The 72,089-nt window shown below is 41.3% G+C and overlaps 1 protein-coding gene across 2 annotated transcripts; it reads right to left on the reverse strand.

Annotated features, from left to right (window-relative positions):
* Window positions 1–1,202: 1,202 nt before the first annotated feature.
* Window positions 1,203–27,112, reverse strand: tspan1 (tetraspanin 1). 2 transcript variants are annotated; one of them, XM_033622542.2, is made up of 8 exons: window positions 26,681–27,110; window positions 26,276–26,338; window positions 18,466–18,672; window positions 16,654–16,728; window positions 5,876–5,974; window positions 3,506–3,649; window positions 1,754–1,837; window positions 1,203–1,562 (listed from the first exon to the last, which is right to left on the reverse strand). In XM_033622542.2, exons 2-8 carry the CDS (start codon window positions 26,330–26,332, stop codon window positions 1,503–1,505), a joined length of 726 nt encoding a protein of 241 aa, XP_033478433.1. In that variant the 5' UTR covers window positions 26,333–26,338; window positions 26,681–27,110; the 3' UTR covers window positions 1,203–1,502. The 2 variants fall into 2 exon arrangements, with proteins under 2 accessions (XP_033478433.1, XP_033478434.1); XM_033622543.2 differs by lacking the exon at window positions 16,654–16,728 and having other exon boundaries at window positions 26,681–27,112.
* Between the last annotated feature and the right edge of the window lie 44,977 nt (window positions 27,113–72,089).

A 72,089-nucleotide genomic window follows, 5' to 3' on the forward strand; every position in this document is an offset into this window, starting at 1 on the left:
TATAATCAAGTCTTTAATTGGTCAATATTTACTCAGCCTTGTGTCACAATGCATGTAATTTTCAAGGGCAGTTGATGGAACATGAATGAGTAGCATGCAGGTCAAAAGATGAACTGAGCTTTCTGCTTCCTTTCACATGTATGGCTTGTGATTTAGAGGAAACAGGATTTCAATACATGTTTTTCAGTAAAGAAGAGCAATAAAGTTATCTTAGTGTTGAAAACAAAGAGAAATTGTAGTCTTTGGAAATCTCAGTCTTCAAACAATTATGGGCCACTGGGCCCAGAAGACATTTTGGTCTTTACCATGGTCATTTTTCATCTCTTTGTGGTCATTTTGCATCTCTGATATCGCTTGGTACTGCTTTGTGGTCATTTTGTGTTTTGTGTCTCTTTGACATCTCTAATGTCACTTGGCAAAGCTTTGATGTCGTTTTGCGATGCTATGTGGTCCTTTGACATTGCTTTGTGGGTTCTTTGTGACTATTTATTATTGTTTTAGATCTCTTTGATGTCATTTGGCTTTGCTTTGTGGTCCTTTTACATTTCTTTGTAATTGTTTTGCGTCTCTTTGATATCACTTGGCATGGCTTTGTGGTCATTTTGTGGTTGTTTTATGATTGCTTTTTGTCTCTTAGTTGTGGTTTTGCATCTCTAATGTCACCTGGCATCACTTGTGGTTGCTTTGCATCTGTTTGTAATCCTTTTGCATCTCTTTGATATCAGTTGGCATGGCTTTGTGGGCGTTTTGCGTCACTTTGTGGTTGTTTTGGTCTTTGTGATTATTTAGGTCTTTGTAATCGTTTTGCATGTCTTTGATGTTGCTTGGCATCATTTTGTGGTAATTTTGTGTTACTTTGTGGTCAATTGGGTCTTTGTGGTATTTTTGTGTTTCTTTTTGGTGGCTTTGTGCTTAATCAGCAAGTCTCTTACTGTGTCTCTCTGCTGTTTAGTGCCAGGCAGATAGTGTACATTGGGTTTATTATCACAGCTTGTTAGATGAAAACAAACCCTGAGACTGTACCAGAGAGGACCAAAACTAGCAGCTAAAAGCAGCTAAAAAGCTCAAGCTGAATTTTCTGGAGGTTCAGAACTACCAGCAACATCTTTGACAGTAATTTGATCCATTGTGGCACCTTACTGTTGATGAAAAGGTTGAATAGTCTAAGGATCAATGAAAGAAATGCACAAGGAACAATCAGATAAATGCAGTGAGCAGTAAGTCAATGCTATTTCATATATTTTATTGGCAAATGTGAAATATTTACACTCTGTATGTGCGTGTGCTTAGAAATCTTTTCTCTTTATATAAAATACAATTGCTGGATTCATTTCACCATAAACATGACTTAATAGTAAAGCTAGACATCTTTCTGAAAAATAGGGAACCAGAAGAAAAAGAAATATCCTAAGAGACAGATTGTTAAATAATGCAGATTAAAAAACAAGCCCATATGTGATCTGTCTGTTTCATTCCCATCATTTTTTTCTCCTCAAGGTGTCTCAGCTGATTCTGTTGTCCAGGTGGCAGTACAAGTACATGGACACTATCATGGCAGCAATCTGAGGAAAGACCATAATACAAATGTTAATCTGTTTTTGCCTTATATTCACTAAAACCAGACTGACTGTTTGGTTAGTCTAGTCGCTATTCAGTCAGTCAGTTTGCCAATAGAAATGAAAAAAAAAAGACTAGAAAGCTAATTTGAACAAATTTTGGAAAATCTTGCCTTTCCCATTTTATGTCATTTTACCTCTAAGACTCCTATTCCTGCTGCGATGCCTCCCACGATGTTGGCGTGCTCTTTGAGGGTCTCCAGGATATTTTTAAAACAGCCCTAAAGGGGAAAATAATCATCAATGCTTGACAAATCGACATGAGGCACAAAAAAACCCCAAAAGGAACTAATGGCCAATAAAAAAAAAGACATTCACTATATTTCAATGTAATACACGTTCTCTGTGTAAGGAAATTAGGGCTTGATGCATCTTATGTACAGTAAGTAGCTAATATAGCTAACTATGTATTGAGTACTTTTTGGATTAATCAGTCGGCCAAATAAAATCTGTTAAAAAAACTAAAAAACAATGAAAAATCACCAATGAGTAGGCTCAAAATCACATCAGTGTCACTGAATTTTTAGTTCATCTGATGAACAGTCTGAAACCTAACTGGTATTTCTTAGCCACACTAGCTACGGGTTAAAATTATAGCAATTGGTTGGTCAGTCAACCAACACTGCCAGAATGACCAGACTGAAATATTTCAGCAACTGCTGGATGAATTGCCAAGAAATCAGACATTTACACCCACTTCAAGCTGTGATTGGCCAGCTGTGGGGGCATGATAGAGCAATGCTGTCTCCTAGAAGTTGTGTTTATATGTTACTAAACTGCTTTCTCAATCACGTTGTTGTGGCAACATGATCACTGCCCGGATTGTGCTGTTTCGTTCAGGTAACGAAACACTATTCATGGACCACGTAGGCTTTGGAACAAGGTGGCTTTGGAAGATGGCAGACCTACAAATTGCAAAGCGCTGACACCAGAACTTTGGGTTTGCACCTTGACATCTTAGGTTTAGGCAACAAAAACACTTTATCTAAGGTAAAGATTGTGATTTTGGTGGATTAAAAAGGTAATGAAAATATAATGCTGCCACTTTTGTCAGACTTGCCAGATACATTAATTAGCAATATTTCCTCATTATGTTAATAGAGAACATAATCTGTTGGCATTATGTTTCCTTCAAAATGTATTGTGTAGGCCTATGTACTTTCTAGGAGACAGGGCTGGATAGAGGTGCATGGGTTTGAACTCTGTAGCTCTCTTTCTTCATTTTTGACATAACTATTTGTCACTTTTCCATCGTACAAAACAAGTGCAACATTGTGAATGTCTTCCAGGAGAGACTGTGTAAAAATGTGAGCTGTTGTCCTCGTATGTCAAAGATAACGTCCCCTTCCATTTTTTTGGCATGGTCAGAAAAACAACCTTGTTTTGATAAATGTAGAGAGCGTTTATATACCTGCTTAACATCAGCATGTTAGCATCGCCATTCTGAGCATGTTAGCATGCTAAAATTAGCCTTTAGCTCAAAGCACTGCTGAGCCGAAGCACGGTTTCTCGGAGCGTCTCTCATGACTGTAAACTCTTTGTGTTGGTCCTGAATAAATGACTTAAAACAAGAGTAGCACTTCTGACATTTACATTCAATTACCAGTTTATTAGGTACACCTGGGTAAAACATGACGCAGTCTATTACAACAGCCCTGCGGTAAATCCCACATTTACAATGCTCAGTTTCTGTTGAAACTGTTTAGAGGGATGTTGATTCAACTTAATGGTCATTTTGAAGGCCTTGATTTGTGATGATCTTGGATTGTATTCCATTAAGAGATGTGTGTATCCTACTCACCCCATGGTACACTATAAAGGCTTTCCTCCTCTGCCTATACTTTGTATGTATGTTTATTATATTAAATTAGTGGTGTTTTCCTTCTCACCGGCACAGTGCTGCGTTCGGCCTCGTCCGGGCTGCAGGGGGCACTGTAGTTCCAGCAGCAGGTGGGCGGCAGGCTGCCTCCGTTCTCCTGTACAAACTTAGAGTCCACAAAGTCTGTGTAGTTGGTGAAACCGCAGCACTTCAGCTGTAAGAGGAAGAAAAACCCAGCAGAACACTTGAGGAGAGTGTTTTGTGAATAAAGATATAGTTTTCTACCCGTAAGCAATATCCATCTACACTGTGCGAGCTGGTGAATAAATGTTTTTCACTCAATTTGTAGTAGGAGCTTTGCTGCTGTGTAGGTTCAGGTTGTCAGTTCAGCTCTGTATTATTGTGCGTTTACATTCAGAACAGATGAGTATTTTTCTTTTTTTTTACTGTGTTGCATTTACAGAAAGTTTTCAACCATTGAAAACTGTTAACAGTGAAGTCTGTCAGTTATCTCAAGTTTCATTGACATTGTTTCATCTACAAATGTCAAGTTAAGAGGCTTTAAATTCCACAAACTAAATTCTATTCATCTAAAATCAGAAAAGTTTCATTTTCTGATGAAAATGATGTTTTGGTTTCACAAAACATCTTTTAACTCGATACAAGCAGGAAAATATGTTTTATATTTTATTTTATTTTTTTATGTCAAGGTCTACACTGCTCTGCTGTGTCCTGCATTGAGCTGAACTAATAAAACAGCAAGAACCACCTGTGGCTAAAGGCACTCTCAAAGCTAACATTTCTGAATTGAAATTAAATAAAAGCAAACAATATCTGTCTGCTTTTGTTAATTTTACCTCAGCTCAACTGCACACAGTAGCCTTAGTCAAGGTAACTGAGGGAGTAAGTGGACAAATAGACAGCATTTATATAACGCTTTTCTAGTCTTAGCAACTCAAGGTGTTTTACAGCACATTCACACACGCATTCATAGCCGAGGCTACCCTACAAGGTGCCACTAACTCATCAGATAAACACTCACTCACACATTGGTGGCACAGCCATCAGGAGCATTTGGGTTCAGTATCTTGCTTAAGGACACTTCGACAATTGAACCACTGTACCTACTGAGCCACTGCTGCCCAAACTGTAAAATGAGAGATATATCAGCACACATACTAAAATATAATGGTGGACTAGCAACTGGGACACCACAGTATGGCCCCACACCTTCAGGGCCCCAAATTCCCGGGTTCACTCTGTGTTTAGTCTGTGTTTATTTATTTATTTATTCTATTGATTGCAACTCACTTTCTGAGTATATGCACTATAATATCCTCTGTGTTAGGAATTAACTGTAATTTTTAATTATCATTTTTAGTTGCTACTCTTACTTTTTAAAGCATGTACATTAGCAGGAGTTTTCATTGGCGAAAATGTTATGTGATTTCCTGTTAGTACAAAATAATGAAATACTTCCTGCGCACTAGGGCTGTCAAAAGCACCATGAAATTGAGTACGAATATTTTCGAATTAATTTAGTAGAGTTCGAATAATATTCAAATTTATTAATATTATTATTATTATTATTATTATTTTCAAAAAAACCCACAAAAAATAAGATGCTTATTGCTGATGCAATATGAACGTGACACTCGGATGAAAACACCTGTTCTGACCTCACTGAAGTGCCAGGTATGACCAACTTCTGCCTCGCTATCTGAGAAATGTTTGGATGCTTCAGTGCGTAGTTCTCCACCACAAGAGTGGATCCTGGTCGGCTCGTAGTGGTGTCTCATTCTGGTAACGTTTCATCTCTTCTTCAAAAAGGGTAGGCAGGGAGGCAGCAGGTGCAACACTCTCTCTGTATCTCTCCCCGAACAGGTCACACATCGCGGACAGCGCACTGGGTGGTGTTGGCGCAGCGGGCTCCTCCATCGGCGCCTCTCCCTCCATTGCTGTGTCCCTCTCTGGCCCGGCTTGTGCGCGAGCCATCTCCGCCCGAACGGGATTCGCAGTGATATACAACATTATTAATAGTATTAATTAATTATTAATGATATTTGAATTATCAAATTTAGGTTCGAATTTATAAAAAATATATATATTCGAATATATTTCGAACTTCGAATTTTATTGACAGCCCTACTGCGCACAACACTTGCAACATAACATGCCAGTAAATAAACTTTAACATAAATAAAGTCAAGCAAGTTGATTTTCATGGGGAGAAAATGTAAACAATGTCTTAAACAAGGTGGGAAAATTCATTTAAAACCTCATCACGTGATTTGGAAAACAATCATCAGGTATATTGAACATTCATATGCATCTGCAGATTGTAGTTTAGAGCTAAGACCTGCAAAACCAGTACATTCCTTTAAATTCTGAACATGAACATGTTGAAAAGAACTGGTGCAGGATGTCAAAGATACTCTACCTCTGTCATGGTGGTGTTCCAGATCTTAGTGACCACAGGATCACTGCCGTAATCTTTCTGTAAAGCAGGGGTCGCCCACGCTCTGAGGATCCCCTCAGCCTGAGGAAAACACACATACACAGAAATGTGAGGACTCTCACTGACAGCCTCTAAGCTTAACTTAAGCCCTACCCTGGCTTTGGTCCCAAACCAAGTCTCCATCCCCTTAAACACATTTAAAACAATAAGAACAGGGTAAAATGTCCTCACTTTCCAAAAATATCCTCCCTAAAAAGACGTCAACAAGACTAAGAAGATGATAGTGGACTTTGTGGAGAATCAGAGAAGGGGGCTATGCCCCCCCCCCCTCCTTAATATCAACAGGTATCTTTTTTTGTCATTTTCCCAAGAAAAAGTAGATACTATCCACAGAGACCTGGCCTCTACTCAACCTCCATCCCTTACCCTGTCTACCTCTGTCTCAGTTCTCCCAAATCTCCCCAACAGACTTACCTGTTCTCATGGCAGGAATGAAAGCTGCCACTTGCACCCTGGACCCTATCCCATCCCAGGCCTGCCTTGATGCTTTATCACCACTCATCACCACAATAATGAACTCCTCCCTAACTACTGGCTCCATCCCACTCTCCCTCAAACGTGCTGCTGTCACCCCCATCTGTCACCCCTGGACTCGATCCTGACATCCCAAACAACTACAGACCCATCTCTAACCTCCCCTTTCTATCAAAACTACTGGATCGTGCTGTTGCTTCACAACTCAAAGCCCACCTCTCTGTCAGTAACCTCTATGACCCACCATAGCACTGAATCTGCCCTCCTCAAAGTCACAAACAACCTTCTCCTCTTCTCTGATGCCGGCCACCTCAATATACTCATTCTACTCGACCTGAGTGCAGCATTCGACACCATCAACCACTCCATCCTTGTCTCCTGCCTTGAAACTGCTTGCAGCATCACCAGCACTGCTCTCTCCTGGCTCAAATCCTAACTCTCCGACAGATATCAGTTCATCAACATCAACAACTGCCATTCCCCCACTGCTCCCCTCTGCCAAGGTGTTCCCTGAAGGTTTGGTTCTCGCCCCCCTCCTCTTCATCCTGTACATTCTCCCCCTTGGTCAAATAATCCGTCATCATGGACTTCAGTTCCACTGCTTTGCCAACGATATTCAGCTCCACATCTCCACCAAAGCCATCACTCCTGCCACTCACTCTACCCTCACGAACTGCATCACTGAAATAAAATCCTGGCTGCAAACCAATTTTCTCAAACTTAACTGTGACAAGTCAGAAGTCATCATCATTGGTCCCAAATCTCTCATCAAATCCACCCATAACTTCTCCCTCTCCATCAGTGGCTCCACTGTGCTCACCTCCCCCCATGTCCATAACCTTGGTGTCATCTTCGATCAAACCCTCTCCTTTGACCAGCACATCAAACACGTCACAAAAACAGCCTTCTTCCACCTCAGGAGCATCTCCTGCCTCGGCAGAGGCTGTTTCAGACACTTGAGGAAATTGCAAGATATCCCCTCAAATACTGAGAATTTTCTACCCCTGCACCAACGAATGTATCCTGACCGGGAACATCACCGTCTGGTACAGAAATGACACCCAACAGGTGCACAAGGCTCTGCAAAGGGTGGCTCATTCATTTGAACACACTATGGAGAGGATCTTTATGCTAGGTACTGCAAGAATAAGGCCAGGAGAATCATTAAAGATCCCAGCCACCTGGATAACTGCCTTTTTGCCCTGTTGAGGTCAGGAGGAAGGTACCAGGGACACTAGAGAGGCTGAGAGGCTCCGGGAGGGCTTCTACCCTCCACAGTGATCCTAAATGAAAACCCTGCCTAAGACCACCCAGTCATACAAACATAATCATTATTAGTCCATTTTAATGCACATTTAAGGAACTGGTGGGATTACACTTCACTAGAGTTGTATCTTATGATTTCATGGGACAAATAAATTGATTGATATGATTGACATAGAACAAAAATGTTGCAACTTTCTAAAATATTATCACATTTTAAAAAATGTCCCATCACACCCAATGGACAAAACAGAAAATGTCTAAATCTTTCCCCGATGTTGGTCTCATTGCAACTTATCTCCCACTACTCCTGCCCATATGTTCTGGTCCTGTGCTAAGCTTCATGAATTTTGGTCTCTATCTTCACAACAGTCTCAGAATGCCTGAACAAAACTAGTGACATGTGACCTGTAATGGCTATCTTTGGTGTCTGTCGAGACCCCCACGTACTATGTGAGACTGAAGCTGACTGCAGTACTTTTGCCTGCCAGACACCTAATTTTACTTAAATGCTGAATGGATCAAAGGTGTACTGTACTTTATAAAGTTAGAGAAAATAAACTACTCATTGAGGTGCTCCACAAAGACTTTTTTATTAAGTAGGTATGGAATCCCTTCCTCAGTCATATTAAAGAGAAAATCCAACCCGGCTACAAAAAGGAAAAAGTCTGAATCAACCATAGTTTCTTAGCACAGCTTTCTCCACCCTGCAAATTTTCTTTTATAATTTTTGTATATGTGATAGCCTGCTAACTGAATATATATCACACCGTATCATATCACTTGTCAAAAATCCCAATAAACAAATTGAAAAAAAAGTCCTCACTTCTGTCTTGACAATTTCTCACTTTTCAAAAAAAAGCACACTCTCCAAAATGTCTTCCCTTTTTGAAAAGTCCCATTCTTACAAAATCCTTCCTCATTTTCCAGCATATCCTCTCTTTATAAAATATCTAAAAATGTCCTATTTGCTAAATTTGAAAATTTCTCTCCCTTTCTGAAATGTGATCAAAAATGTCCCTATTTTCCTAAAATGTCTACATTTTCATAAAATGTGCTCATTTTCCAAAAGATGTCATCACTGTTAAAATTGTCCAAATTTCCCAACATATATAAAATGCCACTACTATCAAATAAGTCCAAAATTACCAGAAGTGTTGTCAATATCAGAAATATCCTATTTTTTCCCCAAAATGTCCTCCCTTTCCAAAATACTAAGCCTAGCTCCATCAAGGGTAAATACATTGCACTTTTCAAAAATACACTTTTCTACAGCCCCCAGCACGTCACGCTGTCTCTTTCAGGATCCAGCATGTAGATGAGAGGCCTATACATGCAAACGAGCTCCTGTAAATGGATATAAAAGCACATCACTGCACTGCAGAGCTTTTACTGTCAAAGTCTGACAGTGTCACACATGTACACACTTAAGTATACACACACCACACTATGGAAGCCCCTGAAAATAAAATACTGCAGCTGATTTCACGGGCAGGAAAGGTAATTCTCTGGGAGTCACCTATTCATCAGAAATTAAATAAATCTTCTCTCACACAAAGCACTTGGGAAATAAACAGCCCCGGCCCGGCACCTGGAAAAAATGAAAATAAATCAAAAACTGACCGAGCCATTATTCTCCATTCTTCTTTTCCTTTTTATGTGGCATTTACATATATATTGATGCTCCTGATGGCTTCGGTCAGGACACATTTTGTCTGCTATTTGTGTTTATCCAAAGTGCAGAAAAGGCAGGTTATGTTTTAGGTGAGGAGAGTCTAGGAGAGTCTTTTGTTGTGAAAGAACTCCTTCACAAACACACAGGTTAGCTTTCTTTCACGCCTCGCCCCCTCCTCCTCCTCCTCCTCTCCCTGCTCTCTTCCTCTGTTTTTTTTCATTTTGATTAATAATCCCGTCGCGTACAGTCACACAAAGACCCACTGATGAGGAAGGAGAGTGTGTGCTTTACTGTATGTGCATGCGGCCACGTGCAACCTTGTGTCTATCAGGTTTATGTGTCTGAAAGTGCATTTTTTTCCCTCTGTGTGTGTGTGTATGTGTGTGTGTGTGCGTGTGTGCAGCGAAGGGGGCAGGCGTACGAGATGCCCGAGGGGATGTTGGGATACATGCCACAATTAAAAGTGCCCCCCAAGAAGCTGTGAGAGCGGCTGAGATCAGAGAGGGTTATTACCAGCCGGCTAATTCATCACTGTCACTCTGCCCCGTGCCTCACCACATCCCGTTAAACACACACGCTCGCATGCTTACACACTGATATGGGCCCCTACACACACACACACACACACGGTGGACAGGCAGGACAAAGCCTGTAGCAACACACAGCACAGCGAGGCGGGAGGCGATAACACATTTATCAATACAGTAGAGTGAACACCTTCTACACGCACATGATAAAAATCTTCAGCTTCATGTGTTATTGATCTCGCGTTGCTTTACAGTGTGTTGCTGCTTCTGAAATAATTGTCAATATCTTTTACTGCATTGACTCACCAGCTGCTAATTGGTTATTGTTCTTAAGTGGAAAAGCAATAAATGAAAACCTTATTACATTCAGCTGAGCCTTGCTTTGTTATGAGGAAAGGCAATGCTTGGTGGCATCGGCCATAAGGTGCTGCTTATGATATTCGTATGCAGTTTGAAAAAGAGTGAAAACATCAGGAAAAAATGCAATATATGGTGACATGGGATACACCTTGACACCAGTTTCTGGTTCATCTGCTGTCAACAAAGCCCTGGTTTGTGCCCCTCATTTCTTTTATCATTGCAGTGTAGTCACACACAGCTATATGTACGTTCTATCTTAAGTTAGGGTCCAAATACCACATTAAACAATTTGTCAAAACTAGTTGGAGTGTAAAGCTGTGTTGACTTTTGAGTGCACCATGGAGACGTATGGTTCATTTTGGTGTGAAGTATTCTGCTCAATATGAAAGATTTTTGACCTGTTTTCCAAGTTGCAACTTATCCAAACAAAGACAGTAGCTGACTTGTTACACACAAGAAAAATGCAACGCGATTTCAAAGAAATACATGAAATCATCACAACCTCTTAACACTGCATTACATGGTTGTGGCACATAATGTGTTAAATTAGCTTTAGGCACCAAAAGTACTCTCTTAGGTTTAGAAAAAGACTGTGGTTTGTTATGTACGTGACATAAGCACATCTTAAAGTGACATAAGTATGTCACTTATGTCACAACAGGATCAGGATGTAACTACTAAAGATGTAGGCACATAAAGTTAATAGAAGTCAACAATGACTTTTAGTTTCACACGGGACATGAACAGTGGTCTCCTGGGTGAAAGCCCAGTGTTTGTTTGGCACAACCATAACCCTGACCACTTTCTCTCACTCTTATCTATGGGGTCATAACATTAACCACTGCCCATTGCGTGACATTATCGAAACAGGGAATTCATGTGTCCACCAAGCCAGAGGACTTACTGACTTACCACTGGCATTGTTTCGGTAGTGCCAGCACATAACCTCATCACATTTCTTGCCACTGCCATGCAGCCATGCAGCGTTAAGAATTCATGCTCATTTTTCACATTTCTGTGAGAGCAGGTTGGAAAAATGTAATATCAAATACTCACAATGCTAAGAGATGCTAAAATGCTTTGTCGAGCTCCAGAGTTGGTGGGTGACCCCTTTCACACACACAGTCATTTTTTCCATTGTTGTTATAAAGGTAGTGACTGGTGCAGCTTTAAAATTAGCAGTAAATGGAGTTCATCATCTTCCATCACTAACTCGGGCTAATCTTTCCTCTTACTGATGAGATTTTAAAGCAAACAGCAATCAGTATTGGATTACGTTTTGAGAGAACATTCCTTCACTGTATATGGAAGTCAGCATGATTCATTAAATGCCACCTCACATCTATTTCATTCATCCAGTGTGAAGTCCATATCGGCCCCTGTAATAAATCTTCACCCTGGTCACTTCCGAATCACTTGGTGGAGAAAGAACAACCATGACCACTGACGGCCTCTCATAATGCCTGCTGGAATTGCTTATTAAATCTCAGTTATTCCGACCACCTGAAGGTTATTGGCTCTTTGGTTAGATGAGCTGCGGGGGCCTGGTGGCCGAAAGGCAGATTTATGCTGCAGATAAGTAGGACAGAATAGATCAACGTTTTATTTATCTTCTCCTTTCATTGTCTATGCCTCTGTCTTTCATTGACACAGGCGGCTATATATATGCATATTAGATGTATATTGCCCATATTCATTATTCTGATGCTATTGTGTTTACTGTGTCTTATCAAAAGCAGGAGATGGACAGCTGCTCTCACACACACTCATATCCGTGATGGAACTGACGATGTCCTTTGTGTTTGTAATGAACAGATGATGCTAAAGCTAACAAACAGCGCGTTAAATTGACTCTGGACCATATCTGTGATCTCCTTAAGGAAGACAAATCTATGAGTTACGTCTTGCATTTCAGTGAGCTTTAGACAATAGCGCATCCCTTTCTCCCTTTCTCTCTTTCTCTCTGCACCGGCACGCTGGCTGGCTGTTGCCACCAGATGCCGTTTACATTGCTCACCTCAGGTTAGCTCAGTTTTTGTAAATGACAGGCGAGAGATGGGGCAGGTTTATTTCAACAAAACCGCCTCAGGAGCAGCAGCAGAAGCAGCAGCAGCGCTCCCTGTTCAGCCTCCAAGAACACATACACACACAGAAAAACACACACTCACTTAGCTTCTTTGTGTGAGAGCAGGCACAGTCAAGGTTCGACAGGACCAGAATACATTGGATGACGGAGAGAGGGACCGTAAACATTAAACAAAGAGAGCGAGAGGAAGTTAAAGGCCAACCTGTTCACCGCAAAAAATCACCCACTTATCATTTTTGTCTATAGTTGATTCCTAAAAAAACATACTATCTTAAAACCTGCCACTGCAGTGAAAATATGTCTTATCTTATCTCCAACAGAACATTTTCCTAAGAAAGCCATTTCTGTATCTAGAAACAGTTCCTAGAGAGATCTGGCTGAATGTATTGATGCTCCTAAAAAAGCTTTACAACATTCTGATTTTATGTCTTCATCAGGTCTGTGATCAAGAAAGTCTGTATCAGTCGCTAAAATGCTATATGATATAATTTAGCTAATATAATAAACACATTAATAATCTTGGAAAAAATATGTAAAGTATCAACATAAGAAAAGAGTGATAATATACAACTTTTATTTATCCTGAATAGTGTTGTCAAAAAAAATGATTCATTGATTCATATTAATTCAGAATATTTAAAATTGTTTCAAAACTAATTTTCTGCAGTATCAATACACCAGTACTGGCTGTGCTTCGTTGCTCTCTCCAATTGTTAATGTTTACTGCAGTCATTCTGATGTTCCCTGCTACTAACCAAGAAAACAAAAGTTGTTATTCTCATATTATAGCCTTGTTGTATTTTTCTCATAATAAAAAAAACAAATGGCTTCAATGTAAATGCTTCCCTGTAGTACTGAAATGGTATCAAATATCAATATTTTTCAAGGTTATCAAAGTTAGAAATTCCAGTATCGTGACAACACAGTACAAAGTCAGGAATAAAAAAAAGGAAAAAAGTTGCAGATTCAGCCACTAAATTTGTTACAAAATGCTCTTTGAGTCTCTGTAGTGATCAGACAAATGTTTTTACTATTCATTTTGTAGTATGTAACAAATGTTTTTTGCCAAGTCATTTGTCCTTTGATAAGAACAGATCATGACAGTCATACAACTTTCTAACAGCTACAGACACGTTTTTGCAAATTGTTATTTGCCACTAAGTTTGCTTCCACAGACCCACCTCCACTGCCTCCAAGAATCCTGCACTGAGCAAAACAACATCCGCTGCACAAGAGCGGGATTAAAAGCGAGATCATATTAATTAAAAAACTGATGATAAGCTCCTTTGCTCGTTTATAAGGTCCAGTGTGTAGACTTTAGGGGCGTCTGTCGGCAGAAATGGTATATAATATTCATAACTATGTTTTCATTAGTTAATAATCATCTGAAAATAAGAGTCATTGCATTTTCATTACCTTAGAATACCTCATTTATGGCTGTCCACCCTCTGGACTTGGGGACTGAGCCATATTGGACTTAAGTTGTATGTAGTGTGATGTATTTACCGCCATCCCATAATGTCTGAGACTGCAAGCAGCTGATAGACAGCCCTCAAGAGTTTTTAACTCATTGCAGTGGAAATGTTCAATTATCGCTGCTGTCATATTTATATATGTGTCATTTAAGTTGATGAACAGTGCCTACTCATCTGTTCCTGCAGATAACAAGGTATGATTTCCATGTATAGCCTTTTTTGTGACTTAACAAAAATGTAGGCCATTATTACATGTCTAAATGATTACACGCTACAAGCTTTCAAAAACAAAAATGTTTGCAAATAAGGACAGGACTATAAGTCAGTAAATTGGGATTACTGACATTAGAAGACCTTCTTTTGCTGTTTTTCATCCAATGTTTTTAGCCCATTACACTGTGCAGCCTGAAATGCTTCTTCTTTCCCTATACAGCCTGTACTTATACCTATTCCTATATCATGATGTGGCTGAATGTTATTTTTGACCTGCACAATCCAAATAGTATTTTAAAAGGCCTTACTATCAAAACGTGCTTCACACATTCAAACGTTTTTTGTTTTTCTTTCGGCAATTGGAAAAAACGACGTAATGTCCGTATTGCAATGAATTGTGGGTTGTGAAGTCTGCGAAAGTCTGCAGCCCAAGCAGATTCGCTGGAAGTCTGCAGAAAGTCCACCTGAGGCCCCTTGTGGACTGGTTGAATTGTGGATTTCGACAGCACTCAGCACGCCCAGACTTCGCGGGAACATGCCTACAAAGTCTGCGAGTGCGGTGAAGTCCAGACATTTGGATCCTCTCCCATGGAGTCCGCCATGTTGTTGTTACAGTAGTCCAGAACAGACAAACTAACCACCACTCTCATTTTTGTGTTTTTGCATTGGTCCCCGGAGTTCTCCTACATGCTTTGCACACGGCAGAAGTTTCAGTTCTGAAAACTCACCACTAGATGCCACTAAATACACACACCACCCACTAGATAAAACTATACATGACCACATTTCCCCCATTTTAGCCTCACTCCACTGGCTGCCCATACACTTTAGGATTCATTTTAAAATTCTTTTATTTGCTTTTAAATCCCTAAATGGTCTTGCCCCGCCCTACCTCTCTGAGCTGCTGCATACGTATTCACCTACCCGCTCTCTCAGGTCAGCTGATCAGCTGCTCCTGAGTGTGCTAAAAACTAAGCGCAAGCTCAGAGGGGACCGTGCTTTCGCTCTGGCAGCTCCTAAAATGTGGAACGATCTGCCTCTGCACATTAGACAGGCATCTTCTCTGTCTATTTTTAAATCTCTTCTTAAAACCCATCTCTTCTCCCTGACCTTTGACACCCTGTAAGACATTGATTTTATTTTGTGTTATTGTTTGTTTTATTTTATTTTATTGTTTGTTTTTATTGTATAGCTGTTATTTTTTACAAATGTTTTATGTCTCTTAATTTATTTTACTTGTATTTTATGCCTTGTGCGAGCTGTTTTGTCTTTTACTTATTGTCTTTTATTTATTCTTCTGTACAGCACTTTCGTACTCTGTGGTTGTTTTAAAGTGCTTTACAAATAAAGTTGGATTAGATTGGATAGATCTCTACGAAAAAGAGAATTCTTGCAAATGAAACAACAACATTTCTATTTGTAGTTGCCTTTCAAAACAACTTACATGTGCATTTACTCATATTGTTTCACTGTGCACCGGATATAATCAATCCTCCAGCAACAGCACCGGGCTTCAAAGCCAGTTTGACATATTGGCCATAACATCATACATGAGGCCATCAAGCCCCAAAGGAGTTTTCCCTGTAGACCTACACTGTGAAAGAGACACAACTTGTAAAATTCTCTACTAGCTGAATCCAGAGTTATTTCCCCATTGCCACTCCTGTGAGCAAGTCTGAGATCAAGCAGTTGGAAGGGGTTGTAAAAGAATCATTAGTGCATTGCTCTGTGGGTCCATAGATGTGGAAGATCCAGGTCATTTTTTATCTGGAAATTGAACTTTTTTTTTTTTTTGGCTTCATGTGCCACTGAGCAACTTTCATGGGAATAAACACCCCCCCCTCCCATTGAAAGCTGGATCCAGTTCTCTTTATACATCCATGGACATGACCCTAAGCCATTCAAAATGCATGAAACTAAGATTCCTTTCAGCTGCTGCTCCACCTGGTTTAGCAACAATACCAACACAAACAAGTGAAATTTCCAGGCAGTGCAGAGTCCACTGTCCTCTGCTCATCAGCTCCTCCCTGCAGATGGATGTTTGTTAGATTACCTCTTTTGCTCCTGGGGACTCGGATACATCCTCTGATTGGATAAAAAAAACTCCACTCTCTATTTTCTTTAATAGGATCCCAATCTTCACTAACCTCCTTTTACATAGCTCATTTGAAACCCTTGTAATTATTATACGTGGCACTAAATGTAAATGGAGCACGTGTGTGTGCATGTGTGTGTGTGAGAGAGAGGGACACATATGTAAATAGGCTGTTTTGCATATAAAATGCTTTAGCTTCAATATTCCGGAGTAATAAATTGCTCAAAGTTAGAGACGGCGCACACGGCCCGGGGCTATCCCGGAGTCATTAAGTAGCCGAATGTAGTGAGGCGGACATAAAGCCAGTAATTCAATGATGGCTGCGGCTATGATGGAGAATTTACATGGAGATAAAATCCAGAGTGGGACGAGGAGGTGAGAGGGTGAAAGAGAAAGACTGAGAGGGACGAGACGAATTAAGAGACAAAGGAAGGGGAGTGGAGAGGAGGGGAAAGAGGGGTGGGAGCAGGGAGGGGATGTGATGAGGCAGTGAATGAGAAGAAAGAGGAAGAGGTGAAGAGGGGGGACTTACAAATGAAGAGTAGGCCAGAGCCACGACTCCAGCTGCCACTTCAGCAATGAATATGATGAGGATGATGGAGAAGAACTGCAGATAGGGAAGAAGAGAAGACAACAAGAAAGTTTTGGGGTATTTCATTATGTAAAAATATTTCTTCTGTCAAGCAGTTTTCCAAAACCAAGTCTTAGGCTGCAATGATGTTTGTTTATATTTGCATGAAAATGTCATTATTAGCTGTGAGATTCCCTTTTGTTTACACTTTCTCTGATGACGATTGGTGTTTTCAATGAATACTGCAGTGGTATTGAGCCTTTCTCAAATCCCGAAATTTCGTTAAAAAAACAGAATACATAAATAAATAACAATAAACATCAAACTGAATATCCAGGGTCCTGTTAAACAGCTATTGTTGTATGTAACAATCACAGACTGTCAATAAAGCTTGGCTGATTACACAGAGGGACAATAAGGAGCGACAGAGTCTGAATGATTCGTCCTATCAGCTCATCCATTGTTTTCATTCAGACCATTACAGCTGTTTCTCACACCAGCCAGATATGCGCTGCGTCCTGCGCTGTCAGTCGCAGAATCTGCTGCACCGTCATCATTCAACTCAATGGGAGATGTAGACATGATGGGGGCTCTCCAGGGGAACGTGTGCTGCCTGTGCTCCTCATTAGACTCACTGCAGTGGACTAAGAGGTAGTTAGCCGCGTCGGTAATGAGCATAATGTACGCTGTTCGGGGGTTGGTGTTGTTGTGGGTATGAATGAGACAGGAGGGGCGGATGTGGATATTATGTGAACTGTTGGTAAGCCAGGTTTAAACGCAAGGATGGGTTACATACAAAATGTGGAGCAAGTTACCCCACAAGTGGATGACTGAGGGAGGGGCCTATGAGGACTTCCCAGGAGTTGTGGAGTTGATTTTCTCGTGAAGTATGAAATGTTCTGGCAGAAGGAACTTTGTTCTTGTTCTTGCCACCTCAAGAAAAATAACAAATTTCTCTGTTCTTGCGGAGTATGTACAGGGCATAACCCCGACAGAATATGTGTGTGGGTGATAATCCTCAGTGGATTTGTCACTGTGAGCAACCTGCCTCACATTGCAGATGTTAATTCTGACAGTCATATACACATATGCTTCCGATCAGTTGGGGGAAAAAGGGTGTGAAACATCAGGATGCAGGGCCAACTGATTACAGGCCACGAATCTAACTGTTTAGAGAGTGTGTATGTTCAGAGCAGTGGGCCTTCAGAGCAATGGGTTTTTGTTTTTGGGATAACAGGCTGTCAGACATATGGGCTTTGGGTCCAATTTGACATTATTTGGGCTATGAATTTTGGAATCATGGGCTGTAGGAACAACGGCATGGCACAGCACTCAAAGTTCAGTTGGTTTAAACAATATTTGTTGTGACCTTTGTTGAACCAATGAGACGACAGTTGTGACATTATCTGAAAGCGATTGGAGGAAAAGATAATTGCCTTTGTTTCAGAGTTTTCAGAACTATACAACCTGCTCTAACAATCTTTCCAAGACTAGCAGGAAGACCTAAGTATGACAAAATGTTAGCATCCAGGTGTCAGCTTTTTTGACTAGGCAGGAATTAAATTATAGTGCTTTCCTTGTACATTGGGCACATTGGTGAAGTAAAGTTAAGTTTCTTAAGTTTTTAAATTTTGAAATCTTGGAATCACTGGAATTTCTCAGTTGTGGGATCAATAAAGGTGTATCTTATCTTATCTCTTAAACTTCCACTATGCCTTCAGCTTGCCTGTGCACTAGTGCTGACACTTTCTAAACCAGGTCTTTTACACCTACCGTGAGCAGCAGACACTTGCTCTCCTTGTGGGCTCCACAGCAGCCCAGGAGCCCCAGCAGCACCAGCACGGCCCCGATTGCAATGCAGAAAAATCCCACGTTGACAAACTGCATGCCTTGACCGGAGAATGGCCCCAGCAGCTGGAGGAAGGAGCCCCCATCTACACTCACCCAGATCCCCATGGCCAGCAGGGTCAGCCCACCCAGCTGCAGGGAGAATCCAGGAAACATCATCAGCATACATTCATGCAAAGAACTATGTAAGTGCATGTACACAAATCCCTGTCCTTTATGAAAGTGGGACACTAAGCAGTTAGCTCTCCAGAGGATGTAATCCACACTTAACACAAGCAAGTAAAATGTCAATCATTTGTTTGCCTGGCAGTTATTCAGGTGGGTTCAACAGCTCTTCAGTGTGTAATAGGTTTTTGGAAATGAGAGCATATCTTACATCACTAAACCTAATCTCTTACTATTACATCTTAGTGACACTATGACACCTTAATATCATTGACTCCATTCAGAGAGGTGGATTCCCTTTGTGAGTCAGAGAGGTGCTGCCTCAGGCCTCCCATTATGTTTCAAGGCCTGAGAGCTAACTTGGCCTCATTTTACCTTTCTGAATAAAATGACTGCCCTTTTCCATGACTGCCTTTATCTCCCCACTCATGTCACACAGACATAATGGAAATCCATTTAGTGATCGTTTTGTGCTGCTGGACAATGCCAGCCTTGGTGTGGACAGAAGTAGGTTATGGGATTATAGCATGGACAGTCAAGGGGGAAGATGTTGACTGTCCTCTAAGGACACAGGAATGTTTCCTTTTTCAGCTCTGCAACTGAATTTGGCTAGTCAGGAAGGTAATGAGTCTAGACTCCCCATTTGTAACCAGTATTTCTACTAGTAAAGAGTACCCTGGAAATGAGTCCTAAAACCTGGAAATGACTTCGCATTTTTGCACTCCTGGTTCCCCACTCCTGGGGTCCAAAGATTTCTTGAATGGGTTTTTGGTTAAATGCCTGAATTAAAGTCTGTGGTTAACACAAGTTTGATAGACTTTTAAATTTTGTTCAAAGACACAGAATATGTCTGTTAATACCCTGCTTGTGAATTTTGAAGCTTTTATGTGTCTATGTGTCAAAAAGTGGTTACTACAGAACATCATCACACCTAACACGGCTTTACAACCCTACTGTGGGGATGACGTTAAGTCATGCAACTGTAGTGTAGTTCTTTTATAGCCTAATGTTAGTGTTTTACCTCTGAAGATTGCATATGGGCTTCAAAAATCAAAAAAAGTCGTGTTCATTTGTGGAGATCATCTTACTAATCAAAATATATAAGTCTCCTAAACATTTGTTTGCTACAGAGGGCTTTTTGATGAGGGAACCTGGACACGTTAACTTCTGCGTCAGCCCACAGAAAAACGTCATCCCTAGAGCGTTCTTTCCACTGAATGTTTTGGTCTTGTCAGTTAGAAATACAGAGAACAACACACCTGACAACAAGTAGACTATGATTAGAGCCACATCCCAGAGAATCCTGATACACATAAATTCTTGAAACCAAAAAGAAGTTGTTAAAATTGAATGAGATGCATAAAAAATACCAATTTGCATTATATTTAATGCACACTATATTCCTGCAGGGCCAAAATAAATAATGTCTATGCTTACCTTGTACAGCTTAATCCAGTAGTCACAACATGGTGCAGATTTAAAAAAAAAAAAAAATAATAATAATAAAAAAAAAAAATACAGGACCCTTGATCGATTGATATTTCCAATAAAGTTTAACCACCAATCAACTCCATGGGCCATAACTTACAGCAGGGTCAAAGTGCACACAGCACAGCCCAACCGTCATTGCTAGTTTCAGACTGATGCAGTTGTCATTTTCATGGCCAGCCCTCACATTGTCTGAGAAGCAAATGTACTTGTGCCCATCTGTGCACCCATTGGTGTGTAGGTCAGGTGCACTGTTGGCAATTTTGAGGCAAAGCGACTGCACCATTGACCAACAAAAACCTGGTCTAAAGTCAGATTGGTGCAGTATCCCTGCTATTTAAAGTGGGCATTATTCAGATAGTGGGAAACGCCTACATTGGTGGGTTCACACCCTGCATACACAGACGTGCGGCTAGGCTGTGTGTGGGTTGACGAAAGACATTATCAGTGATAGGGATGCACAATAATATCGGCACGTCATTGGTAACGGCCAGAGTTCATTGAGGAGACAATCACAAGTTTAAAGCCTTCCAGGAAAGGACAGCCTTTTGAACCACTGGATAGCTTTTAATGGGAAATATTTGTGCAGAAAATATTGGGTTTCATTCACAGTATTGGTTGAATTAGTGCTGTGAAAATGCACTGTAGATTATCTGAATATTATCAAGAACACAGATAAAGGTGGGCGACACTTTAAGTTTGCATGAAAAGAAAATCAAAATGGGATCAGATTTTTTTTTTTAAAGGGAATCTTCTTTGAATATGATCAAATATAAAAATAGGAATTATGTTAATTTAAACCATATGAATAAAGGTATGTCTCTAATATAACCTGCAGTTAAGATTTATAAAGGCAGCAATCTGAGAATTTACAGTAATTAAACTTGCTTTGTAATCTCTGACCATGAACATTAAAAAGGTACAGATATTTCATTAGGAGATCCTGAAATGCATTCATAGAAATCTATTGACTCAAAACCTGTATAACCTGCTCATAACAAACAAAATCAGAACTATGTCCCATGTTTCACATTACAGTCTGGAAATCACCTGATCCCACTGTCATTATCTCTGTCTCCCTCCTCATCTCTCCACCTCTGACCTTCTCTTCCTTTTCTCTTCCGCCCTTTTATCCTCCTCCATCTCCTCGGTGTATTTCACCCTGCACTCCTCGTACTGAGTGATTTCTCCTTCTTTCCTCGTCCTCTGGAGAAACCATGTTTGAAACCTGATCTAGTCTGTCAGGCTCCATCAGGCTCGTTGCAATCAGGGGGCCCGCTCTGCTCCCCTTCAGGCCCCGACACTCCACATCTCCTGTCAGACACTGACGTCTCCCACGTGGGGATCATCTCCCCCTTTTTTTCTTTGTCTCCCTACCTTGGCCTTGCTCTTCCTATCTATTTTTTACTCTCCTTCAGTCTCTCTGCCTCTCCCCACCTTTCACTCCGGGGTTTCTTTTCTCATCTCTTGAACCTGTTCAGTGCCATCATTGCACTGTTGGTTAAATGTGAAACGACAAGCATATTCCCCCTCTAACTCCATGTGTGCCACCATCATCCCTCACCAGGTATAATTATAGCTGGCACGATGTCTTTCTTTTTTAAGACGGCTAATCCCTTTGATAGTGTGCCATATGCAGGTGGATGCCCTGTCAGTTGAACACCCACATGGCAAAAGGACCAGAAAGAAATCAGGTTTTTTAAAGAGCAGGTTTGGGGGGGGGGGAGCAGCATCATGTCTATGGAGATAGGAAATATAACCTATTAGGGTTAGAAGAGAGGGAATGAATAACAGGCTGCAGAATAGGAGGCCACGGCCTCCAGAGAGGGGGAGGTGAATGGAGAAAAGAGATAGAAGGATACAGAGGGAGCAGAAAAGAGAACGGGCCCGTCCCACCCCAATTGAAACGGAATTGGTTCTCTTTGAAAGGGCTGAAATGAGAAAGACGTCAGTTGAGTTTAAAACCCATTTTCATGGGTCATATTATCGGGAGGAGACAATCTGAGAGTTCCGACGCTCGGCCGAGGAAATGCATACACAGAGCACACACAGAGACACATCTAATTTCCAATTCATTTAGATCGGTTCCAAGGCAACGAGAGAGGAGAGACTAAAATCACTGGGTATCTTTTGGCAAACTTGTATATTATTATTGCTGTCTAGTCTCTGATAGGTTTGTTTAGTTTTATATTCACATATTTATAAAAAATAAGAAATTTAGAATCAGGGTACTGAAATTTGATTCTTGGTAACAGTGCCAGTGCATGTTTTAAATGACTACAGCTTCCTTAACTTCTGCAGATAAAACCTGGGAAAATCAGGACCCTCTTTGGCTGTATTTTCCAGTATTTCACTCAGACAATGACAAAGACATCGTCTGTGCAATAACAATCTTACAAGTTCACTTAGAAGCACATCGCTCTACTTTGTTTCATTTCATGTGGTAGTCTAAATGGTGGGTTTGTGGACAAAGGTTGTGGTGCAGAAATTTTTCAAAGGGGCGGCTAGATGGAAAATCTTGGGCTGACACACCAAATCCAAAAACAATAACTGAATTTCAGGAAGTCTATTCTGCTGTTAAAGTATGCTAATTGAAAACGATTTCAGTATGAAGAGTTAAGGAAACACATACTGATATACTTTGGTTTCTTATTTAACAATTATTGTTACTAATTATCAGATGTGCGTAGGCCAGTACTGATAGTTAACATTTTGAGCTCCACAACAATCTGTTTTTATTGTGTAATGTATCTGTATATTAATTGATTCATTGTTCTTCCAATATTGCCCTTTTCTTTAAAAAGACAAATATACAGCTTTAATTTTCCTTACACAATGGTTTGTATGATATCTAACAAACTAGCACCCCTTGAATCAGGTTGCGTACCTATCATAAAGTTATGTAGTTTAGGTGTAGAAAAAGAAACATAGATGGGCGTCTTTAGGTTTAGGCAAGTAAAGTTACATAGGTTAGGTTCAGGAAAAGAAACATGGAATGACTCAAAGTTCACTTTGCTTCACACGATTCCAAACACCTGTGTCCTGAGGGAAAGTCCTGTATTTGTTTGACCCATCCATCACCCCAATCCCCCTCCTTACTTTCGCTCTTTATACTACTTCCTTCTTTCTTTGTTTTACTCAGTATATAAACGTATGTATGTATGTATAAACAGACAAACAGACAAACAAACAACAAATCAGCAATACTGATGCCCAGTCTCTTTCAAAAATCTCCAGAGCACATGTGATAATCTCTCCAATGACAAGATGGACATAAGTTTTACATACCACATTGTAATGTCAGGGGGCTCTTCATCCAACCATTTTTTATGAAACTATAATGGCTGCAGCAAACAAAGCTATTCTACAAATGTATCTGTACCTACGTTCATAGCTGGAATCTAACCCTAGTACTAACTGAAATGGATTTAGAGGTATATCAATCCCAAATATTTTCTTAATCTCTTTTTGGATTTACAGCCAGAAATTGACAGTTTTAGGGCATGACCACATGAGATGCTACAGCTATTTTTACATTTTTGACATGGTGATGAACACAAAGGATCATATTTACATTGGACAGCTGGGGTTCCAAGCAAACTGTGAATGATCTTATACTGGGTCTCATAGGATTTTTTAGAACATGTAATTTTCTTTGCATTTTACAACATTTTTTCTCCATTTTTCATCATCCACATTGGACCCAAAATCTTCACTCCAACATATTTTACTGTTGATAGTAGGGATTTTAACCAAACATTTGATCATAAATATAACTAAGAATTTTCTTCTTTAAAGAAGAAGGTTTCAGTAGGATGCTTTCAGACTGATTAATGTTCAAACCACTTTTATATATTGGTATGGATTGGATATAACTCCTAAACTGTAAATAGCAGAAAAAAAACTGTGTTTGAGGGAGACTGAATTCAACTCTAAGTTGTGAAAAAGATTTAAGAGTCCCATCTGAAAAGAGATCTTGTATTTTAGAAATATCAGCATCTTGCCATGCTTTAAAACCCACATCTGAACAACTACTTCCTTCTTTTCTCCTGTCAGCAGATTGGCCATGTGATTGCAGTCTTGTATCAGGCTGGCCGAGGCCCCCTTGGCCACCTCTTGGCAGCGCCACTGTGTAGCAGCATTCAGATTCTTAGAATTTGGTCCTAATTTTTGGAATCTTAATGCAGCTGCATGGTCAAGCACTTTTTGGTCGACTGTCAGTGGATGTGGCTCATTGTTAGATCTCAGACTACCACTTCTGATTTAAAAGTAAAGATTTCAACTCTGGCGGCACGGTGGTGTGGTGGTTAGCACTGTCGCCTCACAGTAAGAGGGTTCCAGGTTTGATCCCAGGTGTGGGACCCCCTCTGTGTGGAGTTTGCATGTTCTCAGCGTGGGCTCTCTCCGGGCACTCCGGCTTCCTCCCACAGTCCAAAGACATGCAGATTGGGGACTAGGTTAATTGATAACTCTAAATTGTCCATAGGTGTGAATGTGAGTGTGAATGGTTGTCTGTCTCTATGTGTCAGCCCTGCGATAGTCTGGCGACCTGTCCAGGGTGTACCCTGCCTCTTGCCCGATGTCAGCTGGGATAGGCTCCAGCCCCCCCGCTGCCCTCAAGAGGATGAAGCGGATGGAAGATGGATGGATGGATTTCAACTTGTTTTTTTTTCCCACAAGAGACAGCCCAAAATCACACAGCGTAAAGTGGTTTCCAGCACTGCAGCAGCCTGTAGCTGTAGTCAAAGGTCTGACTGCATTGCTACACAAACATGTCTCCTTCCCCTGGCTTCCACCTGTTAAGTTAGTTCTACCTTAGTTGGCATACTCTTTTAGTTTCAGGCGCAACTTGCGTGTGGTATCCTCTCTTTCCATTCTTGAAATGGGCTGTGACAGTGAACTCTTGACATAAGTAAACTCTCTGCTCTTGTGGTAAATTCTCTTTCACTTTCAAATATTTTTTGCCATCGGGATGCCAACTGTGGTTGGAGGTTTGGTGTTAATTCCTGCAAATGTGACTGGTTGGAGGGTAAATGATTGGTTTTGGACAAAAAGGTAAATTTGACACACCAGGAAAGTGTTCCAACCTAAAATACCTTTTGAAGACTGCTCTGTTTGAATATATCCTCCCTCCAAGCATCACAGCTAGAAACTACACTTCACTGCACAAGTGACTTTTTTTCTGATGTGTGGGCACAGCATGTTCAGCTATTGGGAAGCTGTAACATTATTATTGTTAAAGTGCCAAGTTTTAGAATTTATGAACTGATTCAGATTCACAGAAGAATATTGATTCTTATGTAAATCCTGCCCCTCATCTCCTCGAAAGATAAATTCTCTGACTGCGGATCTCAACTGGAGAGGACTCCTCAGCTGAGGACACAATAATGTTTCAGTGTCGAACTTGAAATGCAGCTGAAGTGTTTGAGCAGTCCTGTTAAAGCCTCATCTTTATGAGCAGAAGAGAATCATTTTATCACTCTGCTCTGATGGCTAACATTTCAAAGAGACATCATAATCAGGGTGCTGCTGTGACTTTAAGAGCTGCCGCACCAGATTCATCAAGCAGCGTAACTCAGGCAGAAATGAGAAATGTGAGGAAAATGATGATTTGCACAGGGAGCTTCATCTGTGACAGTGGGAGCCCAGGTGGTCCCGACTCGGCAGGCAAATTCGGCTTACCCTTGCCAAAGTTTCTCTCCATTTCACAAACCACATTAGTTATCAACATTAAGCCGAAGATGTAGGTAGCAACATTAGAGCCTGTGAAGTTAATGAGATGAAAATTGCTACGGTGGAGAGAAAGTGGAGGAGAAAGAAGCATCATTTAGGCCTCCTGGCTCAGTGATCTGAAATGTTTATGTAATGTCTGTTTGCATTGAAGGACGGCATGTAATGATTTTCTGCGCATCATGTTGAAAGCTATTGTTTGTTTTCTTTACTTTACACATGACTTTTCATGTTAAGCTTTAACACAATCAATGAACAGACCCCCCCCCCCCACACACACACACACACACACACACACACCACATCCCCAGCCTCCTCCTCGTATATGCAATCAAAGCAGAAACATACTCACAAAGATAAGCAAGTTGAACAAGACCATCATCAATTTGACGAATGTGAAGCAGCCCATTTTAATCTGTAATAAAAGGAGAAGATAAATTATTGCATTTCTTCTTTCATCAGCCCACACCTTCTATCTCTCATCCACACACACACACACACACATACACACAGTCTACATGGCCAATCTTCACATGCATGCCGCGTTATTACATCCAGTCCACATCCCAGTGAAATTACTGTGAAAATTACATCACTGACAATGACTCTTAATGATAACACACACAGCTGTGAAGAACGGTAAAGATATCTGTTAATGGCAGATCTATGGGCGAAGGAAAGCCATATTAAAGGAAAGGAAAATGTGATGTGTTTACATTAGGTTGAGACATTAAGGCACCAAAAATACAAATCTTACCCTTTCGTGTGCTAATATTATTTATATCCAGAGAGGAGCAGGTTTAAACCTGTTTAACAGTCCCAGGTTTCGGAAGGTAAAACTGACCTAAAAAAAAAAAGAGGCCACAAAGCACTTTAAAACAAATTAAAAATAAAAAGGTACAGGAGTTTTCTGTTCCTCTGGCTCAGGTGTTTCCAGGGGAGCCGACGTGAGTGCAAAGAGGACTGTAATTATATCAGTACAGTGAGTATATCCACGCAGCAGAAAGAATCTGATCTCAGAAATCTGATGAGCGTCTCTCCTCAGGCTTGCTGGTGGAGTGAGCGTAGGACTGGGTGTGGTCCCGGACGACACAGGTGACAGCAGGGGGATGTTGTTCAGGTACGGGCTCAAGTGGCAGCTCTGACCCCTGCAGGTACACAATGACACAGATTCACAGCACAGGATCCCCTTCTCAGGGATTTGATGTGTGAAAAGATGGACGTGTAGAGTTTCTCTGCTGTAGACCTGTCAGACTCTGAAAAGATCCAAACATATAATTATCGATAATTATCCAAACATGAGACCGTAGAGTCATAACGTATTATGTTGCACAATATTGGTAAAGACGTGGTCATAACTTCTTTGGCTGAGTCTGTTGTGTTTGTTTGTCATTCACTACAATAGTGTTATATTGTATGAAACAAGTGTAGCTGTTCAAGTTGTTCTCTCACAAACCATCTCACATTTAGTCTCTCTGACTCCCATAGAAAATCACTGGAAAAAGAATCATTGTTTTGAACCCTCAATGTTCCATTAAATGTGTCTTGAATTTAAACCTGTCTCCTGAGCAGGAGTTATCTTAGCAACCATAAATACAAGAGGCACAGCACGATTGTTCACAACTAGCACGTCCACTGTGTCGTATTTCTCCACTGTATGGGTGGATATACAAGCTATACGAGTTTCATATAAAGTCAGCAGCTCTGTCGTGCTCTGTATTAGATTTGGGGAATTTTACACTGCAACAACCCCAGCCAACATTTCCCACAGCCCAGTCACCAGAACAAAATGTTGGCATTGTATGTCTCTGCAAACAACAAATTTGTTACATTTGTACCTTTCATACTTATTATATCAACATTTCTTAAGGGACATAGTTCTGATTACAGGTATATGAGCTGAGTTTCTCATCAGGAGGAAGAGGGGTTGGTGGATCGTGTGACACATAGGCAGGACGGCAGCCAAGCAGCAGACTGCTGTTCAAAACCAGTGACAGTGACTGTGTCTGAGGCATAGACTGTAAAATTAATGGATATAGCCACAGTGACATCACCCCGTTCGGCATTTTGGCCATCGCCATCTTGATTTTTTGGAGCCAGATGTGGCCATATTTGGACGAGAGGCTGGAACTGTGGAAGAGCGAGGGACTGATCTGACTCATAGACTGTAGTGACGCCTTGCAGACAGCCTGTCACTCAAGCGGCCCCGCCCTTAATTATTTGAAACTTTAAATCTTAATTAAATGTAAACGGATTCGTTATTTTAAATAATTACCATACATTTGTCCAAAGGGGGGGATTTAGCTACAGAGACCAAAACCTTTTTTGTACCAGGCTGTAAACATGTTTATTTCTGCTCTAAAGTTTGCCATTTTAGAATGGGTATGGGATTGATTCAGTCTTGGAGCCAGCCTCAAGTTGCCGTCCAAGGAACTGCAGTTTTCTGCATTTCCACTTTGGCGTCATTTTTTCAGCCCCCAGAGCTTGCCATGTGGTTTGTGGTGACACAACCATGAATTTTTTGCCAAAACATGATGTTTTCCTAACCCTAACCAAGTGTTTTTTGTGCTTACACCTAACCACACTTAAACCACAGCACTGTCACAACATAAAATTGACAGTTGAAAGAAACATAAAATTTCAACATATATGCTACATATGAAATGTACAAATTTAACATATGAAACATACAAATGCAACATATCTGTAGTTCGCAGAAACATACAATGCCAACATTTATTCGCTCGGGTTGCATGTGTGCTAGATATATCAGTCTGCATCCTGACAGTTTTTTGTCTCGCTAATTGTTTTGCCTAGGCATCTAGTGGTGAGGACTGCAGATTGCAGCTAGTCGAAACTTCTTGTGGTTAGAATTCCTTCGGTGTTTATTGTTAAGGAGGGAACTAAATTATCTGCAGACATCTCTTCCTTTCCAAAACAAACACATCAGGTGATTTAAACCAGAAAAAAAAATGAATAAAGCAGTGTCACATTAAAAATCAGCGTTTCTCTGATGCTCTTGCCACAGCAGGGCTGCTAACTAGGTTGGCCGACATGAAACACGAATGTCCCTATCTGGAGTCAGTGTTTGCTTTGTCCGTTCTGGGTTACTGTGGAAACATGGGCGTGGAACATGGCAATCTCAGTAGATGATCTGCTCCCTATATATTAACGGCTCATTCTCCCTATATATTAACGGCTCATTCTGAGGTAACAGAAATAGGATTCTTATTTTCTAGTGATTATACACTAAAGTAAACATACTTATTATTCCAAATTCCATTCCTGACAATATATCCCCCTAAATCCTACACACTTTAAGACCTCTTTACAGGATTCTCATTTAAAACAATTTGGCCGTGAAAAAGTAATTTGTGGAGAGCCTCTTCAACCAACTCATGAGGATATGTTGTGCTGGATCAGCCAGCTTGAATGTGTGAGCTTGGAGTTTGATCACAATCATCGTACCACCTGAGTGTCTATTGTTTTACAGAGTTAAAGGAATAAGAAATGTAGACTGAAGTGTTGAAGGATAAAACAGAACATTCAAACTATATTTCTATAGATATAAAGTATGTTTATAAAAAGGAAAAGAAATAAAGCACTGCAACAGCACCCACTTTGGCTCTGTTGCTGCTTTCTGCTGTTGACTCTATTGTTCATCTCTCCATCCTTTGTTCCTCTGGCCCCTGAACACTGCAGTGGCCCCTGCTGACCACCAGAGGGGAGTAGTGAACTGCAGAGGTGGCTGCCAGAGGCCCCTCTTCATTGTTGTCCTGGACCTTCAACTATTGAGGAGCTTCTGCCAGTGGAGGAATGTGCTCTTCTTTGTCCAGGAGGAAGGGAAAGAAAAGGAGTAAAAACTCTAATAAAGTGTTGCATTGTTCTTTTTGTTTATTTGTCAACACCACCTTCAGATAGTGTCAGTACAGTGATAAATTTTGGTAACATTTCAAAGCCAATCAGCAGTTAATTTTCTAAATAACAGCAATACCAATCTGTAACTAAATATTTGATAATAGATGTTGCATGCATTGAAAGTTTATCTGAATCCTTACACCAGTGTTTTATGAGTGAAAACAGCAGCAGGAGATTACAGTGTCTTCCTTTGTCTCATCACTTGTGTCTTGCTAAGATTCTTCTTGAGTTGAATCCCATTTATACTGAGCTGCAGGCGAGAGAAGAAAAAAAAACTCTTTGAAAAATGGTAAAGCCCTCCGCCCAATGCCACCTTGTTGGAGAGTTGAGCCCATATCAGCTTAAGTCTTTCTCAGTAATATCACTTTAATGGCCTTATTGTGAGTTATGACAATCTCACCCGCACCGTCATTAACCCACCGGTCCTTAATCTCAGCGAGAGGACCACCTGTCAGGATTTGTTATCCATTAAACTGTTAATAATCTCTGCCTGCATCCATGTGCGCGCACACTCTATGGCCGTGGCGTGTGGAAAAAGAAATGATTAGACTTGTGCTTTTTCATCACCTCTGATGAAAGCAGTGACGGGCTGCAGAGATCTTGGCTGAGATGGAGAAGGTAAAAAAACAAGGGTCCCTTAATGAGGTCAGTTAGATTGAGTATTATCAGTTGCCCCCCAGGGCAGCTGCCACAGTTATGCATCTACTGCTGCTGGGCTGCTGCCATTACATGTATACCTTGTAGATCCCACGTGAGCACTGATTCATCCGTTAACTTGATTTTAAGGTTGATATAATATCATCCAGTGTGTGCTCACCAGATTTAATGCCCCTCCTGCTCATTAAAGGCTCTTGATAGAGGTTCTGTGACTCATGGTAATCAGCCTGGAAATGAGGAATCACTTTAGTTCATCACACAACAGCTATAAAATGAGAATCTCTTGTAACTTCATGTTGTTCACTTTTTTGGAAACCTTCCCTGATGCTGGTGTTGTAGTAAAAGGGAAACATTTAGATGAAACAATTATTTCAATAGCCTAAAAGTACAAATGATTCCCTCAAATTACTAAACTGAGAAATCTATATACTCATCAATTTAGTGCTTTTCAATGTATTTAAGTGCATTTTCTTGTAAATTAAGAACATAGCTACCGTGACATCACCCGTTGGCTTGCTTGTACATTGAGGTTGGAATTTCCGAGTTCCCAGTCAAAAATTCCAACTGGAACACTCCCTGACAACACATTCGCACTCCAATCTCGTCACTGGAATTTCTCAATTGTGGGATCAATAAAGGTGTATCTTATCTTATATCAACGTTTAGTCATGGACTCCAAGTCCAAGGGTGACATGCAAGGTACCCTGGGTGCATTGGTTGTTGTTCTGCCTGTTACATGCATTGTCTTCTTTGCAAATACACTCCTGTTTTCTCAGGAAATTTACCCTTTACATACATTTCAAAATAAATGCACTATGTTAGTACATCACCGCAAATAGACTTTTTTTTTTTCTTCAGCAACTAACACACATGGTTGGGTTTAGGAAGAAAGGAAAAGGGCTTAGCTTTACAATCTTGCAAGAGGCAAACACCGGCCTCCTGGGCTAAAGTCAGTAGTTGTTGGACCCATACACCACCCCTACCACCCACCCCACTCGGGCTTTCACCACCTTAACATTGGTCCTTGTCCCGCCACATTTCCCCCAGTGCTGCCACACCCTATTATACTATGATGGCAGCAGGCCAGATTTCGACAACTTCAAAAAGGTGAGACTGGATTGCCTCTGAAGTTGGATTTCCAACTAGGAAAGTTGGAGGAACCTCACCAACTCCAAAAAATCCAATATGGCTGCTCTGTGCATCAACAGTAGTAAAAGCAGCACTAATATACTGTTTATCAGCACTTTTGTCATATTTTTATCTCATTAAGTATGACTGTGTGTCCAGGACAGGACTGTGTGTCCAACTTCTACTGCTGGGCATGTTGCTACAGTGTTTGTAGGCCTATGTGTAAAACAAAGTGTAATGCGTCGTCATTAACTGGTTTTGTCAACAATGGTTAACTTGACTAGAACTGGTATTGCCAATAACATCTTGGTTTTCTGACATGTTGTACTGGAATGCAATTAACAATTAACTTATGTGTAACTTTCAGCCTTAATAAAATGTAAACAGTTGAATTAAAAAAAAATCCACCCATACAGTCATGAAAGGGGGAAACTAGCTATAGAGGCCAAAACTTTTGTTGTTGTTGTTGTTGTTGTTGTTTTTTGTACCAGGCTGTAAACATGTTTATTTCTGCTGCAAAGGTGGGCATTTTAACATGGGTGTCTATGGAGACTAACTGGCTTCTAAAGCCAGCCTCAAGCAGCCGTTCAAGGAACTACAGTTTATAGCACTTCCGTGTTGGCTTCATTTGTCAGCCCTGGAGGTTGCTGCTTGAGACTGGCAGTAGAGAGAGGACAGAAAATGGGGGGACGAGAGGTGAGGAAAGACATGCAACACAGGTCCCCAGATAAGCTTTAGCTGGGGACATTAAGGTTTGCACATTACATCCCCAAGCTAACAGGGTGCCATGTGTCTGTAAACTTTTAAAGGCCATCACACACTCCAACCTGTTTTAATATGTGTTAGCCCACACATATGCTTGATGTGTCATCTCATCAGAATACACCACTGTCCTATTCCCCAGCGCTGACACTTCATCTCTCCAGTAAAACAGCATTTTTATCACATTTGCTCCATCCTGACTACTTTAACCCAACTACCACTTCTCTGCAAGACACTACGTCACTTGGATGGACAATGTGTGTACCCATAAATCATGTTCTTTCATTGTGTAATCCCTGTCTCTGTAAATCATGTTTATATTCTACTGTATGGTTTCGATTAATATGGTTTAGATGAAACAGAATTGCTGTGTAGACTATGCTCACCATTTTCCAGTCCACAAAATGCCTTGAAGTTGAGTCACACAGATGTAGGAGTTGTGTAGGGTGGATGGTGGGGACACAAAGTGCAGGACTCTAGGTTTTAGCAAGTGTTTTCCAACCTTGGGGTCACCAGATAATTACCCTGGTAGGAAATGACAAAAAAAATCTGATACACAAAATTATGTTCAGCTGTCTGACATTTGTGCTGTGAGAAGACAATCACTCTTTGATTGATCTCCTGACATCACAGACATGCAACCTATCAAGAGGGGTAGTAATGGGTCATATTAAGGGGTCACAGGAAAAAGAAGCTTGGGAAGCACTGGGATTAAGCTATAAAAACACTTATGGTTTAGAACTGTGGTTTAGTTAGACACTTAGAGCTGACTCATTTTGCACCTGTAACTGACAAAACTGTCCAAGAGATCATCACCAGTCTGAGTTCATCTACATGCTGCCTCAATGTGTTACCCACTAGATTTCTAAAGTCTGTGCTGAGCAGTTTGTTACCACCACTCGCTCACATAGTTAACATGTCACTACAATCTGGAACATTCCCAAAGGCCTTGAAAACTGCGGTCATAAAGCCTCTCCTAAAGAAGAGCAGTCTTGATGCCACAGTACTGAACAACTACCGGCCCATTTCAAATCTGCCGTTTTTAGGCAAAGTCCTTGAGAAAGTTGTTTACCAACAGCTTACTGACTTTCTCCTAATGAACAACTCCTTTGATGTTTTCCAGTCAGGTTTTAGACCCCATCACAGCACTGAGACCGCTCTTATTAAGGTGACCAATGACATCCGCCTGAACACTGACGCAGGCAAAGTATCAGTTTTAGTCCTGCTAGATCTGAGTGCTGCTTTTGACACTGTCGATCATGAGATCTTTTCACAGAGACTAGAGGACTGGGTGGGCATCTCTGGCACTGCCCTAAATTGGTTGAAGTCCTATCTAGAAGACAGGAAGTACTTTGTTGAAATTGGTAACTGTGTCTCAGACCACATGGCCTTGACCTGTGGGGTGCCCCAAGGGTCAATCCTGGGACCCCTTCTGTTCAATCTCTACATGCTGCCTTTAGGCCAGTTAATACAAAGTCCTACCACAATTATGCAGACGACACTCAGATCTATGTCTCACTGACAGCAGGTGAATATGGACCAGTGGATTCACTCTGTCACTGCATCCAACAGGTCAGTGTGTGGATGCAAAACAACTTTCTCCAGCTAAATTCAGACAAGACTGAAGTCATCGTATTTGGTCCACAGAAACAAAGAGAAAGTGTCAGCAGTCACCTCCAGTCTCTCCCTCTAAAACCTACAAATCAGGTTAGAAATCTCGGGGTAATAATGGACTCAGACTTGAACTTTAACAGCCACATCAAATCAATAACATCAGCAGCTTTTTACCATCTAAAAAACATTGCCAAAATCAAAGGTATAGTGTCTAAACCTGACTTGGAGAGACTTATCCATGCATTTGTCTCTAGTAGGTTAGACTACTGTAACGGCCTGCTCACTGGCCTCTCCAAACGGGCCGTAAGACAGCTGCAGTACATCCAGAATGCTGCTGCTCGGGTCCTGACCAGAACCAGGAAGTACGAGCACATTAGTCCTGTGCTCAGGTCTCTACACTGGCTTCCTGTGGCTCAGAGAATAGACTTTAAAGCAGCTCTGCTTGTGTACAAGTCTCTCCACGGCCTAGCACCAAAGTACATCTCTGACATGTTAGTGCCATATGAACCATCTCGGACTCTGAGGACCTCAGGGACTGGCCTCCTGCTGGTGCCCAGAGTCAGGACTAAACATGGGGAATCAGGATTCCAGTTTTATGCAGCTAAAATCTGGAACAGTATTTCTGAAGATGTGAGACAGGCCTCTACTCTGACAATGTTCAAATCTAGGCTCAAAATAGCTCTATTTCACTGTGCATATGACTGAAAGGATCTTATCTGCACTCTTCTCTTTTAAAGTTCATTTTATAATGATCATTTATGTTTTTATTTTGTATTGTGATTTTAATGCATTTTCTTGTTCTGTAAAGCATTTTGAATTACTTTGTGTAAGAATTGTGCTCTACAAATAAACTTGCCTTGCCTATTCTTTTTAGAACCACCATGATGATTTTTAACCTTAACAATGATCTTTAAATTTAATAACCACAAAATATAAATCATGCTTAGTTGCTGCATTACATGGACACTACAATGCATCTAAATGAAACTTGTTCATGAACATTTTACAACACTGCAAATACAAACGTTTCCTTATCATGTTTAACTAGAATTACTGCCTCAGGGTTGTATACTTTTGCAAACCAGCCAAGTTGCAGTTACATTTGACATTCATGTCTGTCCAGACTCATATGTAGCCATGACAGCAGACAATGCTTCAAATGTTGCTGCAAAGGAGCAACATATTCTTAAACATAGATGCTTCATACACATCTTCAACCTGGCAGCACAAATGATCTATACAATCAACATAGTTTCAAGATGGACACCCAACATTAGCATCACCAATTCAGTATCTGACCAAATGTCTCCACCTCTGTTCCTGAGTAATGGTGTTGATTAACAGCCAGCCTGTTTTTCTTATGATGTCAATGTAAAGTTGACCTTTGACCTTTTGGATATAAAATTTCATCACATTATCATTTTATTCTATTAGACATTTGTCTGAAATTTGTCATAAGTATTGTATTAATTATTGAGTTATGGCCAAAACAGGTTTTATGAGGTCACTTGAACTTGATCTTTGACCACCAAATTCTAATCAATGAATTCTTCAGTCTAAGGGAACATTTGTGCCAAATTTGCAGAAATTCCCCCAAGTCCTTCTTGAGATATCGCATACATGAAAATTGGATGAATGCAAGGTCACAGTGACCTTGACCTTTGATCTTTGACCACCAAAATCTAATCAGTTCATCACTGTGTCCAAGTGGATCTTTGTGCCAACTTTTTTGCCAGGAAGAAATTACAAAACTAGGGGAAAGAATAAATGTTTTGACAGCTGAAATTCACATTTTAGGGAGTGATTTGTGCTTTAAGAGTAGAGAGTACGAATTTGATGGCTTGATTCATCTGAGTTGTGTAGAAACCCTCTCATATCCCTGTTATGTGCTTTATGCTGAAAGTAAAAAACATGGCTGTTTTTCTTGGTTAGTTCCTGAAATACTGACATTGTGGAGATGAAAGGTTTTCACCTGACCGTGATGATACACTCCTGGTGAGTGTGTGTGTGTGTGTGTGTGTGTGTGTGCACAGCAGGGCGCTGACAGGCCCTCTGTCAGGTGTTTTCTGATATAGACCGCAGAGTTCATGACCCCTTGAACTATAAACCACCAGTACGAGGCCTCTTGACTTTGGATTGGCGTAAATAGCCTCTGGTCATAGAGCGTGTGTGTTACAAAAGTCAGATGATGATGATGATGATGATGATGATGAGGGTGATATATACTTGCACCTATCATGACCTCGCCTCTCTGCACCCCCCTGAGGCAGGATGAGTCTCTAATCTCCGTGTTGTTGTCCTCAGTCAACAAAGGGGGAAAAATTGTGAGCTGATGAATTTCCTCCGAGCGTGTCGCTCTGACATCTAATCATGGCTTTTGTCCAGACAATAACAATCACTGGTCCCAGTCTTTATGAACTGCCTAATTATTTCCACATGGCAAATGATATTGAGAACCTTCATCTAAACGAGCACAGCAGTCACTTTATTATTGTTCTTCATCCATTATGTCGACATTACAAATTGATAATATCTCTCAAGTGAGGGATGAAAATTGGGGGCCGGAGTGGCGACGATTCAAGCACTGTCAGAGTGGTACCTCTGTGACCTCTATTGTGTCTCTTGCTCTTAATTTATCACACACACACACACACACACACACACACACGCACACATATAAGCATTGCATATTAATTCATAGCAATCCATTAGGCCATAGGAGGTCCATGGTCTATAAATCAAAACTAAAGGGCTAGCTAATTGACTCACACACAAAGGAACAGGATTGCTATGAAGAAGATGGGAAGAGATAGAGGGGGTGAGATGAGGAAAAGGGGATGAGGAGGAAGGGGTTAATGGAAAATTAAGTGAAGGACAGGAAAGAGGAGGAAGAGAAGAAGAGCAGCAGAAGCAGTGTGCAGCGGTGTATCGCTGCCTTTGACCTGTGTGCCTCCTTTGTTCTATGACTGATGGCATTCTGCGATGACACACATTGCTTATGAGCCCCCGTGGCCATGGGCTCGATCTCACCACCTATAGGGCCACTGTGCAGCGGCAGCATATAGGAGCCAATTCTCATAGGGCTCTTAGCAGCGCTGCTAATTAGCTAAAAGGGGTCATTTGTATGCAGCCTCTCTGTCTCTTTATCTCCTGCTCTTTCTCTGTCTCTCTCTTGGTCTCTGTCTCCTTTTCTCTCTCTGTTATCAATCCATTTCCCCCTCGTCCTTATCTCAATTTGTCTCTGCGACTGTAATTGTATCTGGTCTAATAATTAGCGCAGCTCAAGTCTAATAAGTTGGCTGTTAGCACTAACAGATGAGAGTTCAGAAACTTTCATTTCCTCCTCCTCGATGATTCTAATGTACTTACAGAAGTACAGTAGCACCTACTAATCTGTTAAATGTCTTTGTATGGGTATAGGAAAAGTTAGTAAAATGTGGTTTTGACTTTTATTCAAATAAAGTGTGCACAGAGATACAGGTCTTACATGTCCTTTCAGCTCCTAGTAACCAAAACCAGACCTGGGACCAGAGTCAGGCCAGATTAAAATAATATTCAGTCTAATCAGGTCCCAGTAAGGTCATGTTTTTGCTTGGGTCCTGACCTTGGAATCTGCCCACTCCACCAAGTTGCAGTGGACAGATTCGTCTGGCATCGTGACATGAAACAGTGGTTTCTCTGTAAAAATAAAAATGACCAGTAAGTGCCACAGGGTGACTAACAATTAGCAAATCAGTGCCACCTGCGTGACTAACTGAAACTGGTTAAATGGATGCAATGTCATACTGAAAATGGAAACAGAGTGCATCAAGCTGACAATTGTGTCTGAACATCAAGCAAGTCAGATTTTCTTGTCATGAGTCTCGGATCTTCGTCAGTATCTCCAATACCCAAGTGAATCAAGAGGACTCGTGACCAGCTCTGGGAATCAGTCACACACTGCTAAAAAACCAAACTTTGCTTCTATTTTCCCTATATATAGCACCAAGTTATAATTTCATTTTTCCAGGAAATGATTTGGATATAATAAGCCCTGTCTTACTCCAGACTGTTCAAATACCAACAGATTCTCACTCCAACTTCGTCACATATCAACATTTGGTCATGGATTTTCCATGTCAAGATATGACATGAAAGATACCCTGGGTGCATTGGCTGTTGACGTCCTGGGATGCCGGAACTTCAGCCTGTTACAGGCATTGTCTGCTTATAAAATACACTTGCGTTTTTACAGGAATTGTACAGTTTGCATACAGTCTCTTTCAAAATAAATGCACTACGTCAGTGCAACATTGTGAATTGATGTTTTTTTCCTTCAACAACAAACGCATGTGTTTACATTTAGCCAACACATGCACATGGTTGGGTTTAGAAAAAAAAAAAGATGCCTTCAGAGTGCAAATACCTACGCTTGGTAGTGGCCTCCGGCAGCAGACACCAATGTACAGAGGCATCCTTAGCTGCAGTAAGATATGCACCTAGTGGCATCAGTTTCTGCGCATAGCTACTGTAGTATAAAGAGTGAGAAAGTCAACATAGGGTAGAGATGGATGGGGCAAACAAACTCTGGACTTTCACTTGGGAGCTGTTCATCTCCAGTGTGAAACCAAAAGTCAATTGAGTTACGTTAATAACATCTTAGTGTGCAAATATGTGTAAGATTCTATGTTAGTTATGTATGTCATGTGATGTTACATTCCAAAAACGAAAATGTTTTACCTATGTTTTAAGTTTATTTTGAAAAAGACTGTAAACACGCAACAAGCAGAAACTGTACATTTCCTATAAAAAACAAAGTGTATTTTGTAAAGACACAATGCATGTAATGAGTGTAAATTGACACACCATCCCGGAACGTCCAAAACTGATGCAAGAGGGAGAGTGCGTTGTATTTAGATGTGTAGGGCCACTAACCAAATGTTGGTATTCGACGAGTTGGGATGTGGACATGTTGAACTAATGGACCCATTAAAGAAAGCATGACCAAATTTACCAAATTTAATGCCAAAAAACAAACAAACAAAGTAACCCTAAGTGTTTATGTGACAGTATTTTTCCACCAGAATTTTATCTCAGGTCAACATGCTAAAAGTCTTTGAAACAACATTTAGATCTTCATGTTGGGGATTAAAAAACTTGCTGAAAATACAACTCAATGCCAATTGAGTAAGTATATACAATTTGAAAAATCAAAATAATTTTTTTGATTGTTTTGAAGGTCCAAAAAACTGGACCTCTAAAACCTATTTTCTTGCATCTTTCCCTCTTTCTCCTGCTTCTTTGTTTGCTTTCCCTCATTTCCTTTCTCGTTTCCTTCCTCCTTTCCTTCACACATAACAACACACACGCTCTCGGCCCTTCAGCCCCCCCTTTCTGTTTCCCGCCTCGTGTAGGGGATTGATGGAGATATGGGAGGCTGTCATGCAATAAATAGCATGGACATTGGCACCCCGCCATGAGATGGGAATCAAGCTTGCTTCTTGTGCTTCCCCTCCTCTCCCCTCTTTCACTGTAACTCTGGACTTCCTCCCACCTTCCTCCTCTTCACCTGAAAAAAAACGTTAAGTATGGACCAAGGAGGCCTCCCTGCCATCCCTCACACTGATGCATGAGCCAATCTACCTTCCCTAACAAAAGGCTCTCCAAAACATCACTCCTTGTCCTCCTTCAAACATGTCTCTCTCTCCTGCTCCTCAGCTAATCTGCCCCTCTCCCTTTCCTACTTTTTCTCTTCCCCTCCATTTCTTTGTTTTGCCCACTCAATGAGTTATTTCCCTGCGACGTTTCATCAGGCATGCAAAGCGCCTCATTGCGGCATCATGGACAATGAGTCCCTGTGGCTCGTGAAAGGTTAATGCTTTGAATGATTGTAAATTGTTTGGCTATTTCAAGGGGCTGTGAAAGGGATAAGTCAACCATAAAATTTGATCGGCTGCCTCCCTCTCATCCTCCTCCACCTCTCTCATCTGCAGCATCCCCTGTCACTTCCCTCAATCATTCTAATTTTCCTTCCTCCTTCTATCTTTGCTGTCCTCATTTTCTCTCTCTCCCTTCACCTGCACAGTTCACTTTATCTTCATTTTGCCATTTTCCCTTTTGTTACCCAAACACAGGTTCAAAGGTGATGAGACTGTAATGTCATCCCTGTGGTGTCCTCCATGGCTTTGTTCCATATTAGGGGAGGATTTCAGAGAAATTGCCCCTCTCTCTTTATGCCTTCCACCACAATTTACAGCGTGGGACTACAGTGGGGAATCATTTTGGCTGGTCAAAGAAGAGCAAAATGACTTTCATGTGCTCACATGGTTATCATTAGGCCCAGCTGGAGGAGACAGTGTCCCCATGTCGCCCTCCATAAAGCAATGACCCCTCAACTCTTTGAACAATAAAGGCAGCATGGCGTCTGGGTGGCTCAGTGAGCCGAGACACGCTTCTGTCTCCCTTCAGTGTAGAGAGGGAACTGGAGTAAGGTATGCTAAGTTTGTTTTCTGACATAATTATTACAAGTCCTCCAATGACAAAATGAAAAAAGATCATTTATCAATGTCTTCCAAAGAGCAATGCTTATAATCAAACAGCTACAAAATTAAAGGCTGAAACTCTACTATATTGTCCTTTGATTGTTATCAAAAAAAGCATGAAGAGACAAAAAAACAACAATAAATGAAGGCACATGCTTTTAGCACTCAGGTGTCCATAGTCAACAATGTTATTTGCACCCTTGGTGTAAATTGCCAGTGGGGCTATTTTCACCCAGGTACATATTCCTGGGCATCGTTCCTAAAAACTAAAAATAAGAAGTAAACTAAGATAAAAATATAAACACCAATGTTTACTCACACAGGGCTCAAACCCTAGTCCCCTACATGAATATCCTGTGCTTCACCCATTCATCCATCACATTTTCTTCCCTACATGGACTTTGACACTTTTCATACTATGTAACCTGGTTTTCTGGTGGAAGATTTGTCAGCTTTTTCTTGTAAATGTACCACTATAACCTCATAAAATATCTCTTTGCCCTAAACCTAACTGCCCCCAACCTTTACGCATCGACGTAACGAGTACTAGCCAATCACAGTACACAGTTACATAATAATATGGTGTCTTTGGGATGGGTGTAAAATGGAATATACACCAATAAAGCACACTGTTACCTCAATGTTGTGGGTCTTTCTCGTGTCTGGTGTCAAAAGTCTGAAGACCATTATTTAACTTTATATTATGCTTGCAGAGTGCATATACCTAAATGAAGTTTTGTTTGATTGAAATAATGTAAAGTAACTGACACATGCACAAAAAATGTGGACCAGATTGTGTTTTGAGCATAGGAATGCCAAAGCATTCTCAACTCATCAAATATTGCTGCATTTTCAGTGGACTCTACATCTACATATGAGGCGCTACATATCCTTCTGCATCTGCTGTTGACGTTCCAGGATGTCATGTCAACTTAGGACTGTTACATGAGTTGTGTCTTCTCAAATTACAGTTCTATTTTCACAGAAAATATTAGATGCATACAGCCTTTTCAAAATAAGCTTGCAATGTTAGTAAAACACTTTGTATTTATGTTTATTTACAAAAGCACATGATTAGGTTTAGAAAAACACATCATGGCTTTGCCTAACATTCACACGGGAAGTGGACAGTGGGTTCCCGGGTGAAAATCTGGGATTTGTTGGACCAATTCACCTTCCTTCCCAACATTCCAGCTCTTTTTATCATGTTGTAACCAGCGATGTTAAACACTGCTGCCGACCAGTGCATTTCCTTACGCCACGAATAGTGCCTTTGTACATCAATATCTAACGCCCAGATCACTGACAAAGCGACGGTATTTGACAAGTTTGGAATGTTAACAGGCTGGGAGTACTGGGTGGTCTCCGAGTTAACATTTCTGTCTAAAAAATAGTTAAACATTAATGGGGAACTGCCCATTGGTCCGACAGCCCATTGGTTCGACATCCCATTGTTCCGACCATATTAAACCCATTGTTCCGAAGTCCCGTTGTTCCGAAATCATCATGATGCCCTGTGGTTAAGGTCTGGTTAGGTTTAGGCACAAAAAACACTTGGTTAGGGTTAGGAAAAGATCATGGTGTGGGTTAAAATGAAAAAGAAAGTGGCAAACACATAAGCCGTGAGCCTGCTCCGCCTCAAGCCTTTCCCAGCTGACCCAGAGCCTGTCGCGGCGCACCATCAAGCAGAAATACGCCCGCCGGGAGCCGTTCAGCACTGCAGAGAGCTCCCCACACAACCCCGACCCCAAAGTTAATAACAGGAAGTTATGGTGTTTCACTCTCGCCTCTCTATGACACTTGTATCTCAACCAATAGCCTACTTTTGTTGCCTGTGGATATTCTCATTCATCCAGGTCATAGTTATCTCAAGGCAATTGAATCAAATGCAGCTGGACTTGGTTTTGTCTTTTGCTGATCCTCTATGGTACACAAACGCAGTATATCCTAGTATAATCACATATCGGAACAATGGGACATCGGACTAATGGGATGTCGGACCAATGGGCTGTCGGACCAATGACGTGGACCCACATAATGGGACCACTGTTGCATTGGGTAACATATTCACTCATTACCATTCTTTAGCCCCTCATTTGTATATAAATGAGTTTGGGAGAAGAAAGAGTGATCTGTCAACCACTTACACTTTCCTGAACATACTGTACTGACATGCCAATACATGACCCACAGTGTAATGTTTTCAAGATTCTCTCAAATTATTAGAAACAAAAGAAATTGTTTCACTGGAAGGTTGTTCCATTGGTTTAAAGAAAAAAGGACTAACAAACTGGTTATGGTGGATATTACAGTTGCAGCGTTTTTCACATGGATCAAATGGCGGCTGGCTGTCACATGGGAGCCTCTCTGTATAAACTGCCTCGGGGCAGATAATCACCCACCTACAGTACTGCCGCTCACTACAGTACCAGTTCAGAGGTGTAGGACACTGCAACACATCTCAGCTCTAGTGAACACACGTGTCAACACACATGAACAGCACGTGAACACACAAAGGAACCATAATCTACAAGCAGCAATGTCTTGTGACAGTGTGTGTAAAAGAAGAGAGGCAAAGTGATCTGTAGTCCTGATACACACAGTCTCAAATTGTGACTGCATTAAATTAGATACATATATATTCATTAGATCATACTCTGGATCTTATAAAGTGGTCAGAAACCATGCAAAACATGTCATAATTCCTCATTTCATGCTGTTAAAGCCCAGTGCAGCCTGACCTGCCAGGGAATTATGTTTATACTGGATGAATCTGCAGGACATAATTTATGTCTGATGGTAATTCAGTGCCAGTGCAAGAAGCAGAGTGACATTTATGTGGCGTGACAAAAAGTATGGGTAACATAACGACTACAGTAAATTTTCCATAACCTCAGGATGATTAACTCCAAAGTTAAAACAAAAATAAAATCAATTTAAAAAAAAACTGACACCAGGGAACATCTTCATTTTAGCACTGCTAAGCATAGAGCAAGAAGTTAGCTTGCTATCAACTAACAAGTAACACAACACTGCAGCATTTGAGCTAGCTAATAAAATAATCCAACTACTAATCTAACTACTCTCTTTTTAGTGTTGGACACCTACAACTTGCTTGAGTAGGGTGATTTGACAGTGTAAAGGTAGGAGAAATGATATTTAATCTCACTCACTTAGTACCTGGTCACATAAAAAAGTAGGCTAGCAAAAATGACTTTGTGTGTCCTTTTAGAATAGGTGATAACATAGTGGTTATTTGCAGAATAGCTGGTGGGCTAGCCAGTAAATAGAACATGCTAAGCCAATGACAGATGACAGTACTCTTGCTGGGTTGACCCATAGACTAAAGATGAACGGTGCATCTCCACTTACCCCCTCTGTACAGAAGTGAAGCTAAAATATCCTGGATACAGCTGCTACCATCTTGCTCTGGTGATATCATTCGGAGCCACTGAATGTGAGCCCACTGACTAGCTCACACAGTTGTCAATCATGTCGTAAAATCTCCACATTAAATAACTAGTTAAAACAAAACTTATCAGAAAAATGAACACTTGATGATTCAGCAGCCTGATAAAAACTACCTTAAATGACAGAAAACATCTTTGAGAAAGATGTATTTGATGTGTACTTTGAGTTTTTAGTTTGGCCCATGTCCCTAACACTAACATGGAGGGAGCAGACTTTATGACCTATAGTGCAGCTAGCCACCAGGGGCGATCCAGATGTTTCGGCTTAACTGGGGGAGCTGTCATGTCATCCATCTTTACATACAGTCTATGGGTTGACCACTAAACATCTGTATTTGTTGTTTTTTGCAGTTTTTCATCCAGGCTATATAAAATGAAATAAATAAAGCTGATTCTGATGAAATTGTGCACATTCCTCCATTTTGGACCATCTGTCTCATTCCCTCAAAAGTCAGCAAAGTCAAGACATTTTATCAATCAATCAGTCACAGGAAGTCATACATACAATGTACAACTCCAGTGAAATGGATCCCATTAGCTCCTTCCACTTGTGCATTGCACTTTAGTCCTCCTTTGCATCTTCTTACATTGCAGGCTGCTGCTCTATAATTGTCCATGTTATTGGATCGTTTTGGTAATCCATGGTTTCTGGTTGTGGAATGATTTAACAGTAGTTTTGAGTACAGTTACTTTTGTTATTCAGTTCATTGACATCATCTGTGACGCTGACGGTGATGCCCTGAAATGTTCTCCAGGCTCTTATTGGCTCCATTTCTTGCATCACTGGGGGGAAGCATTGTAGTATATTAACTTTACCTCAACAAGATGGCTGCACGGTCGCTTCTCCTGAACACGGGCAGCACCACTCTGCAGCAGCCTCTGAATGGCACAAAACAGCACTCCAGAGCAGGATAGCACCTCACATTGCCACTGTCTCACCAGACCATTACAGCACATGCCTCTTCTCTCACCACAGTCCTCTGTCAGATATAGAAAAAGAGTCACCTGGTTGAATGGTGCTGTCTACTATTTCAGGAAGTTTCATTAAAACAAGGGATATTACAGTTCCTGATATCCTGTTGGAAACTGAGCGGCACAGAGGTCATCCAGTTTATTTTCCAACGCCTGTACAATAGCTTGCAGGACGCTTGTTTGGCTGTGCACATCTTGTCCTTCTTTTCCATGATGTTTACAACCACCATCCAACATCAACCACAAAAAGCAACCCAACACTTGCCAATATACATAAAAGCATAAATATAGCAGTGGAGTTGACAAAGAGGCAAACAGAAGTTATCATTAGGTGCTTCATGCAGGTTTCATTCATTAGCTACTTGGATGTTATGCAACTCAAAACATTCGCTCACATTCATACCAGTACAGCAAGCCGTCATATCCTTATGTCTTACCATGACCATGCTGCTGTGTCTCACCTGGCACAGTTCACGCTTCCCATTTGGTTGACTTTATTACACTGCATTGTCTGTGTCCAAAGGCTTTTTGTAGAATAAAGAACTGAAATTAATGAGCCATAGATGTTTCTTTAAACATGTCATGCAAAATTTAGAAAAGAGCAACAACAGTAACATAGAAATGTCCCTTTTAATGTGGCCATTTTATTTTCAACGCTACAGGCAAGTGGGAAATAGTCCATTTGACATAAAGACTGAATGGGAGCTGGCAGAGGATGCTCAGAAATAACAGATTGTTCAAATGTTAGACCTGCAGAGCTGATATTTAATGTCAATTCTACATACACATATTTAATTTATCCAATAAAAACAAAATAACAGTATTTAATGTGCACATTAACTCCTGTCGCAGCTCCAACATATTTGTTACTGTGAAATCATACATGTCCTTTAGGCACCTAGTGAGAATTGATATTGGACTCTTGAGAGGCTATTTACTTACCAAGGCCATTAGCTCCTAACATTTTCCCTGTGAGGATTTATTCAGTAAATTCATGGAGCCCAAACTGACTGCAGAGCCAAATGCAGTCTACTATGGATATAATTGCACAGCAGGGAGCTTGAAATGACATGACAAAATAGCTCACACTGTCACACCAAATTTCATATTTCTACTCCAAATCCTTCAACTTTCTGACCTTGGGAGATTGGATCCATGTGCTTGGGAAAAACTGCTTCAGGCGATAATTTATAACTACTGCGGGTACTCAGCCCAGATGTTTTATCTTCTTTTTGGATGTGCGGTAGAGAGGGCGGCGAAGAGGTAGCTGCTATATTTGGCTGGAAGATAAATGTGACAAAATGGATAATCAGTGGCAACGCACACCTGTCATACAGATTTTCATATCCTTGCACCTGACAGGGATTAATAACACTATCGAAATAGTGGAGTTGCACCTGCAGGCAGCAGTTTGCACACATATACATACAATAAACTGTTGACTGAGAGTGAGGGCTCAGTTTATTGAAACGCATGCATGTGAAAAATACACACTTAGAAAAAAAATATATGCGCACACAAGTACAGTTAGATTTGTGCCCTGCGGAGTCTGGGGAGCCTTTGAAAAGCCACTGGAGGATGAAGCCACAACAAAGGGAGTTAAGAGGAGCCCCAACAGTCCACCACTGGGCCTGAGAGACAAAATAAAATACACACTGGCCAGCAGCAGAACTGCTATCTGAAATTAAAATTTCATCTCCGGCTCCAAGAAGTATATAAGTCTGTAAAATATATATGTTTATGATTTATTGGACATACAGAGCCGGTTGAGGGCCGTTAATCATATGCCATATATATACCCGCCATATATAGAGCCATATAGTTGAAATATGAACGCCATAAAAAGGATGCAAGACGTATGGGAGAGTGGAAAAAACACGGAGTGATGTGAGAGCTTGTCTTTGATTGCAAGGAGGGAGGAAAGGAGGGAGGAAGGGAGGAAAGGAGTTGGTAGTGAATGTCTTTGTCTCCCCTCTCGGCTATTTTTTTTTGTTTCCCCGCTCCCACACGAGCTGGATGTGCCCTTGCAGCTTTTTTGTGTTGCGTCTTCTGCCCTCACCGCCGATCATCCCCTGTGCTGCTCAACAGATGGCCAGGTGGCTCATTAACTTTAATAAATCTAACATCAATTAGACCCGAGGTAATTGGGATGCAGTGGAGGTGATTGCAAGGTAGCATTGCTGCATACGAAAGCCCTCGCGCCTTAATGAATGGCTGTCGTTGTGCCTGAAGTATCTGTGTGTGAGTGCCAAAGGGATGGCATTAAAGCATGGCAGTGCCAGGAAAAGATGGAGGGATGGACAGATGATTGAAGGACAGAAGACACAACTCATCTCTAACGTCTTACATCACATCAGCTGACCTTGATGGGTTCATATACTCTCCATCTGTGCTCAGACTCCTTCTCTTTGTCCCCTTCTTTGTTCTTCCTTTTCCCACCTTCTCCTGTCATTTGCTCTTGAAATCCTTCATGTCTCTTTCCCTGCATCTCTCTGACTCATTCCTACTTTTTGCCACATATCTGTCTATCTCCAGTAACAAGCTCCTCTCTCAGCTCTTCACATAACAATATGTCTCTCTCGACGCCTATTTTCCGCCTCTCGCTGTCTTTCCCCTTGAACTTTTTACTTCATTACTCCTTCGTGACCTTTGATACAGCTTTGAGAGATGAGCATCCCTTCATTGCCTTTGTGTGCACGTGTGTGTGTGCTTCTATTCATTTACATAGAGTATATGTGCATTGTCTGTGTGTGTGTGTAATCAAAAGTGTGTGTTTATTCTGTGTCGGAGCATGTATCATCGCTTTATTTTGCTGTACACAGCTTTGTCTCTGTATATATACGTGTGTGTGTGTGTGTGTGTGTGTGTGTGTATCTATATATTAGTGGGCGGACGGCTATCCACGTATCTGTCAGCAGGTTGTGCTGACTCAGCCAATCAGTGCCGCGTGTCTTCCACAAGAAGCAGATGCACCTGCCAGCCTGCCTGTCCGCACTGTAAATGTGGAAAGATTGTGTGTTTGTCCAAACACATGCACAACATATGCCTCATTATGAATGCTTCAGTGCGGAGCATAACTTGTGCGGAAGAAAGGGACCGTACTCACGCATGATGCCATCGTCTTCAGTCTGAACAGATTGTTTCCTGTGGATCAAGCTGCTCTCGGCTCTGCAGGTTCCAGTCTGAACTGAAGAGACTGAGTTGTCTCTTCATGTCCAGACAATTGGTCTGTCTGCTGCACAAAGCACATCTGCTGAGTTGAGAGAAAGAAACTGAGAGTCTCACAGATCTCTACCCATGCTGAGGAAAAAGCTGCAGACACGTTAGTAGGCCTACAAGAGTTAATTTGAGGATTCGAGGATGATTAAAGTCCATCTTAAATTATATTGCAGTTGTTTTCTGTTACATAAAGGCCTGATTTGCAAGTAACACAACCTGTGCTCTTAATGAAGAGGAAACATCAGCAACCAAATAGGAGATATTAATGTGTTAAAATTTTAGCTTTGTTATGGCGCCCCCTGTCTGTGGATTAACCAGTCAGAATCAGCCACGTACCAAAAACTGCAGTTCCTCAAATGGCCACTTGGTTTAAAAAATTAGCCAATCCTCAAGTTTACGTACTAGGCTATATGCATAATTACGGGCATGGCTGCTTTGAGTGACAAGTGGCTGCTGTCTGTTGACGAGTTGCTATCCCTGCAAAAACGAGGTTAGGTAACATAACCATGTTGTAATGCAAGATTATTACAGAGTAGTATCTGTGTAGCTGTCACTGTCGCCATCTCAGTGTGTTTTCAGTTCATAACAGTTAATTGTAACATCCTGGTCACCTAAGAAAGTCTTGCTCAGTGTTTGGTTGTACTAAAAGACCCTCTTAGAAGTCAGATATTCAAGATTTCTGGTGAGTAAGCTACATTTTTTTAATGGTTTAAAGCCTTTTTTTAGCAAAAATTAGCACGCACTATCATAGACAACTATAGTTTTAAATGCATTGTGCTAAACAAGCTAGCAGCTAGTGTTAAGCTGCATCCAAATGTCCACCCTCCGGACTTGCAAACTGAGCCCTCGCTGTCGTATGTACTGTGACATGGGAAGCCTATATTTCTACACATTCCTGTATCATGATGTTGTTGAATATTATTTCTGGCCTACACGACTATTGTTTTAGCTGGTTACAGGAATTGTTTTACATATACAAAAGTTTTGTGTTTATAGTAGGCTATTGAAATAAAACTAGAACATCACGTCCGTATTGCAATGAATTGTGGGCAATTAAATCAGCAAAGCCTGGTCAAGTGTGTGCCCCCAAGCTGACAATCTGGAAGACGCTCTTCCCGGGAACATGCCCACAATGTCTGTGAGTCTGCAAGTGTGGTGAAGTCTGGACATTTGGATCCAGCCATAGTCTTCCAAAGTGACTACTTTTGGCTCCAAAAATCCAAGATGGTGATGGCCAAAATGCCAAATTTATGGCTTCAGAGCAAGAGGCCACAAACCAGTGGGTGATGTCACAGTGGCTACATCCATTATTTTATACAGTCTATGGTCAGAATACTGTTAGTAAAGCAGTAACCAATCACACTGATGAACACTGACAAAAAAAACAAAAAGAGCTTCAGATCTTAACCAGTAACCCATGTGAACTTTCTAGCAAATAAAATGTTTATATATTTAACAGGAACTTAATGTCACCCAAATTATGTTTTTTTTAATTAACGTAATGAATGGATGTTTTAATGAGTGTCTGCCAAGCTGCAAAATATTAATGTTGAAAAAATTTTAACATCACATTTAATTGGTTTTCCCCACAGTATCTGCTTAACCACAAGCAATTATTTGTGATTACTGGGCTAATTTAGGTGCCCGTCTACAAGAAGTTACAGCAGCCTATGTGTAGGATAATACAGGGGACACATGAAAAAAAATCTGACCTGTACAAATGATTGTAAAAATGTCATAAAAGACAAAACCCTGCTTTTAAGGGTTGTTTCTTTAGTGGACTACTTACTGCCCGCCTGCTTTGCTTTGTTTCGTCTCTCTTCAGCTTCTGTCCCATTTAAATCTATAAAATGTCTGTTTTGCTGAAATAGTTTTACATTTGTAAAACTGTTTTTATTATTTTACCAAAATTGAGTGAATCATGTAGGAAGAATCTAAGAGTTTATGATGCTTTGAATCCTAAGTAAAAGAACTGAAACTGATTTGGGTTTAAACCATCATACTCTGTTATCCTTTGATCAAATTCTCTTTGAAAAAGGCACATCCTGTTTTCGGTAAAGCCAGCCATATTGCACACTCGGGTGTGATTTGCTCAAATCTAAGACAGAGGATGGTGTATAGGGAGACAGTCATTTTCCCTAAGCCTTCCTCTGTGTCCCATAACCTGCTCTAAATATGGGAGCGCAGTAACCTCCCATCCGTCTTTAAAGTCTCGTCGCTGGTGTACCCTTTTTTTCCCTGAGAGCGCAGCTGGCGCAGCTGGCGCAGCAGGCGAGCAGCGTCTTCTGGTCTTTGTGTAAATATCAGGGCCGGTCCCTCTGGGCTGCTGAATATGAGGATGATGGGGGTGTGTGTGTGTGGAGTGTGGGGGTGGGGATGGAGGGGTGAGGGGTAACGGAGTGGGAGGAGTGCAGATGATAACCATTAACAAGGGACTAGTCGGGGTCATCCCTGATTTTATTAGACAACAGGAAATGGAATCAAGGTGGCAGGGGTCGCTTTCTTTGTTCAGGAAACTTATATGGATCCTATTGCGAGCTGATGCCCCACCCCCTCTCATAGCTAGCTTCTGTTCCAGAGCTTCTCTGACTCCATGGGTTTTCTCTCTTATCTGTCTCTTTCAAAAGAGAAATGTTCCTAGACTTTTCTGTCCATGTCTAAGAAAAATGAGTATCTGATACTTTACCAGACAGTAAAATGTGAACACTTGTCATTTTAAGCAAGATGATTCCAGCAACTTATCCTTCCAGACATTCAGCATGCTGTCAGAACATCAAGGGAGCAGTCTGTGAACATTTGTTGCTGAATTGTGTCCCACATCTTAATTTTTAATCTAAAAAAAAAAAAAAAAAAAAAAAAAATTTTAGTGCTGTGCTAAATGACTCACTGGTCAAACAATCGAAAGTCAAATCAGAGAGAGGGCATTCCTACTGGCTGTTCTGCAATTGCAGATGTTGCACATCCTAGATGGTGAAAGTCTGATTCAATAGTGGAGAATCCTGCAGAGAAAGTTACTATTCCAGCTTTAGCAACAACTGCTTTCACGGCAAAAGCAACCCAGAAAAAGAAGGCAGGCTTATCAAAAAGAGAGTTTTAAAGAGAGTCTGACAACAATGACAGTAAAACATGTGTCAATATCAGCATTTCTGAGATGGAGAGATAATATTGTTGATCGCCTAGCTCCCGTTTACCAGAGACAAAGGCTCACAGCAGCTGCCTTATGTGGCTAATGTTAGCTAGATCCTCGAATTATAGTGTGTTGTCCGCCTCAATCTCTGCTGCTACACACCACCTCAACGGGAGTATAACTACTCTGGAGATGAACCCACAGTCAGCGACCGCAGCAACCCAAATCCAGCTAGCGTAAGCCCCAGCTACAGGGTACCAAACAGCCCCAACTCTCTGCCAGATCAGCAGACTTTCTGTTGCTGCCATTACACAGTAAGACTTGGCGCTGCCACTGGCCACCAGCCTGCTTTGACACCCACCTCTGGGGGGTCTGCACTGGCCGAATTACAGCTGCTACAGCTGCCAAGCAAAGGTCTATCTCCTGAGCCACACAGCCCACAGCAGCAGGGAGAGAGAAGTGGAGGAGATGTGAGTAGCTAGCTAGCTAATTCTTGATTCTTAATTCAGGGCAATGAGGGGCTGAGTGAATGAGCTGCACATAACTGTACAATGAAATAAGCTTAAATAAATCAACACATGGGAAACACTGGGTTACTGAAGTGCATGCATGTGTCCATGGTCATCTGGTTAGAGGGGCTTGGGACAGAGAGAAGAGAGCTGCTATAGGTCTTGAAATCTTTCGATCAACGTGGACAAAATAATTAAAGGAGCTTTATGTAAGAAATCTAAAGCAAATAGTCGTCAAATCCTCCTAATATGTCACAGAGACTAAGGAATAATGTTAATATAACATACTGATCTCACCGACAACAATAGTACAGCCAGAATATTCGCATTTAAAAAAAATTTTACGGTCTGCAAATCATGTTCATGTTTTGAATTTGTGTTTTGGCCTGTTGCGCCACCCACCGCCGTCTACCAGTCACGCAGTCAGTAGAGTCTCAGCATCAGTTACAGTTATGACTGAGCTACAATGGCTGACGGTGCGACTAAACCCAAACGACCTCGTTATGATTCCCAAAAACGCCAAGACAAAACTTGAGGTAAAGCGAGGGTCTAAATAGGAGATGCTTTTGAATGGTGGAGACGGTTGAAAGCGGAGAAGAATTTGAAATCGGATGTCGAAGTGGCTACTCTTCTCCTCAACAGGTAAGCTTTAGCCAAAGTTGGCTAACTAGCATCATAGCTAGACGGGGATGGACATTTCGAATACTTTCAACTGTTATTCATTTTCGATCATACATTGTAGCCCATGTGCAGGTGGGTCATCGACCCGACTGATGTTTTTGAGAAACAAACGTTAGCAGCACGGCAAGCAGCATTAGCAGTGTCCCGGTACATAGCATTAGCAGCCGGCTCCTCCTCTGCTGTTTACCGGCAGCAGCGTTAGCAGCAGAGAAGCCGGACTTGCTCGAACGGTCCACTGGAAAACTTAAGATCAAGAACGCAGCGACACGGCCCTGCCACGGCAGCCGCCCGTGGGCAAACAAATCACATCCAATTTCCATCAGATGCGTGTTGGTTACGTCTGCGCTCTGGCACGGCAGCGGAGCCGATAGGATTCAGTTCTAGTCAATGTGTGTGTTTCCACCGGCTGCGGCTGTGCTGCGTTCTGGCTCCGTCTCAGCAGCGGCACTCCGGAGCCCTCCGCAACAGATACGCAGGACTTCTATTTTTGCTGGATGCTGGAGCACAACGCAGCAATTCAGCACAGAGCAGCAACCTCGAATCTGTAGGGGAGGGGGGGCGGACACGACTCGCGGCAGTATTTTGAATTTGAGTGCAGTAACCATTTTGGCCACATTCTTACATACAGCACCTTTAAGTGCTCCTACCTAACTGTAATAGCCTGGTTCCAGACCATAGACCCCGCCCACTCAACTGAGTAGGTTTGCATTACTGGTCTGGCATACTTCAATGAATTTGCGATTTATCTCGTCCAAACGATGGACGGACCAATGAATGCCGGGGGTCTAGCGATTAGCCAATCAGCGCCACGCTGATGTCAAGCTGTACACCGGTGGGTAACTGGTGAGGATAGCAACAATGGCGACCGCTACAGATCCTACAGACCACATTAACAACGCTATCGAGGTATTTTGCCACTACTCGCGTTAATGGAGGACCAATTTAAGGAAGCTGCTAAACTGGATTTAACGGCGATGCAGCTGGGCGTGCACAACGACGGAGACATTTTAAACGGGCAATGCTCACTTGTTTTCGGCACCCCCGAGGCATGGATACTAATGACGTCAGATTCTGGGTGAGTTGTTGATCTCTACTGATTGGTTAGGGAAAAATCAAATTCCCTCCCCCTTGTAAATCGCCTTCAATGGAGGCCATGTCAGACTGAAGGTTCTGGGAGCTTCAGTCTGACACTCAGGCTATAACTGTAATTGAATTGTGTATTTCAATGGAAAACTATGTTGGCGGGATGAATTTGTCACTTGCTGCTGATTGGTTAGGTAAAACTATCTCATACATAAGGCCAACTCTGCATTACATCATCTAGAGTTTTCTAACATTTTCAGCCTGTAATGTGATTATCAGACTACAGGTTAAGCTTTAAAATCTTGTCTGAAAACCCACTTTAATAACTGCCTTACATCACTTCATTTGTACCTAATTTATATTCCTGTCTGTTGATTACTGTTTGTTTCATGATGTTTGTTATTTATTATTTTTTTATTCTCACCACACATTTTATGCAAACAATTCTTAAACAAACACACAAGCATAAAAAGTATCCTCACAAACACACAGCAACATTTTAATAATGTTTGGAGTCCACTATGTGGACACTTGAACAAAGCGTCCCCAAAGAGCTTCCAGGCAACATATGATACCTTTAGTAATACTGTACCACAACACTAAGACAATCAAAGGGAAGCTATAAGTAGGAACTTACATTTCATTCTGTCTCTGATCAAATGAAAAGCTGTATGACCCACATGGGTATTAATGTTTGATGTTATGGTGTGTGGTGTGAAATGTGTCTGCATATATATTTCTATTTACCTGTATAGAATTGCATACGTACAGTGTGTGAGTGCATACATGTGTGTGTGTGTGTGTGTGTTTGTCCGTGCGTGCGCGGATTGTATGGATGAAGACATCCACTCGGGAAATAAAAAAACACAATAGCGTTCAAAGAGCTCAAATTACATAAGTCACTGAAACAATAAGCGTTGAGCTCAGTCGGCTGAGAGGGATGAATTACTGCAACAAAGACAAAGGCCTGCTGAGACACAAGGATACCAAAGATATTAAAGTTGTCAAAGTGAAACTAAATAAAGAAAATGGAATCCAATTAATCACTGAATAAAAACAAACTTTATCAAGTTTATCAAGTTGGGCCCAAATAGCTCAAAAAGATTCAAGGTCTCTTTTGTTTGCACAGCAATTAGTAGCCTGAAGGCACGTGGCCTCTACATCCAAGCACTTTATGTACTCAGCGTTTAGCCGTTTCTTGCACTACTTAATTTGAAGTCATCTCAAAATTGTACTGTTTGTCCTTGTTACTTGTCTAGATTGTTACATTGTGTTAATATTATTATTTATTTATTCATGATGATTTTTTCTTTTTTTGGATGCCTACCTGTGACCAAATTTTTGCTAGTGGGATTATAACTTTGACTTGACTTGATTTGACTTCAGCCAAAGCGGTGACTGACCTGCTGACAAACCTAGATTGCCATCCATAGAGCCATCTTAGCAAATGGCTTAGACGTTGAATAAATAACTGGTTGTGTCAATAGTAAGGGCACCATCAAAACCTAGTTGGTGAGATGTAAAACTGAATAAATGAATGTTAAATGGACGTGCATTTGTATCGCGCCTTTCTAGTCATCCGACCACTCAAAGCAGACATTTACCCATTCACACACTGTTGGTCGAGGCTACAATGCAGGGTGCCACCTGCTACTCAGTTTTTAACACACTCACACGCCGATGGAAGCATCATCAGGAGCTATTTGGGGTTCAGTAATCCTGCTCAAGGATACTTCGACATGTAGAGGAGTTGGGGATCGAACCGCTGATCTTCTGATTGGTGGACGACCCACTCTACCTCTGAGCCACAACCATGACCTTAGACCTGCTGGTGGTGCTAGAGGGAAAGTCAGAGGACACAATGACACATTCCATAGAGCCATACTCCTGGATACTAGCAAGACAATAAATAACAATATTAGTAATAAAAAGAATAATCTGTCACAGCCCGCTTACAGTTGGTAACACTGATACTTGGAGACACATCACACTCTTGTAACCATAATGAGCCTGTGGGCTTTATTATGCTGTATTACATTCAATTTTAAGAATTATATGAGATAATGTAACCTGCCCTCTCAACACACACATCCAGCCAGTTAAACTCCCCCACCTGTGTCTTCTCCCAGCTGACTGCTCCACAGGAGCTTCTCCCATGTTCACAAATGCAGAGACACAAAGTTCAGTGTGTCGACCTGCAAGTTATCCTTCTTTGTTTTGGTCACAATGCTGCAGCAGCGGCACCCCCACACCCCCTCAGAGACATAGACCCTGGAGGGCTGTTAGTGGAGTTTTCTGTTGTTGTCTTGCGAAGGGAACAGAGTTTTACTGCTCTGTGTTGTGTGTGTATCCCAAGCTGGATTAGATGAGGTTTTGATTCAATGTGGAAACCTCAGTGGGGATGGGAAAGGTCACTAAAGTGGTGAGGGAGCGAATCAGGAGGAGATAGATGAAAAGAGTGGAGGGGAGAAGAACGGCAGCGTCTGTTTGGCAGGTGGATCCTGGTTTGTCTCCTGAGAGAGAGAGATTCCCTGACACTGTTGATCCTGCCCGTCTTCCCCTATCTGTGTGTGTGTGTGTGTGTGTGTATGTGTGTGTGTGTGGATAATGAGTGTCAACCTGATGTAGATGTACCAGAGTTGGCTGATTCTCAGAGGATGTTCAAATGCTCAATGACATCCTGAATTATCTGTAAATAGTAGAGTATTCTTGTCAGAACAGACTTCCTTTTACCAAAAGTAAGAAAACCTCACTCAAAATCAAAAAAGAAAATTACTTTAAATTCATGTTATGGTATGTTGTGTGCTTCTTACTACACAGTATGTCTTAGAGTACTATTAAAAAGAAGATATATAATGTGTTTCTCTAATATTTTTGTTTTTAGCACTCTGATCAACAGCATTCCCTATAAGCTGTAAACTATTGTGGGTCACCAGCTTGACAGATGAAATATCCAGAAATATGTGTACATGTTACTGTCCAAACTGTCCTCACACTCCAAATAATTATTCTCCAAAAACATCCACATTTTCCAAAAATGTCATCACTTTCAAGTGCTCTCCCTGTCTAAAACGAAATGTCCTCTACAACCTCATGTGTCCTCAATTAAAGAAGTATTGCATTGCTGGAAAGATGGTCTTTTCATAAAACTAGGCTGCCAGTGTAGTAGACAGATGCAAATACTAAGTACAAATACAGAAAAGAGAGAAAAAGGGCTGTGGAAGTTGTTGCCTTTGGGCAAGAGGGAGAAAACCTACAACTACCAGAATGCACTGCGCTGCACCAGATCAATAAACGCCTCCGCTGGTGGTTGACATGATGCAAACTTGTCCGTTTAACACAATGGCGGCCAGCTCATAACAAACAATCTTGTATTAAAGAGTAAGCTAAAAAAAATGTGAAAACTACTGCCTATTTTCACAGGGAGCAGGGAGATCTTAGCACTGGCAGGATGGAGGGAAGTTTACCACAGTTCATTTACACATATGACCCACACTGTTATGATGCAGAGCTGGTTGAAAATCGGCTAAGTATCCCTTAAAAATATCCACCCATTCTAAAATGTCTTCAATGGACTGCAAATAATCCAATCTTTTTGTTTTGAGTTTACAACAACATCCAAAATGTCCTGACTCCCAAGGTCACACGCACACATATACACATGCTGCCTCTCAGTGCTGGTAAAATAATCAGTATGTTACACAGCAGAGTCATTAACATGGATAGATTGCAAGAATAAACAATTTGAATGTGATTATGAGACATCAAGAGCCCCAGGGTATGTGTGTGTGTGTGTGTGTGTGTGTGTGTGTGTGTGTGTGCATGTATGCACGCGCAATTTGGTTCTGTATGGCTGACCTATCAAGAGGATGTACCAGTTGCATCACTCTGTGTGTGTGTGTGTGTGTGTGTGTGTGTGTGTGTGTGTTTGTCAGTGTTAATTCATACCAACAGAGACCCCCCCCTCCTGCCACTCCATCCCATCACAGAAACAGAACCTGCCTATTTGCATGCTCACTGACTGTAAAATTGCAGACTCCCACTGAATCAACTCTTAACTAAACACGTCTAATGATTTCACATTAGAATTTGATTGTTGGGTTTTTTTTTCTCATCTTCTGTGGAGCTGAGTTTGGGGACTTGGGGCTTTGGGGGACAATGTGTGGATGCTATTACAAACACTGAATTAAAATCTAAGATGAGGAGAGAGAGAGAAATCTTGAATAGGTGACAGATGGAGGTTTTGTGTGAATGTGTATGTCTTTGTCACAATGTTTGTGTGTTTGTGTTTCATGCAGAGACATTTGGGATTATGCAAGTACCTGTAGGAGGAAAGGAAATGTCATAAATCCCACCCCCTTTCCCTCTGTCACTTCTATTGTCCTTGTTGTGTTGGAAACTATTTTAATTTGTTATCCGATGCTTAACAGAAAGCCTCATTTCAATTCAACAGCTGGAACAAAGAAACTGGTTCACACCAGCAGAGAATTGAATGGGGGTGTAATTCTCCAGAGTGCCTCTAGGGGGCACTGTAGGACATTTTTCCGTCAAGCACAAAGGATAAGAGGCACAGGGGAGTATAATATAGAGCCTATATGATGCAGAGGGAGAGAACAAAAGAAAGGCAGAGGCATTCAAACTCTTCTCCTTTCTCTGCCTTCACAGCACATTACTTGTCTTTGCTGAAAAACATCCTCTCGAGAGCTGAGACAAACTTCAAAGTTTAATGTTGTCTCTCAGTTTGCAAGGATTGTCAGACAAAAGGCCAGCCCTGTGCTGCATGTATGGGAATAGCACACCAACTACAGAAAGCTCAAACTGCATACCACACCAGTTTTTAAATCATGATGTTCTGCTATTGTAAAAGCATCCCCAGAGCCTAGAAAATGTAGTGTCTGTGTAACAGGCCAGGAGGTTTAGGTACGCAGACACTAATGCACATATTCAGTGGGCTGCATAACAAGAAAGTTGACGACCCTGATGTGACAGTTGAACATGTGATTTTAAAACCATGTTCATTAGTGTGCTGCTCTTACAGCCTCTTCACTTCTGGTTTCAGTCTTTCAATCAGATGCTGAACTTGCTGCGGGGTTTTCTTCCAGTCAGACACAAAAGCATTATAGAGCTTTTTCATCACACCAAGTCGAACCATGCCATGTTGATTTGCTTTTCCATTACCAGTCTAACAATTCAACATCACCAATTTTGTAGAGTTGCGCCCAGGATGAGCTACATCTGGAGTTGGGCCAAAGGTTACCAAACCACCTCCAAGTGGGTTGCTTTGACATGGGCTTCATTGTTATTATTCGTCAGCATTCAGTGACAATTCAGCACCATATTTCAATAGTCTCAGCTGCTATTGCCAGACCAGCCTGTTCTTACTTACAACTTGTCAGCCTTTGATTTCAGCGTCAAAGACTCACGCACAGAGGCACCTTACACACTGGTATGATACGCAACGGACGCATCAGTTTATACCGCTTCTTTGTCAGTCGACGCTGGCGTATGACACAGACAGTGAGGCATCCTCTGTAGCAGTATGATACACACTGGTTAGCGGCAGTTTGTAATGCCATCAGCAACTTCCATGATATAAAGAACAAGAAAGTCTGTTAAGGGCAAGTGGAAGTGGACATCTCTGGGTCAAACAAACTTTGGGCTTTCATCCTGTTCAGTTCTGAATTTTAAGCCAAACCATGATATTTTTTTCTAAACCTAACACATGCTTTAGTTGCCTAAGGAAATAAAAGTTTTACCAATACTGTAAATGACAACGGAAATATATTTTGAAAGGACAAAATGCATGTAACAAGCGTAAATTGACACACCTTCCCTGAGTATCCAAAACTGACGCAGGAGGATACCTAAAGGGTCATATTTTGATGTATTTTGATGTGTATGTCCACTGACAAAGTGGGAGTATTTGGGATGAGAATGTGTTTGCCAGACATAGCAGATACTTACTCAGTTTCAAATGCATCTAAAAAATAAAAGAAAGAAAAGAGAATGGCAAGTTCTTGATCTGCCGATAGAACACAAACCCTGCTTGCTGATAACTCATGTTTTGTTGATCCTCTTTGGAGCAAGGCAATCTTGGAATCCATTGGCTATCACCTGACGACTACAAAGCCTCTGGGGGTGAGGACCAATATTTTGAGCTGATTTGGTGTAGCCGGCGGATATGGGGGCGAGGACTTCCTCTTCCGTGTGCCTGTCATTTCGGGTAATCTCTATAAACAGATATCTGCATATGAAGACCTACTGTAAAACTCGGAATATAAGTCGCACTGGCATATAAGTCGCAGTCTATTTTTTAAGGTCTCAAACAGGGAAAACAAGGTTTTATATTACTATTTGTTAATAAAAACATTATACAAGTTATTCCTACACTCTTTCCCTTTATTTTTTTCATTTGAAACACATTCAAAACACAATAACCTCTTAAGCAGCTTTGGTTACTTTTCAGATTGCAATTTTCCAAACAACCTCTTCAGGAAATAAAATTACGGTATAACAACATCGGTCAGCTTTCAGTGAAAATGTAGTGTAAAAATGAATAAATGAATAAAATCCTATTGTCTGTCCTGTTTATTGCTTGGGCACTGTTATTTACGTGACAACACCTGAACATAACACACACAGACACACATTGGCTGTTTGTTTCTACCTCTCCCCTCGCTGGAAGTCTCGGACCTCCAGCCGCCCGCCTCCGCCTTGATTAAATGCTGAAAATAAAATAAAAGAGGGAGACAGGTTTTTCCTATTTTATCTTATTTTGTTTTATTTCTCCCTCTCCTCTCGCTAGAAGCGTTGGACCTCCCGCCTCCCACTCCCGTCTCAAACACGGAGGTCTCCCTCTCCGCAGCTGAGCACCCATGCCCGTTACACGCCTGTTAAATAGCCTGTAACCACTGTGTGACACAAACTCAGTGCTTTGGTCATTAAATAATGTCGGGCTCGGTTTGGGTTCGGACAGAAATATGCTGCCCGTGCCGCACTCTAACACACACACACACACACACGGAAAACCGGACATTATCATAAGTTTATTAAAGACCCCCGGACGCCCCGGACGGGATGTGAAAAGTGGACATGTCCGGGCAAAGGAGGACGTTTGGTCAGCCTAACGTAGCGCCATCTTGTGGGTCAAATTACCTATGTCAGCATTTACCTTGGTCTATAGGTCGCACCGGTCTATAACCCGCACCCAACTTTTTAGATGAAAAAAAAGGGAAAAAGAGTGTGACTTATACACCAAGTTTTACGGTAAATAAATAAATTAAAAAGAAAAGAGAGGAAAAAATGATTATAAAGTTAAATTCTTTCAGACTACAGCCAGTGGATTCCAAGACCGTATTTCAGCCAATGTTTTCTGCCTCTCTATGTGGAGTGTTTACCTGCCATTCAAACATGATGGGTCAACACTACTGGGACTACAAATAGTCTATGGAAACCAAAGTCTTGTCCCATCCCCTGAGAATCAGAGTGAGAACACAGTGAAGCCAGCATATGTTCATGCAGTGCCGAGAGGAGTTCAAGAAAGTTTTTGACCACAATAAAATCAGCACTGTAGACAGAAAACGTACCATTGGTTCACAAGCAAAAACACATTATCAGTTAAAGACACAACTTCATGCTTCAAGCATGTAGCCCTATTGTATTAAGAGGCAAATCCCTGCAGCACTGGGCTGATGGGCAGACCCAAAAAAAGTCAAGCCAAGTCTGCACATGTACATGGAAAAGGGCTAATAGTGATGTGCAACATGATGTTTGTTGATTAGGTCTGGCTCAGTCCGGGCTCCAGTTAACCTAAAAGGTGTTGGATTTAGTTTAGGTCAGGGCTCTGTGTAGACCAGACAAGTTCATCCACAACAAACTGGAAAACATTTTTTTATGGAGATGGTTTTGTGTGTATTGTTGTGTTGAAACAGGAAAGAGAAAAACACAAACTGATGATACAAAGTTTCAAACACACTATTGTTGATCATTAAGATGCGCCTTCACTGCAACTAAATACCTAAACCTGAAAAAGGTCCTTGAGCATAGACAAAAGTATGTGGATACATGTGGAATTAGATTAAACTTTATGGTAGCAAACTTCGGAATTTTGACTTTAGTTCTGACAATGTAAAAGTTTTGGTCTCAGTGAGCTTAGACTGCTTCATATGGGGAGAAAGAGCAGATTCATACAAGTCATACCATTATGCTACAGCACGGCACAGGACAGCTGAAGGTGCAGTCACACCTGAACCTTCCTTTAATATTCCCTCTCTCTCTCATCCACTTCAGTTAAAGCCTGTGTGACCAATGATTGATTATTCAAACCTCCTGTTCATGTAAGCATAAGAAATCATATCAGTCAGTGAACATGTCCTCCCTCCTCATGTTTCCTTCATAAATCAGTTCATTATGTTATTTGCACGCTATTATTGATGGATGAATACTGTTATAGTGATCCCACTATAGCAGGGGAGTCTTCACTTTCATTATGATAATACCTGTACCTGGACTCCCACTCTGTGTTATATGTGTATGTGATTACTGTATTACAGCTAACATTGAAGTTGCATGTCCCCACAAAAACTACAAAAGACCATTTGTGTGTGTGTGTGTGTGTGTGTGTGTCTAATAGTGTTATGAATCCAACAAACCAGCCTCGGTACAGATGTTAAATGTGTGAGAAGATAACACAGCCCATGATGAAAATATGCATCAGTGCAAAGTCTTTGAAATGCATATCTAAATGCATACACAGACAGGCTATATGCTGTAATGTATGTCTGTATACGTGTATCTACAGTGTGTGTGCATATTTATGCTTCTCATTTTGAATAATACATTTAATATAAAGCAGCCGTAGTTGCCAGTGATTTAGCTGTAGCTGTTAAATATTTGTGTGATCTCACCAACACATATCAAAGAGATCTGTCAAAACTCCCCTCTGGGGCTGACACACAGCTAGGCTGAGTGCTATGTGCATGTGCATGTGCATGTGCATGCGTGCGTGTGTGTGTGTGTGTGTGTGTGTGTGTGAATGTGTGAATGTGTGTGTTGATGCATGTGTTCATTTGTCAGTGAGCTCATGTGAGTGTACTCACACTGTCCCTGGTATTACTGTCCAATCTCTAGAGAAGCCTCGTTCTGACAGTACATTTATTCAAGTAAAACCTTAAGGTTCTGGTACTTCACTTATTGTATTTCTTAAAGACATTGTACTTTTCCTACATGTCTGAGGGACGTATTCTAGTTTTTTCAAGGCCCAGACACACCAAACCAACCTTAGAGAACTAGCAGGGATGAAGGCCCCCTGCTGCATTTCGCCTTGTGTCACCATGTCTCTGCCAAAAAGTTGGCAGGAAGACTGTCTTGACTCTAGTAAGCCAGATAGCACATTGACAAGACAATCCAATATTGAACAATAAACAATAATACAAACCATCAGGAAACATTTTTGCTAGAGAGCTCAATGGCTAAAGAGAAATAATCTTAACCTATGTAACAAGTTTGTTTTGGTCTCACTCTCTCCTGACTTAAGCTCTTTGTTTACTTTCCTCACTTCTGTTTCTCTTCTCGTGTGCTGAGGTTAACTGCCAATCAGAATGATTTCATTACCCAACAGGTGCCATTGTCACTGTCACCAATTCAACATGCAGAATCGGCCAAAAAGAGCCAACAGGGTTGCCAACAGGGTTGTTCACCAATGGCCCAACACTGATTGATGGCCAGCTGTTGGCTTGGTATGTCAGGGCCTTCCTTCCACTGTTCTCCATAGTTATGCAATTAAATAGAAAATGATGGTATTAAACTGTTACGCAGCCATAGTTGTTAGAAATGAAAGTGTGTGCTCAGTACAAAAACTGAACACAAACTTAGTTAGACTGTCTTCATCAGAAAAATGGCAGCATAGGTAATTTGTTTAGCCATTACGCACCAAGCGGCAACCTCCAGGGCTAAAACATGAGAAAAGAATATATTACTCAGCTGTTTACGTTTTATTAAGGCTTAAATGTATGCATATTTAAGAGCAGGGACACTTTGTTGACGGGATATCTGTGAGGCATCGCTACAGTCTATCAGTCAGATTGACCAAACCAAGATGGTGACAGCTAAAATGCTGAACCCAAGGCTTTAAAACAGGAGTCCACAAACCAATGGGTGACATCACGACATAACGGTGGCCACAGCCATTATTTTATACAGTGTATGCAACACACACACACACACACACACACAAAGATATCAATTGAAGTTACCACTGATTCGTAAATTGTGCACAACACAGATGAAACACACTTATTATTCATGTATGATGGCTACATGTATTTAACTTGCTGAAAAGACAGTATCCAACATTCCACAAGCAGGTTTACACTCAGTGACATGACTGATGAGACTTAGCCATCAGTGTAGTTGTTCCATATGCTCACGCACATCCACTAGCTAAACTCACTTAAATGGCTATGCCTTTGTGTAAAGACGTGGTCTAAGTAAGTGGAAACAAATCACTCAAACAACTGCCCAAAGACAATTTCATTCTAACTGTCTGCACTACCAGCCACTTAGCACTGGCAAGAAAATTGAGCCTGTTATCTAATAAGTTTTAGAAAATCCTCTCAACCTTTAGTGGACCCTATCATGGATCAAGAATACTACTTCTGCATTTTGTATTTCTACCTACTGTTGCAACTTGATATATTTTTCTTTGTTGTTTTCTTTCTTTCACTGACACTGCAGCTCTTAGTCTTGTTTTTATTATGTCCTTTTTGGGGATTTTTTTCCATGAAAAAAAGAGAGACCTCAGGCTGTTCAGGGTCTGTTTATGTTGTATGTTTGATTGTTTGATATACAGTACAGGCCAAAAGTTTGGACACACCTTCTCATTCAATGCGTTTTCTTTATTTTCATGACTATTTACATTGTAGATTTTCACTGAAGGCATCAAAACTATGAATGAACACATGTGGAGTTATGTACTTAACAAAAAAAGGTGAAATAACTGAAAACATGTTTTATATTCTAGTTTCTTCAAAATAGCCACCCTTTGCTCTGATTACTGCTTTGCACACTCTTGGCATTCTCTCCATGAGCTTCAAGAGGTAGTCACCTGAAATGGTTTTCCAACAGTCTTGAAGGAGTTCCCAGAGGTGTTTAGCACTTGTTGGCCCCTTTGCCTTCACTCTGCGGTCCAGCTCACCCCAAACCATCTCGATTGGGTTCAGGTCCGGTGACTGTGGAGGCCAGGTCATCTGCCGCAGCACTCCATCACTCTCCTTCTTGGTCAAATAGCCCTTACACAGCCTGGAGGTGTGTTTGGGGTCATTGTCCTGTTGAAAAATAAATGATCGTCCAACTAAACACAAACCGGATGGGATGGCATGTCGCTGCAGGATGCTGTGGTAGCCATGCTGGTTCAGTGTGCCTTCAATTTTGAATAAATCCCCAACAGTGTCACCAGCAAAACACCCCCACACCATCACACCTCCTCCTCCATGCTTCACAGTGGGAACCAGGCATGTGGAATCCATCCGTTCACCTTTTCTGCGTCTCACAAAGACACGGCGGTTGGAACCAAAGATCTCAAATTTGGACTCATCAGACCAAAGCACAGATTTCCACTGGTCTAATGTCCATTCCTTGTGTTTCTTGGCCCAAACAAATCTCTTCTGCTTGTTGCCTCTCCTTAGCAGTGGTTTCCTAGCAGCTATTTGACCATGAAGGCCTGATTGGCGCAGTCTCCTCTTAACAGTTGTTCTAGAGATGGGTCTGCTGCTAGAACTCTGTGTGGCATTCATCTGGTCTCTGATCTGAGCTGCTGTTAACTTGCCATTTCTGAGGCTGGTGACTCGGATGAACTTATCCTCAGAAGCAGAGGTGACTCTTGGTCTTCCTTTCCTGGGTCGGTCCTCATGTGTGCCAGTTTCGTTGTAGCGCTTGATGATTTTTGCGACTCCACTTGGGGACACATTTAAAGTTTTTGCAATTTTCCGGACTGACTGACCTTCATTTCTTAAAGTAATGATGGCCACTCGTTTTTCTTTAGTTAGCTGATTGGTTCTTGCCATTATATGAATTTTAACAGTTGTCCAATAGGGCTGTCGGCTGTGTATTAACCTGACTTCTGCACAACACAACTGATGGTCCCAACCCCATTGATAAAGCAAGAAATTCCACTAATTAACCCTGATAAGGCACACCTGTGAAGTGGAAACCATTTCAGGTGACTACCTCTTGAAGCCCATCAAGAGAATGCCAAGAGTGTGCAAAGCAGTAATCAAAATTGAAGGCACACTGAACCAGCATGGCTACCACAGCATCCTGCAGCGACATGCCATCCCATCCGGTTTGTGTTTAGTTGGACGATCATTTATTTTTCAACAGGACAATGACCCCAAACACACCTCCAGGCTGTGTAAGGGCTATTTGACCAAGAAGGAGAGTGATGGAGTGCTGCGGCAGATGACCTGGCCTCCACAGTCACCGGACCTGAACCCAATCGAGATGGTTTGGGGTGAGCTGGACCGCAGAGTGAAGGCAAAGGGGCCAACAAGTGCTAAACACCTCTGGGAACTCCTTCAAGACTGTTGGAAAACCATTTCAGGTGACTACCTCTTGAAGCTCATGGAGAGAATGCCAAGAGTGTGCAAAGCAGTAATCAGAGCAAAGGGTGGCTATTTTGAAGAAACTAGAATATAAAACATGTTTTCAGTTATTTCACCTTTTTTTGTTAAGTACATAACTCCACATGTGTTCATTCATAGTTTTGATGCCTTCAGTGAGAATCTACAATGTAAATAGTCATGAAAATAAAGAAAACGCATTGAATGAGAAGGTGTGTCCAAACTTTTGGCCTGTACTGTATAAATAAATCAGAATTGACTCTGAGATAATGTAATTCTTCATTATGGAAATGTGGCTGTTGAATTATCTGGCCGTGGTTGGTCAAACAGACCAACTGACCACATCTCAGTGGGTCCACAAACATACATACCTGTAAGCAAATCACAGAATGAGAGCTTTTATTCTAAAATGTTAAGTTACAATACCAAGGCCACAGTTTCCACCAACAAAGCAACTGACTGGAAAATTCTCTAATTCTCTAATGAAGCATCAATTTGAATAATGAAGCAGGATTTATAGTGAGATATTTTCGTTTTTAAGATAATCGTTGGCTGTTGTAAACCCTTTGTGATGTTCCTGCATGTGCCAAGTGCCCGCAAGAACTTGTAAAACCCTCCTGCCTGCAGTTAAACCATTAATAAAAGAACATACTCCTTGGGCGGGTTTTTAATTGGCTGTGAAGCAACTCCCCAAATTTCCATGTAAATGACTACTTTGGTGGGGGAAAAATTATGTTCATCGGGTTGAGAAATGTCACCTGTTCGGATGCAACTGGGATTTTTCCCCGATGCAATTCAAGTTGAACATTACGTTTATTCCTCCAATTCCATGGCTGACTGCCTGGAGCGAGTGTTGGGAACACTGTGTTTTCAGTGACAGCAGCTAACAAGGGGGCGTTGGTACCTGCCACTGCACCATGCTCGCTGCATGTACATAGGGGAGCACCTGGGGTCATGGATGAATATTTAAAACCACTTCCATATCAAATTAGATGTGACCTTGGAGTACACAGGCTTGTGCCTGATGAAGCCTAAAAAGCTTGCTTTCAAAGCCCCCCTGTTATACAAATGCCTGGAAGGGATCCCAAATGCATGAAGTAGAATTACAGAAACATCTCTGCCACCACCAACCCCCTAACAGCTCTGCTCTGTTAAACTGTACTCTGCAAAGAAACAGAACAATATGAAAAGAGGAGGATGGAGGGAGAGAATGAAGACATGGAGATAAGTGCAAGTTTGGGCAATGGTAGAAAATAATGTGCATATACAAGTAAATACTGGTCATTTCTTTATGGAAACTATGCACTAAAAAACACTAGGTTAAAAACTGACCCAGCTTGAGTCAGTATAGCACAGAAGTGATAATGGGTTAACCTACACAGTTCCAAATAAACATTTTGACACTGTGTCAGTGTATTTTTTACATTAATGTTAATGTTTCTTCTCATCGGTACTGGGTAAAATTAACACCATACTGTAAGACATGGAGGTCAAAACTCAAAGTTCTTGTTTTGTGCAAAAATGCATTACAATCTTGTGTTCTATTTTAAAGATTCTGGTAAGCCCCTAAAACCTTTGGTACAGTACCTTTATAATGCAAAAGTAATCCCTACAGATGTATACCTAGACCCTAAATACAATTATCCAAGAAGCGCAGACAGTACTCCTAAATGTGGGTGGGGTTGTTGTCATTGCAGCTCCAGCTTTCATTGTATGTTCTCTTCAGCTGTGATACAGAGGGTAGTCTGTACCTCTCATGCCTACATTTTCAGAACTAAAGAAGAACAGGCTAGAGTGAGGATTAGAATATAGTTCAAATGCGCTAGTAGAAATTAATTTGTATTTTTTAAACAGTTAAAGATCCACTTATTACTAAAAGTGTATGTCATCATAGTGAGACAATAAAAACAAATGGAATAGTCAAAGTTGTCAAATTGAAATTTAAGGTGTGTCGGTGGATTTATGTAGTCAGCTCATGCACTTAGTAACATTACAAGAAAACGTTCCATTTTAAAAGTTGCCGGCAGTCAGCCCAGTGAATTAAATTATTTGTTCGCAGTCTACAGCTGCTGCTAGAAGCAGCAAAACATCCTTTCATTTTACAGTTATATCTTACTAATGTATGTAAAACTTGTCAAGGCATGACCAGTGGTTACAGAACCTTCAAGATCAGCCACAACTCAGCCCTGAGCAAGAGTGATGGTTCTCTATTGACCAATTAATGGACTGCAGTGTCTCTAGCTCCACCTTTTAGTACCAGATCAGTGTGCTAATTTCCCCAACAGAGCTTTGGTCCATGAATCTTTCTTGTGGACTGGCTGCTGTGGGCAAAAGAAGACCACCTCTTCACTTCACAAAAGCTACATTTACACCAAACCCTTTCGGTTTAGTACTCTAAGAGCCGTACATAACCTGCATGAACACATACCTAAACCATAGATCTGTTTTGCATTTCCACCGCAGACAGTGCTGTTAAATGTTGGCATGGTTGTTAACCGCATGGTTACAGCTGCGTCACTGTTTGATCCAACTCTTGCTGTGTTTTCTCTTCACCATTGATGCAGAGGAAAATCTGCACCGTGCTGAAAGTCCACAGTTCAGAGCTGCAAATCAACATTTTCAGAACAAAACAGAACAGGCTGGAGTGTTCAGAGTCTGTTTCAATCTATGGGATGTTTAAAAGTAGCAGGTTTGTGAGTTCTCTGTTGATTGATCATCAGACTGCAGTGTTTGCTTCTTTACCTTTTAGTATCAGATCAGTGTGCGAGGAACCTTAACAGCGGGGTAACAAAAAAGGGGATGTAATGGAATGGTTCTTTCAGTACAATCCACAACTTTTGACACCAGAAATGCAAAAATAACTGTTGTAATTTAAGAACTGAACTGAACTTAACTGAACTGAACCAGACTGCTTACTGGAAAGAGGCTAAAAAAGACCACTTCTCTCCTTTCTGCTGCACTGTGGGAAACTCCTTTAAGGGCCACTGTGTAAAATGGGTTGAAAACCGTTGAAAACAGTGACATCAGTGGTCAAATTCTAGATTGCAGGGCTCACTTGCTCACCCCTCCCGTCGGGTAAATGACGGTGGCCTCGTAGGGACAAAAAGCCTTGCACAGACACGACTTTTTCAGGAGTAGGTCCAGCTAGCGACGAGGTGAATGTTTATTTAGAAATCTAAACCATGTTACAATATTGTAATGGATCCCTCACAAGCAGGAGACCAGAGGAGCGTTCGGGAAAAAGGCCAGTTTATTTAAGCTCTCCAAAAACTCCGGTAACACTCCAGGGGGTAAAAGACTCCGTCCCAAACTCTGACTCTTCTAGCGTAACACACACAGACTCCATACACACATTCTCGTTTACCATACCAAGCAGGTACCCCCTCCCCTCTCTGCTCCACCAACCTCCAGCCCGCACACTGACTGACAGTGTAGCCTGTAAGCAGAGCTCAGCTGTTTATTTAGCCTAGTAATATCTCCGGACTATAGTAGCTGCAATGGACGACTTTGAACGCGATTTTGAGTTTGGGTTCATTCTCTCCTGTTGCGTGGTAAGTGTGGTCCATTCGCAAACTTTATACCTAAAAACACTTTTCACTACTATCTATCGACAAACTACTAACACTCTCTGCTGTTTCTTCCTCCTTCTTCCTTCCTTCCGCTGTTTGTTGGTTTATTTATACACTCGAAACGCATTCTCTGGCTGGCTGGATTGTCCACTCGGTCTGCTGTATATACATGGCGGCGCAAGATGGCGACCTCTCTAAAGCAAGGCCCTTGCTATATATTTATATATATATATACAGTACAGGCCAAAAGTTTGGACACACCTTCTCATTCAATGCGTTTTCTTTATTTTCATGACTATTTACATTGTAGATTCTCACTGAAGGCATCAAAACTATGAATGAACACATGTGGAGTTATGTACTTGACAAAAAAAGGTGAAATAACTGAAAACATGTTTTATATTCTAGTTTCTTCAAAATAGCCACCCTTTGCTCTGATTACTGCTTTGCACACTCTTGGCATTCTCTCGATGAGCTTCAAGAGGTAGTCACCTGAAATGGTTTCCACTTCACAGGTGTGCCTTACCAGGGTTAATTAGAGGAATTTCTTGCTTTATCAATGGGGTTGGGACCATCAGTTGTGTTGTGCAGAAGTCAGGTTAATACACAGCCGACAGCCCTATTGGACAACTGTTAAAATTCATATAATGGCAAGAACCAATCAGCTAACTAAAGAAAAACGAGTGGCCATCATTACTTTAAGAAATGAAGGTCAGTCAGTCCGGAAAATTGCAAAAACTTTATATGTGTCCCCAAGTGGAGTCGCAAAAACCATCAAGCGCTACAACGAAACTGGCACACATGAGGACAGACCCAGGAAAGGAAGACCAAGAGTCACCTCTGCTTCTGAGGATAAGTTCATCCGAGTCACCAGCCTCAGAAATGGCAAGTTAACAGCAGCTCAGATCAGAGACCAGATGAATGCCACACAGAGTTCTAGCAGCAGACCCATCTCTAGAACAACTGTTAAGAGGAGACTGCGCCAATCAGGCCTTCATGGTCAAATAGCTGCTAGGAAACCACTGCTAAGGAGAGGCAACAAGCAGAAGAGATTTGTTTGGACCAAGAAACACAAGGAATGGACATTAGACCAGTGGAAATCTGTGCTTTGGTCTGATGAGTCCAAATTTGAGATCTTTGGTTCCAACCGCCGTGTCTTTGTGAGACGCAGAAAAGGTGAACGGATGGATTCCACATGCCTGGTTCCCACTGTGAAGCATGGAGGAGGAGGTGTGATGGTGTGGGGGTGTTTTGCTGGTGACACTGTTGGGGATTTATTCAAAATTGAAGGCACACTGAACCAGCATGGCTACCACAGCATCCTGCAGCGACATGCCATCCCATCCGGTTTGCGTTTAGTTGGACGATCATTTATTTTTCAACAGGACAATGACCCCAAACACACCTCCAGGCTGTGTAAGGGCTATTTGACCAAGAAGGAGAGTGATGGAGTGCTGCGGCAGATGACCTGGCCTCCACAGTCACCGGACCTGAACCCAATCGAGATGGTTTGGGGTGAGCTGGACCGCAGAGTGAAGGCAAAGGGGCCAACAAGTGCTAAACACCTCTGGGAACTCCTTCAAGACTGTTGGAAAACCATTTCAGGTGACTACCTCTTGAAGCTCATGGAGAGAATGCCAAGAGTGTGCAAAGCAGTAATCAGAGCAAAGGGTGGCTATTTTGAAGAAACTAGGATATAAAACATGTTTTCAGTTATTTCACCTTTTTTTGTTAAGTACATAACTCCACATGTGTTCATTCATAGTTTTGATGCCTTCAGTGAGAATCTACAATGTAAATAGTCATGAAAATAAAGAAAACGCATTGAATGAGAAGGTGTGTCCAAACTTTTGGCCTGTACTGTATATATACACATAAAAGCATAATTATAAGGCTACGAAAACCAAACGAATTTTATTTTATAGCGATCATACACTTGTATAAACATATTAATGGGTAGAATATTCAGATTCAGATTCAGATTTGACAATGTACCATGCCAAATATTACACACTGGCCCTTTAAATCCTTTCAGTTAAGCACACACACTAATCATAGACACGACAATGGCTGGTATTGTTTTCACTCTGCAAGTCTGTGTGTGTGTGTGTGTGTGTGTGTGTATCATTTAGGGAAAATGTGGTCCTGGTGACACCTACTGTTACAGGAACTACCACAAAAGCCATTTAGAGTGTTTTGCCAGGTGTTTATTTGTCTGTCTGTGGACAGATTTTGTAACTGCAATAGCATCACAACTGTGCAAGATGCAGTCTGGAAACTTTACAGGTGTGTAGCTGAGATCACAATTAAGACGAGGCT

The sequence above is a fragment of the Epinephelus lanceolatus genome, chromosome 6 (assembly GCF_041903045.1).
Source record: "Epinephelus lanceolatus isolate andai-2023 chromosome 6, ASM4190304v1, whole genome shotgun sequence".
NCBI classification, from domain to species: Eukaryota; Metazoa; Chordata; class Actinopteri; order Perciformes; family Serranidae; genus Epinephelus; species Epinephelus lanceolatus.

Coding starts and splice junctions, on each gene's coding strand:
- tspan1 (XM_033622542.2), bottom strand. CDS start 26,332: ATGGGCTGCTTCACATTCGTCAAATTGATGATGGTCTTGTTCAACTTG. Junction 18,673..26,275: donor TGTTCAACTTGCTTATCTTT/GTGAGTATGTTT, acceptor TTCTCCCTGCAG/CTGGGTGGGCTGACCCTGCT. Junction 1,838..3,505: donor CCGAACGCAGCACTGTGCCG/GTGAGAAGGAAA, acceptor TTTCCCCTTTAG/GGCTGTTTTAAAAATATCCT.